Source organism: Rosa chinensis, chromosome 4 (genome assembly GCF_002994745.2).
Source record: "Rosa chinensis cultivar Old Blush chromosome 4, RchiOBHm-V2, whole genome shotgun sequence".
Taxonomy (NCBI): domain Eukaryota; kingdom Viridiplantae; phylum Streptophyta; class Magnoliopsida; order Rosales; family Rosaceae; genus Rosa; species Rosa chinensis.
Genome location: NC_037091.1, coordinates 55,458,895 through 55,527,364, shown reverse-complemented (window position 1 = coordinate 55,527,364; position 68,470 = coordinate 55,458,895). Strand labels below are relative to the sequence as shown.

General features: G+C 38.4%; 4 protein-coding genes and 2 long non-coding RNA genes across 7 annotated transcripts; 2 read left to right on the top strand and 4 right to left on the bottom strand.

The window, feature by feature from the left end:
• Positions 1-12,079: 12,079 nt before the first annotated feature.
• Positions 12,080-15,006, top strand: LOC112200738 (lysine histidine transporter 2). Its single transcript, XM_024341741.2, has 6 exons — positions 12,080-12,316; positions 13,066-13,449; positions 13,613-14,112; positions 14,204-14,295; positions 14,401-14,469; positions 14,563-15,006. The coding sequence occupies exons 1-6, from the start codon at positions 12,141-12,143 to the stop codon at positions 14,659-14,661; spliced, it is 1,320 nt and encodes a 439-aa protein (XP_024197509.1). The 5' UTR covers positions 12,080-12,140; the 3' UTR covers positions 14,662-15,006.
• An 11,385-nt stretch (positions 15,007-26,391) lies between these two features.
• LOC112197554 (DNA polymerase alpha subunit B) lies at positions 26,392-31,523 on the top strand. The gene is made up of 16 exons (XM_024338282.2): positions 26,392-26,538; positions 26,622-26,697; positions 26,852-26,986; positions 27,311-27,674; positions 27,752-27,847; positions 28,082-28,161; positions 28,249-28,324; positions 28,423-28,599; positions 29,193-29,297; positions 29,385-29,480; positions 29,572-29,664; positions 29,777-29,815; positions 29,932-29,973; positions 30,629-30,759; positions 30,874-31,000; positions 31,174-31,523. The coding sequence occupies exons 1-16, from the start codon at positions 26,463-26,465 to the stop codon at positions 31,330-31,332; spliced, it is 1,872 nt and encodes a 623-aa protein (XP_024194050.1). The 5' UTR covers positions 26,392-26,462; the 3' UTR covers positions 31,333-31,523.
• A 3,850-nt stretch (positions 31,524-35,373) lies between these two features.
• On the bottom strand, positions 35,374-36,629 carry LOC112197555 (TLC domain-containing protein At5g14285). The gene has a single exon (XM_024338285.2). It carries the CDS (start codon positions 36,372-36,374, stop codon positions 35,637-35,639), a length of 738 nt encoding a protein of 245 aa, XP_024194053.1. The 5' UTR covers positions 36,375-36,629; the 3' UTR covers positions 35,374-35,636.
• A 678-nt stretch (positions 36,630-37,307) lies between these two features.
• On the bottom strand, positions 37,308-40,677 carry LOC112195967 (3-oxoacyl-[acyl-carrier-protein] reductase 4). Its single transcript, XM_024336211.1, has 11 exons — positions 40,500-40,677; positions 39,673-39,818; positions 39,519-39,572; positions 39,303-39,383; positions 39,171-39,216; positions 38,997-39,091; positions 38,880-38,912; positions 38,605-38,739; positions 38,410-38,503; positions 38,210-38,292; positions 37,308-37,709 (listed from the first exon to the last, which is right to left on the bottom strand). Exons 1-11 carry the CDS (start codon positions 40,675-40,677, stop codon positions 37,677-37,679), a joined length of 978 nt encoding a protein of 325 aa, XP_024191979.1. The 3' UTR covers positions 37,308-37,676.
• Positions 40,678-44,129: 3,452 nt separating this feature from the next.
• LOC121052506 lies at positions 44,130-45,086 on the bottom strand. Its single transcript, XR_005809269.1, has 2 exons — positions 44,583-45,086; positions 44,130-44,354 (listed from the first exon to the last, which is right to left on the bottom strand). It is a non-coding gene; the product is annotated as an uncharacterized LOC121052506 (long non-coding RNA).
• Positions 45,087-59,922: 14,836 nt separating this feature from the next.
• Positions 59,923-62,118, bottom strand: LOC121052748. Of its 2 annotated transcripts, XR_005810097.1 has the most exons (4): positions 61,733-62,118; positions 60,948-61,031; positions 60,372-60,593; positions 59,932-60,246 (listed from the first exon to the last, which is right to left on the bottom strand). It is a non-coding gene; the product is annotated as an uncharacterized LOC121052748 (long non-coding RNA). The 2 variants fall into 2 exon arrangements; XR_005810098.1 differs by having other exon boundaries at positions 59,923-60,246; positions 60,372-61,031.
• Between the last annotated feature and the right edge of the window lie 6,352 nt (positions 62,119-68,470).

Here is a 68,470-nt window from a genome sequence, read left to right as displayed (position 1 = left end):
TACAAATCCAATTTATGCCTTGTGGTTGCTATATTTATATCATCTTCTTTATTTTGGATTTTCATACGCAAGACCTATTATTTATTCAAATCCTAGATGATTTTTTGTCTCTTGGGTTCCAAATTTTGGTGCAGCATGAGGATGATGATGACAGGTGGTATATGAGAATATCACTGGTATTTGAAGATCAATTTTTAGGATTGCAGGGAAACATTATTTTTCTCATTTAATATAATATTAAATAATTACATATATAATGGAAACTATATAAATGAAAATTAATTGACATAATTACATGTTGGAAATAACTATGAATGAGGTGGCAATGCCACATCATTTGGGATTGAAATTTGGTATAATATTTTGGTGTCTCTAGCACTATTATGAAAGGCAGGAAATGAAAGTGCATTCACTATCAATTAGTTGTATTGCCAGTAATTTTCACAAAATACATATTTATAACCAGAAATCGGAAGAAATAGAGAAATGTCTTCATTTCTCCTCAAACTTAAACTAAAGATGGCCTAGTTAAAACAATATTCAGATAAACCCCAATGTGACAACACTCTAGACTAAGAAAAGAGTACCAACTGCTAACTATAACAAACTAGGTGACAAACTGTTGGGTAAATGGTATCAAATTTATATTCAATAAATCAAATCAGAAAACTAAATAAATTAAGCACATAATATTAACAAAAACAATATGAAGAAGAAGATAATTGAAGAGTCTGGTCAGTAAGTACAAGACAGGCACTACATTTGTTGTTCTAAAGACTAAAGCCATAGACGCCTCTCTAGCTAGATGGATGAAAGTTACGATGGTTGTCTACAACTCCAAGATATAACCCTTGATGTCTCATAAATGTCTAATTCGCTCTGCACGACTAACATTAGACGGGGTGCCAAGTGTTTCTCGATTGCTCAAAGAATAGAAAATAAGAATACAAAGAATCAAGATGAAGATAAGAGTATGAGATCGAGAGCAGTCGAAATAGAATACAGAGGAAGCAAAATATAGAGTTGACTCAAATAATCTTTCTCTATTGTAATCAAAACATAATAAGCTAAAATATAAGATATATATATATATATATATATATTTGTTAACTTATTGTCTCGAATTTCACTAAGTAAATCTATATTGATACAGTGATGTGTTTCAACTTTCAATTGAAAGTGCAAATACCTTACTATGAAATTTTCGACATGTCATTTTCTCAACACCCTCGTCGGATGTACTGTTAGAAGCTTCACACATTTCCCGCCAACTCTTTGCAACTCCCCAATTGGCATGGCGGCTTAGAGAGAGAGAGAGAGAGAGAGAGAGAGAGAGAGAGAGAGAGAGAGAGAGAGAGAGAGAGAGAGAGAGAGAGAGAGAGAGAGAGAGAGAGAGAGAGAGAGAGAGAGTCAGATCCCTCAATGGAAGATCAAATCAAAGTGGAATTCATCAAGAGCGACGATCGACGAAGAAGACAAAATTCTCAAAAAAAAATGTAAGATATGTTCAAGTAAATCCATAATATGTGTCTGGCCTAAATTCTAGGTTACTTAACCTAGTTGTAATAGGGTTTTGAATTAGAGATATTCATTGATATCCAATTAATTGTACAATTATCTTTTCTTGTACAACTCTGATTATATGTCTTGTAATCCTCCATATAAAAAGAGGCCCCTATTATCAATGAAAGCACGACTCAATTATCTCCCAATTTCAGTTTTCCTTAAACACGTTATCAGCACGAAACCCTAACCCTGAAATCCCAAAAACCAAAAATCCTAAAACCATAGAACACCTTGCCACATCGCTGCCACAACGAGCTACAGCCCTGCCACAGCATGCCACACCTTACCATAGTGAGCCACAACTTGCCCCAGCACGCCACACACTGCCACACCTTTAGCCACACCTCTACCACACCATAAACCCTAATTAGAGGTATGTTTTAAAGTTCCCATTTTTAGAGTTTTTTTTTCTTTTCTCTTCTTTTCCTCGGGGACTTGCAACCTCCATTCTTCTACCCCCCCCCCCCCCCCCCCCCTTCTTTTTCATAGGGGAGACCAAAAGTTGAACTGTGGGGGTTCATGCTCACTCCAAGCTTGGAGCATGTAGAGTCCTCCAAACTTAGAGTTTGTTGAGACCACAAACATATCATTATTTCGATCTAATCTAATTTCTCTTGGAACCGGATTTCTTAGAAGCGACTACGCTCAGAAATCCCAAATTTTTTGGAAGCGACTACACTCAGAAATTCTATTGTTTTTCGTGGTAGCCTTTTTGGCTCCGAAACTAACCCTAATTTTTGTTCTCTTTTAGGATGAGTAATCTGAACAGACTGGACTTCGCTCTATTGGGAACAACTGGCTCTGGATACCACAAGTGGGTTAGTGATGTTCGCCAGCATCTCAAGGTCGTGGAATCCTGGATACGATTCTTGAGCCTAACCAGAACGTGCTACTGTTGAGCAAACTCAGGCTTTGGAAGCAAATAGAGCAGCCTTAGAGGCAGATAAGGTAAAAGTCATCATCCTAATGACTCGTCATATGGATGATTCGCTCTAGTATGAGTATATGAATGAACAAGACCCCAGAAGGTTGTGGGTCTCACTCGATGAAAGATTTGGCAACATCTGTGACTCCCTGCTTCCTGGCCTAGAAGTGAGATGGCATAGCCTCTAGTTCTGTGATTCTAAGACAGTTCTTGAACTACAACTGACAGGGTCCGCCCCTGATTCCACCCTGGAATCCGAAGTGGCTCTGCGGGACCCACCTTTAAAGAAGGTTTACCAAAGATTTCGGCATAACCTTCCTTAAAAATGGGTAACCCAAAACCTGTAGAATTTCAATTTCACTTCTAAACAACCCTCCCAAAACTCCTGGAGCCACCCTGCTCCCAAAACCGCACAACTTCACAATTTAGAGTACCAAATTATCCAATTAACTCAAATTACAACCAAGTCAAAGGTTACAATAATAATACACAGAATCTCAAGGTTATCAGAGCAGTCTAGAACCAAAAGAATAACGATACACATAGTAGGTTAGCAAGTAACCTACGAGGGCTAGATAACAGCGGTGGTGCTAAGCCTCAACTCCTAAAGCCGAACAGCTACACTGCGAACTGGGCATTGAAACCGAAGGGCCCAGGGACAAGTATATAAAAACGTTAGCGTGAGTGGACAAAAATAAATAATTGAAAGAAAAAGGGTTTTATACTTTTCCACAATTATCTCCATAAAACTCCCGATGCATGCAATAAGAAAAAAAAGACCGACTAGCCCCGCTAGTCAAGAACAACAACAAAAGAACATGGGGAAAATGGGTTCACCATACGGGAATGGAGCCCCTCAAGCTCAACCTACCCTCGACTGCCACTCACACATAGATTGTGCAAGGAGGAGAACTAATAACCTCAACTTCCATTCACACATAGATTGTGTGAGGAGGAGAATATCACCTCGACTACCACCCACGTGAGGAGGAGAAAGCTACCTCACTGCCACTCACAAACACAAAGTAAGTGAGGAGGAGACCTATTCACATGACCCGCGTATGGTGAGGAAGGAGATCGTCCAAAGCCAGTAAATCTGTAATATTTCCCCACTTATCTCACGAAATAAGAATCCAAGTGTATAAAGACGTGACCCCGCACGCCAAGATCATCTCAAGTTCCAATATAAGTAGGGTATAAAGAAGTATAAAGTTTTGCTTCCTCGAATTCTTATTTCGTAAATCTCATAAAAAGCTCAAAGAGCTGAATATAAATATAAAATCAATAGTATAAATTCCCGAATCCGCATAAAACAAAATCCTCACATCGAGCATAACGAATCTTAATTCAAAAGTTCAAACCAATAAGTCATTCAATAATCCAAACCAAAATAAAATGCTCGATAAATAAGTTGATAAATCGATAAACTCAAGATTTGCGGAATATAATTTGCATGCATCAATTAAAATCAAAGGTCCACTCACTATAAGCGGTCAATCCTGACGTCGCTCGTGATTCTCCTCGTATGGAGACTCCTCTCGTCCTGTACGAATAACAATCATAAATATATATATAATCCACAGGACGGAATTTTAATTTCACGATACTTAATTGGAAATTCAAAACATCCCCCTTCCTAACATCTGACTCCTCAACCCTCTACAATATCCATCCTTAATGCTCCAACAATAATCTGTCATTGATGCAATACCTAGAGTGAATTCGAAAGGAATCCGGCGATCGAATTCACGATAATCAATAATTAATCATTTAAACTCAATTTGTAAATCCTCCAATTTCCACCAAACTTCATGCATTACATTCTACAATCATTATAGGGTATATAGGATTAAAACGACAATTAAAACACAAGTCTATGCACCACCACACGCTACCTACAGTGGCGGCGCGTGGGGACCACGCGCCGGCGGCGACCTTCTCCGATGACCACCAAATTCCGGCAACAACATCATCTCAACAGACCCAATCAACTTCTCAACTACAACATTGATCAATTTTACCTCTAAGTGGCCGAATCGAGCCGGTGAAGGAAAGCCCCGAAGCTCCAAGAACCCTAGAATGGAAAATTGTCAATTCGGCTTCTACAATGCAAATTGGAACGAACCACCTTAGGGAAAATAATCACCATCAAAAACCGTACCTTCGATGGGAATATGGCGGCCGGAAGTGGCCGGAATGGCCGGAAATCGGCAAAATCCCAAAACTGCAACCGGGGAGGAATTTCCTTCGATCCGAGCTTTTCCGGCCAAATCGTCCAAAGATACCTCCACAGATGTGACCGGGGGAAGAAACCGAGCTTGGGGGTGGCCGGATTACGTCCGGAGTCGGCCGGAAGAGGAAGAAATCGAAGGGGAAGAAATTCGGCCGAGAGGGGAGGAAGAGTCGGGGAGAGAGAGAGAGAAGGGGGGGGGGGGTGGGTTTCCGGTTTTGGAAACCTACCCTGGTAAGTTTATATTTTTATCCAAAAATTACCATGAACAGTAATTTTCGTAATTCACTCATAACTTTTGCATACGAACTCCGATTTTTACGTACCACATATGCACGCGCTCGGTTTAACGCCCTCTACAACTTTCATGAAGGAAATTTTCTCAAATTTTGACCTGAAAAAATAAAAGTCGACTTTTAGGGCCACTAAACGTACTGGAACGATAGTAAAAGTGAAAATAAAAGTCGTTTACCGTCCAAATGACTAGTAAACGGGTAATTGAGATACGGGACGTTACAACAACTCAGAAGCACTTCGCATTAAATCCTTGATGGAATTCTGTGGAAAAGATATCACAAATGCGATGTTGATTGAGAGGACTCTCTCTACCTTCCCCATCTCTACTTTGATGGTTGCAAAGAACTATCGAATCGATGTTACTGTAGGACGGATCACAAGGCTTCATGAGCTCATTGGAGCTATGAATGTTGCTAAAAAGCATGACAACATTCTTGTGAAGAACTATAATTTGAGATCCGTGGAAACATAGCATATTCTGGAGTCCAATTATAGTCGCGCCCCTAAGAGAGGGCGCCAAGAGTGAAACCCTAATCTTAGGGATACTTTTGGATGTTCTGGTCCATATAATCGCTCTATTAAGGAAAGTTACTGTCAAAATAGGCGAACACGAAACAGAAGAGATCAACGTGGAAAGAGAGAGGGAGGCAACGCCTCTGGCCATGTTGGTGGTGCCACCAACACTAAGATCCATCCTTATGACGCTTTCAAAGCTCCTCAATCAATGGAGTCTGAGCAAAGAGACGTATGTTCCCGATATGGAGTGTCCGGTCATTGGGCACACATTTGTAGAGCTCGTGGAAATATTGTCACCGCCTACAAAGCATATTGTGAATCAAGAGAAGCTCACTATGTCGAACAAGAAGATCAAGAAGATGATTTAGAGTGAAGGGTTGAAGACTTCAAATCTAGCTGGGATCAATAGATCACCAATTCTGTTTAAGTCTTTATTTTTTCAAGAGATGTAATAGGCAATTGCCATATACTTTGTAGTAAATGTCATTGGTTTAGTTTTTCTTCACATAGGCTCATCCAAAATGAGTATGATATCTAGGAAGGTTTTGAGATAAGTGGTACTTAAGCGAGCTTTGCTCCACCGACATCTCTCTACTCACCTTGTCATATTTATTTTGGAGTTACCGAAAGAAGTCAAACGACTACCTTTATTTTGCATTAGCTAGCATTTGGATTAGATTCTCCTAATGGTTAAGAGACAATGATGTACTCCGTTGGCTTATGAATAAAATTTCAAGTTCTTTATGACTCCATTTTAATTCTGAGCATATTAATTTGTGACTACGATGGCTAGGCCATTAGTATTAATTCAAGGACATGGAATAGCCCAAGTTCCCCTTGCCAAATGGCACCTTGATTACTGTCACAGAAACTCTCTACGCTCCTAGGGAAAATCGCATCTATGAATAGCCAACGGATTCTATACGAAATCGTATGTAGAGAACGAAAATTAGTTCCTTTGCAATACCTCTAATGCTTGCATCATAGAGAAGTTTATGTGTCTCTCTAGTGGACTCTATGTCACTATTCGAGCTATTAAATCCAATAAAGTTATGAGAGAATATCTGTTGGATTTAGACACATATTGGGTTTGTCACGACAGGATAGGTCGTTCTGGTAATGATATGATGATCCGTCTATTAAAGACTTCACATGGACATCCATTTTTTTGAGCAAAACAAAGAACGAATCAAAGATTGATTCCTAGACAAAGTATGATTGCCGTAGCTGCCTAGGGCACCGTCGCCTTCCCCACCAGCCTAGGGCTAGCACAGTCCCTATCCATAACCCCATGGATGGCGTTCATCATGGTAATGACGCCCTAGGTGATGCAGCAATCACCGACTTTGCTTCAAATAGCGTTTCAGACACTCAGGCCCAACCAAAATCCTCACTGGTTGCTTCTAAAGCCTCTTGCTCGTTTTTACAAAGCCTGTTCCTTAGGGAAATTAGGACTGAGACCGTCATATGCAAAGGATATGAAAATACTCATTCTGTTCTTACATAGAATCCATGGGGATTCTGTGGACTAGTTCAACTAACTTGCAGACGTTTAAATATCTCATGATGTTGGCTGACAAGCAAACCCGCTGGTCACGTATTGTGCCATTGTCCACTTGTAATGCTGCTTATGCTACACACCTAGCACATATCAACAGGCTCACTCCCCGGATCATCCTATTCAGTCAATTGGATTTGACGATGCTAGAGAGTTTACATTGAAGACTTTTGATGGTTATTGCAATGAGACTGATGTTGGACATCATATTCCCATGAACACACCCAAATGGTCTCACGAAAACGACTATGATGGTAGCTCAGAAATTGATAATGCGCACCAATCTCCTTATAACTGCTTGGGGTGATGCAATATCGCATGCAGCTATTCTAATTAGTTTATGACCCACCGCCATCAATCTACCTTTGCGTTACAATGACTGGGCACCATCTTATACTTAGGAAAATTTGAGTGTGCCAATTGCGCCGCCACAACGCACTATGATGGGTCCTTACAGATGAATGAGTAATTACGTTGGATTTGAGATTCCAACAATCGTCCGCCACTTAATGCCCTTGCTAGGCGATCTTTTTACAGCATTTCTTCCCAATTGTCACTTTGATGAGATAGTCTTCTCGTCGTTAGGGGGAGATAAGAACATGGATGTTCAACAAAAACAACAGGAATTGTCGGGGTCTGTCTCCACTATGTCTCATCTCGATCCCTGTTAAAGTGACGAGATCACTCATCTGTTGCAAATATGCCTGCAAGGAAGGATGTCCCTACTAGAGGACGTAGCGCCATCCTACATGGAGGTAGGTATGGCGCCAACGCCAAAAAGAGTGGCACTCTAGCATTATAGGCCATGGCCCTAGCTAGGATGCGTCGGAGACCCGTGGGTTTGAAGGATATTTTGGCACAACCCAATCCTTGGATCATCTACACTCAAAATCGGTCTCATGAGAATATTTCAGATTATGGTTATCGTTGGGGGACACTTCAACGTCAGAACCTATTCATGAGAATATAGAGCTATTTGAAAATTACACTAGTGTACATGAGACGTGAGATAGAAACCCCATCATAATTGATGATGTAGTTGCGCATTTCATTGTGCATGAATTTGTTGAGTCCGATGATATCGAACCACGAGAAATTTGGCCTAAATGGAAAGATGCAATCCAGGTTAAGTTGGATTCTCTATCGAAGAGGAAGGTTTTTGAGCCAGTGATGCCAACACCTCCTAACATAAAACCTGTTGACTAATAGGTCTTTGTTAGAAAGTGTGATGAGAAAAAGAGATAGTAATCTCGCCTAATGGCGCAAGGCTTCTCACAAAACCCCCTGGAATCGACTACGATGAGACATATTCTCTCTTAATGGATGTCATTGCACTCCACTACCTTGTTAGTTTGGTAGTTTCCGAATAACTAAACATGCAGCTTACAAATATAGTCACTACGTATCTATGGGGATCTAGATACGGAATATACATAAAGGTTCATGGTGAACTTCATTTACCCACGTCAAGTGGCTCTAGATCACGGAGTGCGTTTACAATAAGGTTGAAACGCTCACTAAAGTAACTACTTGATTGGGAAGGGATATGCCCGCGTGTTTTCATAACAAGTTTCGGATTCTATCGCGGTTCATGTTGGACATGATCTTCATTGGCAGCCCCCTAAAGAGTTAACGGAAACCGCTGAACACTTAAAATCCAATTTTGAGATGAAAGATTTTGGGAGAACATGATTATGTCTCTGTTTGGAACTTGAGCATCGTGTTGATAGATGCTTAGGCATTTTGACAAGGTCAAGCCCTCAAGCACCCCCATGATCGTCCGTAGTCTTGATCCTGAAAATGATCCTCTTCGTCCAAAGGATGATGACGAATACGTGCTAAAGGCAAAAGTGCCATGCTTAAATACAATAGGCGCACTATTGTACTTAACTCAATGCGCAAGACCGGACATCTCATTTGCAGTGAACTTGTTAGCTAGATATAGCTTTGCGCCAACGCGACGCCATTGGATTGGTGTAAAAGATATCTTTCGGTACTTGAGATGTACGATTGATATGGGCTTGTTCTATCCCTATAGAGAGACGATGAATTCGGACCCATCACACACCAGGAAAGCAGCCAACACTTGCCTACGTCCTCTACCCCTATCCCAAAACAATATGTGTTTTAGAAGGTTTTGATGATACTTGGTATCTCTCTGACTCACACAAATGTCATTTCCAAAATGGTTAAGTGTCCACCGTGGGTAAAGACTGTGATATCTTGGAGGTCTACAAGACAGACCCTAGTCGCTACTTCTTAGAACCATGCAGAGATTATTGCTCTTCATGAAGCGATTTATGAATGTATATGGATTAGATCCATAATTATGCATGTTCGAACAATTGTGGTTTGAAGTCTACCACAGATGAGCCTACGAGCATTTAGGATAATGTTGCTTGTTTTGAACGAATGAAGTAAGGCTACATCAAAAGAGACAACACCAAGCATAATCAGCAACAACTGACTCTCCTCAAGATCAAAGTGAACTAGGTTCGGTCTGAGGACAGTGTGACAGACTTGCTCACCAAGTCATTGCCTAAATACCACTTTTGAGAAACATGTTGGTAGCATCGTTTGCTGAAGTTATCCAAACTCCCATGACCGTAGTCATTAGGGGGAGATGCAGACATTAGGGGGAGATGTCTACATGTATGGTCTCGAAACGTGAAGGGTGTGTTGTGCTCTTTTTCCCTTTCGACCGAGGTTATTTTTGTCCCACTGGGTTTTGTTACTCGGCAAGGTTTTTAATGAGGCAACGAGAGGAGCACCACGTTTGGGCGACACAAGGGTGAGTGTTCAAGTAAATCAAGAATATGTGTCTGACCCAAATTCTAGGTTACTTGACCTAGTTGTAATAGGGTTTTGAATTAGAGATATTCTCTGAGAAATTCATAGATATCCGATTAATTGTACGATATCATTCCTTGTACAACTCTGATTCTATGTCTTGTAATCCTCTATATAAAAAGAGGCCCCCTATTATCAATGAAAGTACGACTCAATTCTCTCCCAATTTCAGTTTTCCTTAAACAATATCATTTGCTTCTGCTTTTTTATTTTTATTATTATTATTATTATTTTATTATTTTATTTTTTATATTTTATTTATTTATATATTTTTTTGGAGAAGATTTTTTGCTTCTGCTTTTCTTCACTGAAATCCCTAATTCCATTACACACTAAGGGGGTGTATTCAATTCAGATTTTAAAAGATTTTGTTTGAGTTTTTATAACCCATGGATTGTTTAAATTCTACATGGACTCTAATTGATTCTAATGAATTGATTTACTGGTATTTGTTTAGATTTTACAAGTCCTTATGATGTTTTTGGTAGGTCAATTTTTCTTCTACTTTAAAAGCAATGGATCATGGATGTATGGATCCAACTATAATGCTATATCAATGACAAAAAAGTGTGTGTGTGTGTCTGGCAATCTACCATTCTTTATGTTGTATATAATGATATATAAATAATAAGAGAAAACTAATCAGCCAAAATGTTACACAAAAAATAAAATAGTAAACTAATGACATAATTTATTTCATATTCAAAGAAACATGTGTGTGTATCATCTTTAACAATACCATTGAAAATGAGCTAAATTAGCTAGAAGGATTAAGGCTTCCAGAGCTATAGTGATAAAAAAAAATTATTAGATGAAAGCAGAGGCAAAGAAGGATAGTAGGAAGATAGGTCTAAGACAAAATGGATGAGTGTCACCTATTGAAAGCTGCTTCTTTGCCTTCTTCTTTTTCTTTTTTTTTTTGGGTGAAGATCTTCTTCATTTTTTGAGTGAGAAAGAATCCATCAAAATCTCTTGGGAAGTGGTTGGATTGTTTTTGAGTTTTGATATGTGTAAAAAGCATTATAAAATCCTCCAAAATTCAGCATTTAATGAAATCCTTAATGGTGCGTTTGGATAAGAAAATTATGAAATCCGTAGGAATTTATAATTGATGGAATCCTTAACTCCATCAATCTCAAATTCCATTAATTGCAATTTCTATTGTTTGGTTGTATCTGTTTGGGATTTGAAATGTGTAATAAATTAAGAAAGTTTAAAACAAATAAAAAAATAAAATAGAAAAAATCCTTGTTTTAGAAATGAAACGTGAATATTGTAAAGGAATTCGTAAATGACACCTATTTTGGTGGAAATTGAAGTGGAGAATTTAAATAATGAATTCCTTCATTTTTTTTCCACAGAGAAATTTAAAATTTCCAATGTGATAATGCCAAACGAGGGAATTAGCTTGTAAGAATTATGAAATCCTTACTTTCAATTAGATTCCATCATTTTTTCTCTTATCCAAACACACTCTAAAAATCCGTATACTTTAGAATATCTGCAGATTTGAATGGATAATTCTAAATTTTAATTGAATACATCAAGATTTTAAAAGATTATTTAAAATCTAAATTAAATACCCATAGACTTTCAAAATACAAATTTATAGACTCTTAAATGAATACACCCCCTTGAAAATAATAATGTCGCAAGGTCTCACTTTATGCATCAAAAATTAAGCTCACGCCTTGGGATTTGTGTAGCAACAAGTGCTTATCGGATATGATAGGTTCAGGGGGATGCTGGCAATAAGGTATTGAGTATTAATTGAGTGGATATGGGAAGCTCTGGTTTGAGAAAATAGCGGAAAAACTTGAATTCCCTTTGAATAGTACAACTCGGACTTGACGTTTGGTGAAAGGAAAAAAAAGGACCTTGGTCGTGAAAGAATCCCGCCATTTTCGGTTTTACCAAGCATGAATCTTTTCCTTTCAAAACTTTCCTACTCGGTCAGACTTGTTGCCATGCCTGCAAAATTACCCAAGAGGCCTCTGGTTGGTTCAGAGAAAACCAAGTACAGCTCAACTTCTAAAAAGGGCCAAAATTCCTTTACTCGTGTACAAAACATTTTGCTATTTTTGGCCTTATTTCCTTCCCTTGAAAGTTATATAACACGCCTCTGTGTTCTCTGCATGCATACAACCACTTTAATTCCCCATTCCTGAATTTTGTTGCAGTCTGATTTTGAGATCAAAATGGTCGAGGCTACTGACACAGATGTTGAGCTTGCAAGACAGAAAAAGATCGACGATTGGCTTCCCATCACTTCGGCTAGGAATGCCAAATGGTGGTACTCGGCTTTCCACAATGTCACTGCTATGGTTGGGGCTGGTGTCCTTAGTCTTCCTTTTGCCCTTGCAGAGCTTGGCTGGTATATATCGTATTTGTTTCATTGCTTTATATTCATTGTTTGCTGGATTTTAGGGCTGTCTGTGTAGTCAAATGGATAGGTTTTGGGATTGTTTTTGTTTTCATTACCATATAGACTGTTCAAAACTTGATAGATTATTGGTTTCTGTATAGGATTTCTATCTGCCAATTCAAAATTGATTCTACTCGGGTTCATTACCATATAGACTGTTCAAACCTTGATGAATAATGGTTTTTTCGATGCAATTTTTGTCTGCTAATTCAAAACAGAATTTTCATTCATCATATTGGTTCCATTACCATATAGACTATGCTCCCAACATGATAGGTTATGAGTTTCCGTATAGGATTTCTATCTTTCAATTTCAAAAAAGAATTTTCAATCCTGATTTATTCTCTGGGTTTCATTACCATATAGACTATATATATGTTCACAACTTGGATATATTATGGGTTTCCGTATAAGATTTCTGTCAATTCAAAACAGAACTCAGATTCCTGATTATTATACTTGGTCATATGTAATATACAATTTAATTACAATACCCAATCACTACTAGGGATTGCTTCTAATGAGTAATGTAATCGAAAAGTGGGTCTCCCAACCCTTTGATTAGAAAGTCCTCATGAAGTTCTCATTTTAGCGGTCCTTATTAGAAGCTCTCCCATTACTGCAATTATAAAACTGATATATCTGTTTTTATCGTTTAACATAATCAAATGACTCCTTCGTTTTTGGAAACATTAAAGGGGTCCTGGTATCGTTATCCTTATTATGTCATGGATCATCACCCTATACACACTATGGCAAATGGTTGAGATGCATGAAATGGTGCCTGGCAAGCGGTTCGATAGGTATCACGAGCTGGGTCAACATGCCTTTGGGCCGAAGCTAGGGCTTTGGATTGTGGTGCCCCAACAGGTAGTTGTTGAGGTTGGTGTTTGCATAGTCTATATGGTGACGGGAGGAAAATCATTGAAGAAAGTCCATGATGTGCTTTGTCCTAGCTGCCAAGATATCAAGACCACATACTGGATTATGATTTTCGCTTCTTCTCACTTTGTGCTCTCCCATCTCCCCAACTTCAACTCCATGTCTGGTATCTCACTTGCCGCAGCAATCATGTCCTTAAGGTAATCAAATCAAATATCAATTGCATATATGGAAGATTTATCATTGAACTAATTACTATGATGAGAATGAATGAATGATAACCGTAAATTCTTATGAAGTAATGCAGACATGTGATCTGGTATCGTTGATTTTGACCCTGTGTTCTTGGACTCTTGTTTGTAGTTACTCAACCATTGCATGGACAGCTTCATTACACAAGGGGGTCATACCAGATGTGGACTACAGCTACAGAGCCAAAAATACCCCTGGAATTGTGTTTAACTTCTTTGGTGGGTTGGGTGATGTAGCATTTGCCTATGCTGGTCACAATGTGGTTCTGGAAATCCAAGCAACCATTCCTTCAACGCCGGATAAGCCTTCCAAGGGTCCCATGTGGAAAGGAGTGGTTGTGGCATACATAGTCGTGGCTCTATGCTACTTCCCTGTTGCTATTGTTGGGTTTTATATCTTCGGAAACAGGGTTGAAGACAACCTCCTCATCTCGCTGGAGAAACCAGCTTGGTTAATTGCAGCTGCTAACCTGTTTGTCGTGGTTCATGTCATTGGAAGCTATCAAGTATTTGCAATGGGGGTGTTTGACATGCTTGAAACCTTTTTGGTCATGAAAATGAACTTCAAACCCAGTTTTGTCCTCCGCTTTGTTACTCGAACTACATATGTTGGTACGTCGACTTCTCTAGCTCTGTTTTTTTTTTTTCGATGTATTATGTCCAGGTTTATTTGAATGCTAATTTTTTACTGTTATGTTGGCAGCAATTACTATGTTCATTGGCATTGCAATCCCTTTCTTCGGTGGCCTTCTCGGATTCTTTGGGGGATTTGCTTTCGCCCCAACAACATATTTCGTAAGAAACTAAAGAATCTTTGCTCTGATTGATCTTTGTGTTCTTTGTGTATGCATTTAAAAGAGAGAAATAGCTTAATTTTTTCCTTAATTTTGTTCTGTGAAGCTTCCCTGCATCATGTGGCTTGCCATCTACAAACCGAAACCATTCAGTCTATCTTGGTGTGCAAACTGGGTGAGTTGTGTTGATCATGCCTCTGGATAAGTTGTTTTCCTTGTTCTTTATGCTTCATACGTCAACTCACTTATTTTTTTTAATTCATTTCAGTTTTGTATCATTCTTGGCGTTGCTCTGATGATTCTAGCTCCCATCGGTGCACTAAGGAACATCATCCTCCAAGCGAAAACCTACAAGTTCTTCTCTTAATCTACTACAGCCTGCAACAAGCAATGTTGACACCTACGATATTGAAGCTACAAAAATTGATGATTAGAACCATCATATATAAACAACGTACCTTGTCAATATCTCTTTGTTCATGGTTTGGCTGAGTTTTCAAGTTTGATATCTTTTGGAACCTTCAAGGCTTGACAAGGCAATCTCCTATTGTGATTAGGGAAATAATTATGGCAGAAGACATTGCTTTAATCATATAGTATTTGAAGATGAGAATAAGAAATTTAGTGCTCTAGTTTTGTAAATGGGCACCAAAAACATCGCCATCTTATGTTCCTGATGAATTTATCTTTTTAATTGAATCAGAAACCATCATTTCCCATGTAGGCTCGTATATTTGTAACTGTAAGGATTCCAAATCATGTCGATTCCAACTTCATGGTTAGACTAAGAAGGATGTTGACATTGGCATCAAGATTTCACCACAAATTCTATACGAACATATTTCCCACCAAAGTAGCTTTTAGATTTTCAGCTATGGACAAGCGAGGCACGACTTCACAATCAGAAACTGATCAAATTCAGAGTTCATATCGAGAGAGCAGAGTTTTTTACATACTATTAATGAGTCAAATTAATCTTGCTAGCCAAGTGGAGTGTGAAATGTAAATAAACGGGGCATCAATTTTGCTCCTCTTCTAATTCTAATAGAATACGAGGAAGCAAAATATAGGGTTGACTCAACTAATGGGAGGAGCTGAGAATGAATTGCCCTTTTTTTTCTTCTAATGTAACGAAACATAATAGACATATATTCGTTATCTCGTTAACTCGAACGTCACTAAGACTATCAATATTTTATACAGTGATGTGTTCCGACTGAAATTGCAGATACCTTAGTTCAAGACTACAAGAAAATGAAAGGAAAGGAAAGAAAAACAAATATAGTAACCATGACCAATGTGTAGAAGTGAACTTGATACTTTTTTTTTTGGGTTATTATCACAAATGGTACCTGAACTATACCTCAATCTTATCGATGGTACCTGAACTTCAATTTTGATCACAACCAGTACCCAAACTTTTCAATTTCATTTTAAATGGTACCTAGAGCCACATCCGATCACTATTCGAACTAAAAACGGCATGGGAGGTGATCATAGTGATGATTTTTGATGATTTCGAGGGTTGCGATCATATATGGTGATGATTTTTTGGTAATAGACTTGCCTTTGTTCAAGGAAAACCTAATTTGTGTTTAGCCCAAACTCTAGGTTACTTGACCTAGTGGTAATATGATTTAATTAGAAGGATCTAGAATCCTATTCAATGTAGAATTACTTTCCTTGTATGATTGAGATTCTATGCATTGTAATCCTCTATATAAAGAGGCCCCTATTATCAATGAGAATACACAGCAAATTCCTCTCAAATTCAGTTTCTCTAAAACACGTTATCAGCACGAGCCCTAACCCTAGCCCTAAAAACCAAAACTCTTCTCACCAAAACAGCTGCAAGCTCCTAACCCTTGCTAGCCATGCCGTAAGCTGCCCCTGCAGCCCTTGCGCACCCATGTGCCACCTACTGCCCATGCAGCATTGCGGCACTCCTGCTGCCCCTGCAGCATAGCAGCTCGCTCGTTCTTGTGCAGATCAGCCTGCTTGCACGCCCCGAAACGTCTTGTTCGGGACCTCTGATCAAAATACTTTCTTCATCAAAGTTGTTCATCTCTATCTCCTCTATCTGACCTCAAAATTTCAGCCCTATTAGAGAAATTTTGAGACCTGTACAGTATTCAAGGTGGGAGCTGTTCAGCATGCTCGTTCCTGTGCATATCACCCTATTGGAGACATTTTGTAACCTGTACACCAATCGGAGTGGGAGCTGTTTAGAAGCGAATCTGCTCCGAATTTCAACAAGTTTGATTCGCCTAGAACTGAAGCTTGTTTGCAATCCTACAATGAGGATCGAATGCGATCCGCAATCCTAAGAGGTATGGTTTACTAAAAGTTCCTGTTTTTGAGTTTTTATTTCAATTTCTCTTCTTTTTCTCGGGGACTTGCAACCTCCCTTCTTCTACCCTCCTTTCTTCATTATAGGGGAGACCAAATTAAACCGAACTGTGGGGGTTCGTGCTCACTCCAAGCTTAGAGCTTGTTGAGATCTCCAAACTTAGAGTTTGTAGAGAATTTATGATCGACCACTTACATCATTGTTTCGATCTAATCCAAAACCCCTCTTGGAATCGGATTTTCCTGGAAGCGACTACGCTCGGAAAAATCCCTAATTTCTTGGAAGCGACTACGCTAAAAAATTTAATAAGTTTTTTGTGGTAGCCCTTTTCGCTCCGAAACTAACCCTAATTTCTTGTTCTCTTTCAGGATGAGTAACCTGAACAAATTGGACTTTGCTCCATTGGGAACAACTGGCTCTGGATATCACAGGTGGGTTCGTGATATCCGCCAGCATCTCAAGGCTGTAGGAATCTTGAATATGATTCTCGAGCCTAGCCAGGACGTGATAACTGTTGAGCAAGCTCAAGCTTTGGAAGCAAATAGAGCAGCCTTAGAGGCAAATAAGGCGAAAGCCATCATCCTAATGACTCGTCATATGGATGATTCGCTCCAGTACGAGTATATGAATGAAGAAGACCCCAGAAGGCTGTGGGTCTCACTCGAAGAAAGATTTGGCAACGTCCGTGACTCCTTGCTTCCTGACCTAGAAGTGAGATGGCATAGCCTCCGCTTCTGTGATTTCAAGTCAGTTCTTGACTATAACTCGGAAGCACTTCGCATTAAATCCTTAATGGAATTCTGTGGTAAAGAGATCACAGATGCGATGTTGATTGAGAAGACTCTCTCTACCTTCCCCGTCTTTGCATTGATGGTTGCTAAGAACTATCGAATCGATGTATATGCAAGACGGATCACAAGGTTTCATGAGCTCATTGGAGCTATGAATGTCGCTGAAAAGCATGACAATATCCTTGTGAAGAACTATAATTCGAGATCCGTGGAAACATAGCATATTCCGGAATCCAATTATAGTCGCACCTCTAAGAGAGGGCGCCAAGAGCGAAACCCTAATCTTAGGTATACTTCTGGACATTCTGATCCATATAATAGCTCTACTTGGGAAGGTAACCGCCAAAATAGGCGAACACGGAACCGAAGAGGTAAACGTGGAAAGAGAGAGGGAGGCAACGCCTCTGGCCATGTTGGTGGCGCCACCAACACTAACAGCCATCTAAATGACGCTTTCAAAGCGCCTCAATCAATGGAGTTCGAGCAAAGAGATGTATGTTCTCGATGTGGAGTGTCTGAGCATTGGGCACACATTTGTAGAGCTCGTGAAGAACTTGTCATTGCCTACAAAGCATATTGTGAAGCAAGAGAAGCTCACTATGTGGAACAAGAAGATCAAGAAGATGATCTAGAGTGAAGGGTTGCAGACTACAAATCTGGCTGGAATCAATAGATCGCCAATTCTGTTTAAGTCTTTATTTTCCAAGAGATGTAGGCGATTGCCATATTACCTTTATTGGATTAGATTTTCTTTGATCATAGAAACGATGATGTACTCCGTTGGCTTATGAATAAAATTTCGAGTTCTTTCCATTATGACTCCATTTTGATTCTGAGCATATGACTTTGTGACTATGATGGCTAGGCCATCAATATTAATTCAAGGACATGGAATAGCCCAAGTTCCACTTGCCAAATGGCACCTTGATTACAGCTGTCACATAAACTCTCTACGCTCTTAGGGCAAATCGTACCCTATGAATAGCCAACGAATTCCATGCGACAATGCATGTAGAGAACGGAAATGAGTTCCTTTGCATTGCCTCTAATGATTGCGAACAAAGACGCATCTTAGAGAAGTTTATGTGTCTCTCTAGTGGACTCTATGTCACTATTTGAGCTATTAATCCAATAAAAGTTATGAGAGAAGATCTCTTGGATTTAGACACATATTGGCTTTGTCACGACAGGATCGATCATCCTAGTCATGATATGATGATCCGTCTATAAAGACTTCACACGGACATCTTTACAAAGCCCGTTCCTTAGGGAAATTAGGACTGAGACCGTCCTCTGCAAAGGATATGACAATACTCATTCTGTTCTTACAAATAATCCGTAGGGATTTTGTGGATTGATTCAACCAACTTGCGGACGCTTAAATATTTCATGATATTGGTTGACACGCAAACACGCTGGTCACGTGTTGTGCCATTGTCCACCTATAAATGCTGCTTACGCTACACTCCTAGCTCATATCATATGACAATGGGCTCACTCCCCAGATCATCCTATTCAGTCAATTGGATTTGACTATGCTAGAGAGTTTACATTGAAAGACTTTCGATGGATATTGCAATGGGCTTGATGTTGGACATCACATTCCCAGGTACACACCCAATTGGTCTCGCGGAAACGACTACGATGGTAGTCCGAACTTTGGTAATGCACACCAATCTTCTTACATCCTCTTGGGGTGATGCAATATCGCATGCAGCTCTGCTAATTTGTCTACGACCTACCGCCACTCAATGTACCTCTGCGTTACAGCTAGTGACTGGGTACAAGTCTTTTGTACTTACGCACATTTGAGTGAGCCATTTATGTGCCAATTGCGCCGCCACAGCACTCTATGATGGGTCCTTACAACACGAATGGGCAACTACGTTGGATTTAAGCTTCCAACAATCGTCCGCCACTTAAATGCCCTTGCTAGGCGATCTCCTTACAGCTAGATTTGCGGATGTCACTTTGATGAGACAGTCTTCCCGTCGTTAGGGGGAGATAAGAACACGAATGTTCAACAGGAACGACAGGAATTGTTGTAGTCTGTCCCCACTATGTCTCATCTTGATCCCTATTAAAGTGACGAGATCACACAAATATGCTGCAAACATGCCTGCAAGGAAGTACGTCCCTACCAGAGGACATAGCGCCACCCTACACGGAGGTAGGCAGGGTGCCAACGCCAAAGAGAGTGGCACTCTGGCGTTACAGGCCATGGCCCCAGCTAGGATGCGTAGGAGGCCCGTGAGTTCGAAGGATACTTTGGCACATTTCAATCCTTTGATCATCAAGACTCAAAATCCGTCTTATGAGAATCTTCCGGGTTATGGTTATCGTTGGGGGACGCCTCAACATCAGAACCTATTCCTGAGAATATAGAGCTCTATGAAACTTACACTAGTGTACACGAGACGTGGGATGGAAACTCTATCATAATTGATGATGTAGTTGCGCATTTCATTGCGCATAAGTTTGTTGAGTCCAATGATATCGAACCACGCTCCGTTGATGAATGAATGCCAACGTAGAGAGTTTTTGGCCTAAATGGAAAGATGCTATCCAGGTTAAGATGGATTCTCTAACGAAGAGGAAGGTTTTCGAGCTAGAGATGCCAACACCTCCTAATATAAAACCTGTTAACTAATGGGTCTTCGTTAGAAAGCGTAGTGAGAAAAAGAGATGGTAATCTCGCCTTATGGCGCAAGGCTTCTCACAAAATGCCCTGGAATCGACTACGATGAGACATATTCTCTCGTAATGGATGTCATTGCACTCCACTACCCTGTCAGTTTGGTAGTTTCCGAATAACTGAACATGCAGCTTACAAATGTGGTCACTACGTATATCTATAGGGATCTAGATACGGAATATATATGAAGGTTCATGGCGAACTTCATTTACCCAAGTCAAGTGGCTCTAGACCATGGAGCGCGTTTACAATAAGGTTGAAACGCTCACTAAAGTGACTACTTGATTGGGAAGGGATATGCCCACGCGTTTCTATGACAAGTTTTGGATTCTATCGCGGTTCATGTTGGACATGATCTTCATTAGAAGCCCTTAAAGAGTTAAGGGAAACCGCTGAACACTTGAAATCCGTAGTTTGAGATGAAGGATTTTGGGAGAACACGATTATGTCTCGGTTTGGAACTTGAGCATCGTGTCGATAGATGCTTAGGCATTTTGACGAGGTCAAGCCTTCAAGCACCCCCATGATCGTCCGTATTCTTGATCTTGAAAAGGATCCTCTTCGTCGAAAGGATGATGACGAAGATGTGCTAGAGGCAGAAGTGCCTTACTTAGTACAATAGGCGCATTATTGTACTTAGCTCAATGCACAAGACCAGACATCTCATTCGTAGCGAACTTGTTGGCTAGGGTATAGCTTTGCGCCAACGCGACGCCATTAGATTGGTGTAAAAGATATCTTTCGATACTAGAGATATACGACTGATATGGGCTTGTTCTATCCCTACAGAAAGATGATGGATTTGGACCCATAACACACCAGGAACGCCGCCAACACTAGTCTGCGTCCACTATCCCCATCCCAAAAACGACATGTGTTTTGGAAGGTTTTGCTGATGTTGGGTATCTCTCTGACCCACACAAAGGTCATTCCTAATCCGGTTAAGTGTTTACCATGGGAAAAGACTGTGACATCTTGGAGGTCTACAAAATAGACCCTAGTCGCTATATCTTCGAATAATGCAGAGATCATTGCTCTTCATGAAGTGGTTCGTGAATGAATATGGATTGGATTCATAATTACGCATGTTCGAACAATTGTGGTTTGAAGTCTACCACAGATGAGCCTACGAGCATTTAGGGTAATGCTACTTGTTTTGAACGAATGAGGCAAGGCTACATCAAAGGCGACAACACCAAGCATAATCAACAACAACAGACACTCCTCGAGATCAAAGTGAACTAGGTTCGATCTGAGGACAGTGAGGCAGACTTGTTTACTAAGTCATTGCTCAAGTCCACGTTCGAGAAACATGTGGCAAGAATTGACTTGCAGAAATTATCTGAACTCCCATGATCGTAGTCATCAGGGGGAGGCGCAGACATCAGGGGGAGATGTCTACATGTTCACCTCGAAACGTGAAGGGTGTGTTGTGCTCTTTTTCCCTTTCGACCGAGGTTATTTTTGTCCCACTGGGTTTTTGTTACTCGGCAAGGTTTTTAACGAGGCAACGAGAGAAGCACCGCGGTTGGGTAACACAAGGGGGAGTGTTCAAGGAAAACCTAATTTGTGTTTAGCCCAAACTCTAGGTTACTTGACCTAGTGGTAATATGATTTAATTAGAAGGATCTAGAATCCTATTCAATGTAGAATTACTTTCCTTGTATGATTGAGATTCTATGCATTGTAATCATCTATATAAAGAGGGCCCTATTATCAATGAGAATACACAGCAAATTCCTCTCAAATTCAGTTTCTCTAAAACAGCCTTGAACTTGTTTTTTTGTTTTTTGTTTTTTTTTAGATTTGGCTTATTTGGCCAGAATAGTGATCGAAGGTGGCCTTAGGTACCATTTAAAATGAAATCGAAAAGTTCAGGTACTGGTTATAATCAAAATTAAAGTTCATGTACCATCGATAAAATAGAGGATAAGTTCAGGTACCATTTATGATAATAACCTTTTTTTTTTTTTAATAAGAAAAGAACTACAAATAAACTACTAAATAGAGGAGCCTCTAGGGCATCCATAATTAAGCCTATCAAATAAAGCAGCAGCAGGTATGGCAATGGGGAAAATCATGGCTCCAAACACAGCTTGTACCAAGGTTATGACCCATTTTTGCCAAGGAATCAACGGCAAATTTGGCTTCTCTATAAATGTGGTTGAACTTGATGTCTTCAATGCGTGTTGCAATCTTCTTTATGTCACCAATGATTGACTTGAGTCTCCATGTGATGGAGTACTGACCAGTGATGCACTTGATAAGCGTCAAATTATTTGACCTCGCCACTAAGGAAGTACCATTAGAATCTCTTCCGATAAAACCATCAGCAACATTGTTGTCACGAATAATGGAGCCATCAAAATACAGCTTGGTGGATCTAGGGATGGCATTTTAACCCACGGGTATGGGTACCCACGGGTAATGATTCCTTCTGGGTATTTTTTTTCGGGTATGGGTACCCGTTTATGAGTTTTGGGTGGGTACGGGTATTTGATAAAATACCCATATCAAAAAGGGTGGGTATGGGTGTTACCCACGGGTATTAAAATTTTACCCAATACCCATTTCTATTCACCCGCGATCTCCTCTTTTCTCTCTGTTCGACCCAACAGTCTCGCCGGAGATCGACTACTCCGGCGTCTAGGGTTGAGGTCGTGGTGGATATCGTCGGCGGAAACGAGGTGGATTTCTAGGGTTCTATTCCATCTTGGCTCTCACCAGCTTTGAACTCATACTCAAGTTTCTCTAAGGTACTCGCTTCCTTCTCTCTTATATCTGTATCTATTGTCGGTATATATGCAATTTGCCATGCTTGATTTGATTTCAGGAAGTGGGTTTTGCGATTCATGTGGTTTTTCTTGTTTTGGTTAAGCATATTGGGATCAAAGATCGTAGTTTTGTGGATTTGAGCAAGTGCTTTTACGTTTTGGCTTTTGATTGTGGGATTTGTTTGAATGGAGTTTGATTCTGTGTTAATTTTTGCAAAGGGATTCTGGGTTTTGTTAACTTGAATTTGAATGAGATATTCTAGTAGAAGAAGGGAATTTGATATGGAGGTACAGCTAGATTTTTGAAATGTTTGAAGTGTATTGTTTGCATCTGGTAGCGGCTTCTGTGACTGAGCAAATGAATGAGATATTTAAGTTCGTAGTTACTGTTTTGAGATGTTAGTCTTCCACATCTGTAGTATTTTAGGTATTTTACCTAGCTTAATAATAACTCTAAAATCACCATCCTTTGATTGGTTTTTGTGTATCTAACTTCTTGCAGTATGCATCTACTTATATATTGGAAATTGTATTCATCATTTGAATGCTATTTTACTTCTTGCAGTATGGAAGATATGTCATATAGCTGTGCTAATAATGAAATAATGGATGAGGATGTGGAGCAAAGGGCTCCACGCAAAAGAAAGAGGAAAGCAGCAGTATGGGATAATTTTGAAGTAGAAGTGATCAAGGGGGAAGAGAAAGCAATTTGTAAGCATTGCGGCAAGATCCTAAGTGCAAAGTCTTCAAATGGAACTAATTCCTTGAATTTACATGTTAAATCATGTAAAGGACTAAAGCCCCAATCAACAAGGAGCGAGGGGACAATCATATTTGGTCATTTTGATGAGAGTAATGCAGAGACTGAGCTTGCCAATATGATCATCTTGCATGAGTACCAATTATCGATGGTTGAGCATCTCGGGTTCAGGAGGTATTCTAATGCATTACAACCTTCCTTTAGGGTTCCATGTAGAAACACAATCAAGAAGGAGATTATGAAGATCTATGAATTCGAGAAAGAAAAGACAATGAAGCTTATACATATGAATAGAAGTAGAATTGCAATCACTACAGACATGTGGACTGCAAGTAATCAAAAGAAAGGATTTATGGCCATAACATCGCATTTTATTGATGATTCTTGGAACTTGCAGAGTCGACTTTTGAGGTATATATGATTTCCACTCTTTTTAGTGTTGATGTTGTATTACTTAGCTACTGAAATGTATCTCTGTCTTGTATTGATATTGCTTAGTCATTATATGTTTATAGTGCTGCACTATCTGTTAATCATGGTACTTGTTATGCAGATTTGTAATGTAACTTACTGTTATGATAATGTTTATTATCATCCATGGAACTGATTTCTAATGTAACTTCCTATTATGCAGATTTGTATATGTTCCCTGTCCACATGATGCAGATACGCTTCATAGGGTATTGATGGAGTGTTTATATAGTTGGAATATCCATCGTAACTTATCAACGTTAACTGTGGATAATTGTACCACTAATGATGCCATGATTGAATTACTTCTTGTGACTTTGAGATCAAATTCATTGTTGGTTGGTGGCAAGTTATTGCATATGCGTTGTTGTGCACACATATTGAATTTGATAGTTAGGGATGGTTTGGATGTAATTCGGGAGAGCATTGAGACCATAAGGTCTAGTGTTGCTTATTGGACTGGTGGCCCAAACAGAGAAGAAACGTTTGCTAAGGCAGCTCGCCAATTGGATGTTGCATGTAATAGGAAGTTGATACTTGATTGTAAGACGAGATGGAACTCCACATATTTGATGTTGCAGACAGCATTGGAGTATAAGACAGTGTTTCCAGCTTTAAAGACTAGGGGATATAAGGATGTGCCAACTGAAAATGACTGGAATCTCGTGACAATGATTGCTGAAAAGCTGCAATTGTTTTACAAGACGACTGAACTACTATCTGGTACCAAGTATCCCACAGCCAACTTGTTATTCCCAAAGATTTGCAACATTAAGTTGGCTATATCTAAGTGGCTTGAGTCTGATATAAATGAAGTGGAAGAAATGGCAAAGAAGATGGATGAAAAGTTTGTCAAGTATTGGAGCGTGATTGGAACAATTGCCGTTGCCACTATTTTAGATCCTCGATATAAGCTGAAGTTGATTGAATTTTACTTCAAGCAAATTTATCCTTATAGAGCTGCATTGGAAATTGAGAGAGTCAAGAGGCTTGCTTATGACTTGGTCAAGGAGTATAATGCATGTGCTGTATCTCACGTATCTGATAACTCGTCCATTTTTGAAAGTTCAAGGCCAGGCGATGATGATTTGGGGGATGATAACATGGATGCTTATGATGCTTATGTTTTTGACTCTAGCAAGGATAATGACAAGTTTGACTTGGATAGGTATCTGGAGGAGGCTGTTTTACCAAGGATAAATGATAAGGAGTTCGATATTTTATACTGGTGGAAGACAAGTGGGATGAAATATCCTACCTTGTATAAGGTTGCTCGTGACATTCTAGCTATTCCTGTATCTACTGTTGCCTCAGAGTCGGCATTTAGTACTGGTGGACGGATTGTGAGCCCGCATAGGAACCGACTTCACTCAAACACAGTGGAGGCTTTAATGTGTGCTCGTGATTGGATGAGAAGTGAGATACGAGATGCTCCTAGCACATTAGAGGATGATGTTGATGTTGATGTTGATGAGGAGTCTTGCCATGATATTGATGATGATCTTACTCTACTTCAAAGGATGCAGGGCGACATTGATACACCCAGAGGAAGAGCACACTCTTCACCTTTATTTTAGTTATAGGATTTAGATATTAGAATTCTCATTTTGTAATTTTTCTTCTTCTTATCATTGAAGTTATATTTAGAAGACACTTATTCATTTTCATTATCTGAGTCGGTGTTGAAAAATAAATTTAATTTTATTTACTAACTTAACACTAAAGTAGAAATATTCATATAAAAAAAAAAACAATAATGTAGTGGTAGATGTTTGTAGCAAGTATAAAGAAAAAAATTATAAATAAATAAAAAAATTGCCCATATTAAGATTAAAGAAAAACAATAAAGTAGCAAGTATTTAAAAAAAAAAAAATCCCAACTTTTAATAGGCTAAAGTCCTTAAAAAAAAAACAGCCCCAATTGAAAATGGGTAAATGGGTGGGTATGAGTTTTACCCATTTAGAAATGGGTGGGTAATACCCATACCCGCAAATTATTTGATGGGTATTACCCATCAGATATTACCCGTAAATTATTATTGGGTGGGTAATACCCAGCGGGTAATACCCAATGGGTACAAATGCCATCCCTAGGTGGATCCCATTTAATGCAATGAGCATGTTACTAAATTTCACCAATAGAAAGAAAAAAGAAAAAGAAAAATACATCACTCCGAAATTTACGACATGTCAATTTGTGAAAAGGGCAATATGGGAATTGCAAAGTAGTTATCCCCCCTAAAACTTCCCGCCAAATCTCCGCAACTCCCAAATTGGCGGCTTATAAACCCTAGAGAGAGAGAGATTCAGATCCCTAATTCCAAAAAATGGAAGACCAAATCAAAGCGGAATTCATCAAGAGCGACTTCACTCTCGACGAAGAAGACCAAATTCTCAAAAAATGTAAGATCTTTTTTCTTTTCTTTTTTTGCACCCAAAATCCCTAATTCCACGACCACACTCGCTCACTGATAATCTTGGATTAGGTCTCACTTTCTGCATCAATTACAAGCTCACGCCTTCGGATCTCGTTTCAAGCTGGGAAATTTACTACCTCAACAGGTCAATTCCTCTTCCGAATCTGCGTGTTTAGGGTTCTGGCCAAATCGATTCCATTTTTTTTTTTTTTTTGGGTTTATGGGAAGATCCTGGCCTTTAATTTTGGACTTGTCATAAGAGCAAGGGATTGGGTTTATATATGCATGATATACTGCAGGCAGTTAAACGAACCGGTGGTTCGAGATGTGGAAATGGAAGGGTTTTTACAGCATTTGCAGAATGAGCAGAAAGAAGCTCTGAATAATAAGGAGGAACCCGGTCTGCATATCTACTCGAGTAATGATGTGGACATGTAAGTACGGTATATGATTTTGCTGTATTTATGTATATACGAGTTGTGAATTTGTGTGTGTTTCCTTGTAACTTGGAGAGCAGTTGATATAGGTCCTTTGGGGATATATGATAAAATGGGAATGATACAAAGAGGATTTGACAGTCATTGAGTAGGAACCGTTAGATGAGAAAGTAGAGGTCTAAACTCAAGCAATTTACACAACTATGAACAGCTAGCAAGTATACTAGTGGTCTGGCAATATCTCTATGTTTGTGGACATTGAATTATTATGATTTGTATCGGTAATTCAGTATCTGATAAGAGATGGGAAACCCTGTGCAGGATTTTGAATGGTGAAGATGTAGATATAGAGGAAACGGTTCTTCACACTCCAATATCCAAATCCCAGAACCACTATTCAGATTCACTCTACTCAACTCCACAAACAAATGGGAACATTCCTTCTTCTGGAAAACCAACAAAGCTTATAACCCCCTTTGGTAGACGAACTGACAAGTTTGTTGTGAAATTTAGTATTGAAAATATGCCAAATACAGAGAGTGTCAAGAAGGAAGATGATAATGAGGATCAAGACGAAGATGACATTATCAGGAGGGTTAAGCCTGGGAAGAGGTGTTCTTTAGCAGTCCATGGTTCAGGTCCTGAAATAGGCTGTAGGTTCATGTATGATAGGATTGCAGATAGGGTAAGTGAAACTTATTTTAGCATATTGATTTCACCTTCACATAAGTACTTCACTAACTTAAGCTTTTGTTGGCTCAGTTTAATGCACTCGAAACCCGAATTTTAAAGCATGCAACTGCACTGGTTTCATCCGGGCAGTATGAGGAACCAGTGGACCCTACAATTTCTTCTGAGGTATAGTAATCCCTCTCTCTCTCTCTCTGTCTGTCTGTCTGTCTGTCTCTCTCTCTCTCTCTCTCTCTCTCTCTCTCTCTCTCTCAACTTAAAAAGGGTGGGAAGAAAATCAATCTAAAGCTGGTTATGATTTCAACTTGAAATTCAATCTTCATGTTGTCACTTGTTTGCTTTTAAGAGTATGTTTCTACATAGAGCATAAGTCTAATCATCTGAAAAAATATCTTGTTTCAGAAAAGCATATTTACGGTTGGGATGATCTTTTGTGATGGAGAAGGCCATTTGAACGAGAAGTCCACCTTGCTGCAAAGCAGGTAGAAACTCATGGACTTTCCTATAATTCTTCATATGCAACAGGATTTTGAATGATATTTTTCTTTTCACTTCTTTGATTTTTGTAGTGCTGAACATTCTGGAGGCCAACGTGTTCGACTAGAGTTACACCATGTGAGCCAGTATTCAATCTTTCCAGGCCAGGTATTAGAACATCAGATGCAAAAACCATGGCTCTGATTTCAGATGTTGAAATGAACATCATGTTTAAAATCTAACATGGAACAATTGTATTCCTGCAGGTAGTGGGTATTGTGGGGCACAATCCTAGTGGACATTGCTTCATTGCTTCTAAACTGATTGATTCAATCCCTTTATCTGTTGCTGCTGATGAAAACTTGCATCCTGCAAAAAAGCCAGCTTTGGATCCGGAGAGTTTGTCAATCGATCTGGCCAGTCCACAACCAGAGCTATCAGTGGTATGTAAACCTGTAGCCTGTGTCAATCTATGAGACACACCTGTTTTCTTATGCTAAAGCTTATTCATCTATCAGTCATATTGAATTGTTTACTGTTTTCACTAAACCAGAATTCATTTTCCACAGCACACTCTGAACTCACTTGAAAGATAATGTTTAGATATAAATTTTTGAGAAGCTAAAGGTAGAGTTTCCCTAGTGATGGTACCATAAAATCTAGACAATTAGAAGTTCTTTAAGGAAGCTGGTGATGCACTGCTTCAAAAATCAACAATTTGTAAGTTGTAGGCTTTTAGAGGAACAAGAAAGACTAGAGGATAATAGAATGTATTGTTTCTAATTGGAGAGCATTTGTCATTAAGTGAAGAGGTAGAAGGGTTTGGTTTGCTAACCCTATCCAAGCAAAGGGCAGCATATATCTTACATTTCTGGAAACAAACAAAAAAATATTACTTTCTGCTTGCTCAAATGTTAGGTGATGTTGTCCTAGTACTTTAAATATTTGCTGATTATTGTGAAACATATAACTTCTGCGATTCCTTGCAAATTTTTTGATCTATGTTGGTAACCCATACCTTCCGTATTTAAAACAGATCATTGCATCAGGTCCTTTTACCACGATTGACAATTTACTGTTTGAACCTCTAAAAGAGCTGCTAGCATATGCAAACAGAAAGCTTCCTCAATTGCTTATATTGGCAAGTATCTACTTTTCTGCAACAGAATTTTTCTCAAGAATTTTACTATGTTGATCTTTCATGTTGACATATGATGTTTTTTCTCAGCTAGGACCATTTATTGATTCTGAACATCCAGAAATTAAGAAAGGCACTGTTGACAGGACCTTTGATGACATATTCCAATTTGAAATTATAAGAAGGGTATGTAGTTTCGAAGTTGTGTAATTGTTATCTTGAAGACTATCAAACATCTGTTTTTCTTCATGCCTTTTTTCCTTTTATCTTTGAGCAGTTGCAAGATTATGCAGAATACATGGGCTCCCATGCGCGTGTCGTTCTTGTACCATCTGTACGTGATGCTAACCATGACTTTGTTTTCCCTCAGGTAATGTTGCTTTTCAATCAAATACATATAGTACATATGTGCTTACAATTCATCAAGATGCTACAAGAAATATAATATTAATATATTATATAATCTTTGTTTGGTCTTGCAGCCTCCCTTTGATATTCGTCCTCCGGATCTCAAACGTCAGGTACATTGGTTTTGTAAATTTTGAGCGATTTATCTTTCAAACCACTAGGCAATTCCTAAGTAAATTTCATTTTCTGGATTTGCACTTACTAAGTGGTTTCACATATTCTTACTCAGATCACAAGTATCACAAATCCAGGAATGTTCGAGGCAAATCAGGTAACACACATGGCACTTGCTGTGAAATTATGAGAATAACACTGTTAACTTATTCCAAAATACTGTTAATGTTAAACCCAAAAGTTCTAGTTCAAAAATCATATGAAGATTAAAACTTCGGATTTAAATCGCAAGATACACTTGGTCATTGTAACACGATCTCAAGGATGAACTTAGAGTAAGACTGTCCTTTATTTGATTTTGTAATGCAGGTCTTCCTTTCTCAACTTTGAACCTGTCATTCAAACTGTATGTTGCTTATATACTTTCAATTCATTGGTATGATATTACAGAACCTTCAGCAGTTAGAAAATTAAGACATCTTGAGGCCGTACAACAAAAACCAACATTGAAATAGTTCATTCTCACAGGTTAAGAACCTGTACATGAGAGCAAAATGATAAAGATGATGCTCCATGTTGCTGATGAGATGACTGTATACGAGATTAATTGGCAAAATAATGATCTGTAGTTGACAAAGTTTGTATTATGCATTTGCATTGCAAATGTTTCTATCTATGCTTTAGTTGCATTTCTTCCAAATCGGGAGCTGTAGCCACAATAGCACCAGTTTTTATATGTCCGTTGGCCTTACTTATCCAAAGCATAGATGGTGGGATGTAGAAGTAATTTCGTACTCAACTTCTGGTTTCAGGTCAAGATAGGTTGCTGCTCTGTCGATATTCTTAAACACCTTAGTGGAGAGGAGACCTCACGTATTCCAAAGGATGGAACACCCAGTGATCGCATGAGTAGACTTGCAAACCATATACTCAGCCAACGCAGGCATGTTTCTAATAACTTATAAAAGCATTGTTCAGTTCATGTTAGTATAAGTCCATATGGTGAGAAGTGGCTTCCATCTAAAACTCAAACCTATTTTGTAATTTTTTGGAACAGCTTTTATCCTTTATATCCACCAGCAGAAAGTGTTCCATTGGATTTTTCACTTGCTCCAGAAGCTCTGAACATCTCATTGATCCCAGACATTCTCATCCTACCCTCTGACATGAAGTATTTTGTAAAGGTAAATGTTCATACCAATTTCAATGTCAAAGCAAATCTAACAGATCATACAGAATGGTGATATTGCCACACCGATGAAAATTGGTTTTAGATTTTATGACAATGTGATGTTTAAACCTAGGAGTTGCCGAATGTCCTCAAGAAAAGTTAATAGAAATTTTGCTTTGGTTTCAGGTGCTGTCCCTCGGTGAAAGAAGTGAAGGAGAACAGCCGGTTAAATGCATCTGTGTCAATCCTGGAAGACTTGCAAAGGGAGAAGGAGGGGGTACTTTTGTAGAGCTTAACTACTATGGTAGTCCTGACACATCCAATGCTTCCATTATAGGCATATAAACCTTGGATTTGTTTAGCTAGCTTGTGTAAATCAGAACAGTGCAGGTAAGTTATAGTTTATTGTGTTTTTTTTGTTGAACTTTATTGTATCATTTATAGATTCCAATACTCATTGCCATCATTGATAATGAGGATATTTTACATTTTCAATGCTGTACAAAAAGAGATATAGTAAAGAATATCCAAGACAATGAAAAAACAGTGCACACTGCATTCTTCAGTACCATTTCAACCGCACACATCAACTACTTTGATATGTACTGCGGGCTAGCTTATCTAATTGAGATAGTCAATTGTTAATAATGCTTCTGCAAAACGAAATAACAAAGGAGTTCATAATTATTGGTAACACCTGATTACAAAATGAATGAGTGCTTTCGATTAATTGAACAAGTCAGGCTCATAACTTACCAGCAATTACATAAGCATTATTGCTACTCAAGGAACCAAGCTAAGGCTTAAAAGGCATGAACAGAATACAAGTGAACAAACAAAACAGCTAACTGAATCCCAAGTTCAGAGACCATATGAAAAGAGCTTATTGCATCTATCAGGAGTGCTTTCCATTAGTTGAACAAGTCAAAGCCCCTAATTTACCAGCAATTTGAAGTTTTGAACCATGGAACACTTCTGCCAACGAAAACTTATTTCATCTTTTTATGGAAACTTTTACCAACAAATTTTTCGTTGGCGATATTCTTTTAATTTATTGTTTTTTGTGGGTGCCAACGACGAAGTTTCAGCGGTTCAACTGAAGCTTGTTCTCTTATTAGGTACCGACACAAGAAAGTAACACTGTAATCCACGTATATTCAAAGTTCTAGTATATATTAATCTATTCCATCCTTAGCAAGTCATTGTCTTGAACATCACCATTGCTGTACTTAGTCATGATTTTAATTAGAGCTCGGAAGATTGGTTGCACAGTTTGATACAACTGATTTTATTGATACAGCAAGCAATTGAGAATGCACAGTTTGGTACAACTGATTTTATTGTTTGTCATGGAAGATGGTATTATGGCTGTTTGCTGGGGGTGTCCATAGTTGTAGTTTTGAGCTTTTGTTAGGCATGAAGCTCTGTTTTCCTTTCCTTTTGTATTTGGGGTAAGGTTTATGTCCCCCCTTTTTTCTCAGCCTGTACTTTTTCTTTTGTTTATTAATAAAATAACAAGTAGGGGGAAGGGCAGTGGATTCCCAGGGAGTGGTTCGGGATCAAGGGTGGGCTTTGTGCCCTACAGTGTTTGAATCCGAAAGACTAATATCGCTTAATCTCTTACTTGATTTTAAAAAAAATAAAAAAAAACAACTGAGAATGCACAGTTTGTCATCACTGCCGTTTCTACTGTGTTTTTTTTGCAGCCAAATTGTAGTGTGTGATCCTCCAGGAGCAAGAACAAGTGCGACTGCTAATTTTGATTTCTGGTCTATATGTCTAGTTATTCATTTATTCTCACTACAAAAAGATGTACTAACTAATCTATATTTGGAAACTAAAATTCTCACTATCAATAACTTGACATTTTCCCAAAAAATTTCATTCCAGTATTTATGTTGCTTCAGTAAGTAAACAACTGTTGCTCGATTCATGTTGAACACTTTTGGTCGAAGTTTTCTTGATGGTCCAAAGTCCTTCAGTCATTGATATGGATCATCATCCATAGAGAAGTCCTGTATGACGTGATGCTATGAACGTATTGTCATGGTTCTTCATCATCATCCACTTTAACAGAAAAACGTACAATGAAGATCAATATATATGATCCGATGAATTTGGCAACTTAATGATCTGTTGTTAGTATATATAAGTCTGTATGGTGGAGAAGTACTTTACAATCTAAAGCTCTAAATTTCTTTTGCAATTTTCTGGAAACAGTTTTTATCCTCTATTTCCACCAACAGAACTCCATTGGATTGTGCACTTGCTCCAGAAGCACTAATTGATCCCAGACATGAATTCTAATCCTACTGTCAGAAATGGAGTATTTCATGAAGGTACATGTTCATACCAATTTCAAATTTTCAATGTCAAAGCAATTAAGATGACTGTTGCCACCCCAATGAAATCAGTTTTAGATCTTGTCACCATGAGATATTAAAATCATTAAGACGCTGAATGTCACCAAGCAAATGTAACAGAAATTTTGCTTTGGTTCCAGGTGCCCTTTAAATGCATCTGTGTCAATTTGGGAAGACTGGTAAAGGGAGAAAGAGGGAGCTTAACTATTATGGCATTCAGATATTGAATTTGTGTAACTTGCTTTATCTGAACAGATTCAGATTCTAATTTCAAATTTATTCTGTGTTTTGTTTAAGGTTTATTGTATTCCATCAAAAATAGATTTCAATACTTGTTGTAATGACTAAGATCAACCAGATTCATTGTTGTGAGTCCAAGAATAGTATAAGCTCATGTATATAGTCAATGTGAGACCCTGAATGATCAATTTGAAACCTTCCCCATGAACACCAGCCTATCCAATGATACATCAGAGGTAATTCAAGAAATAAATTATCTTATCTAGAAGTATAAGGTTTATACCACATAAACAGAAAGGATTAACAAATGGGAAAAGCACCACATACTCTACCTCTTTCTTCAGCACTCTATCTCTGTATCTTTTCAATCATCCAAAATCCACAATATAGTAACACTGATAGCTATTAAAATCACAACCCTAGACCTCAATACTTCCAAACGCAAGCAGGGAGCAGTCCAAGCCATCCTAGTATTTGGACTAGTACAAGCTGCAGCTGCATCTGCTATTGTGTTTTTAGTAGGCGCAATGGCCTCTTTTTGGGGGCTGTGATATATGTTGAACTTTTAAGGGGTTAGTCTAGCTAGCTAGTAGGACTGGTTCTGTTGAGAGGTTTTGGATTTTTTGAGTTTTGCAGGGTTGTTCTTTTGTAAACTTAATTAATTAGAGACAGGGAGAACCCTAGCTGGTGCATCTGTTTGGAAGGTAGAGAAGCAATGCAAAGGACGGGATTAGGGTTTGGTAGTGCATGCAAGGGTTGTGAATAGGCTGAAATAAGAGGTGTGATGTCCCATGCCAATCGTGCCCACCTTTAACCACCATAAAAGAACTCAAACACCTAACCAACCCAAACTTTATATCTTCCCTGACACCACTAGTAGTTGTTGCAGGTGGCATTGGTTTAGCGGCTGATATCATGAACCCCAGAATGCAGGAAAGCAATATGGGAGGTTTTGATTTAGGATAATTATTAGTCTTTTCTTCTTCGAGCTGTAAATGTGTGTGTCCAATTAGTTTTTGGAGACTGCACATGTGATGTTGGGCGTGCAGACTGGAAACAAAATCCAACCTAGCTCTCGAAAACTTGAAGCAAAGTTTAAATTTGAGAGCTTAATTGGGTTCTGCTCCTCTCATGTTTGAGGTCACATATGCATTCTGCAAAAACTAAACAATCTACATTTACCTGTGCGGCTAGGAAGAATAGATCAAATGTGTTATTGTCCAAGTTCGAGCCTCCCTTTGCTCTGCATTGTGGGGTTCATGAAGTCCACCCCTAGTAGATTATCCAGAGACAAGATCTAAATCTCTTTTGCAATTTTCCGGGAACAGATAAAATATCCACCACCATAATTCCATTGGAATCTTCACTTCCCCCAAAAGCTCCACACATCTAATTAGTCCCAGACATGCATAATCAATCTAGGTACCCTGATAAGTATTTTTGTAAAGGTAAATGTCTATCCCAATATCAATATGACAGCAAGTTTTCACAGATCACATAGAATGGCGAGTGTCGTACCAATGGAGAGTAGGTTTCAACTTTTGCAACTCTGAGATGTTAAAAAAGGAGATGCTGAATGTCACCAAGCAAAGTTTTAACAGAAACTTTGATTGGTTCAGCTGCCAGTCAAATGCGTATCAGCATCTGTGTCAATCTGGAAAGATCGGCAGATGGAAAAGGAGGATGAACTTTTGTGCTTAGACATTGAATCTGTGCTTAAAAATCAAGCTTGTCTATGCTGTATGCTTAAACATTGAATTTGTGTAAACTGTATATAAACGGATGCAGATTCTAGGTGTCAAACTTTATTCTGTTATTTGGTTAAAATCTAATACATTCACAACAGATTCCTATACTTGATGTAATGACTTGTATCCTCAACCAGATTCACTATGATCAAATTCATGTATATATATCGTTAATGTGAGACCCTGAATGGTCAATCAGGAACCTTCTCCATAAAGACCCTAATCTAATTCTACATTACAAACAATACATGATCTTATCCTTTTACTATGAACAAAAGGGAAAGCACCAGAGGCAACTCTACCTCTCTTTCTTCTGAACTTTGTCTCTGTACCAATCTTTCCAATGACTCAAAACCCACAATATGCTAACACAGATAGCTATTACAATCACAACCATCCAAGAAACCCACGCCCATGTCGGAACTTCTTCTCCGGCCACCCCACTCGCATAGAACAACCCCATCTTAAACATAAACAGAGGCCCCAGAACCCCTCTAAAAACAGTGTAAAAAGCATAAAACCGAGGAGACAAGAAGTCATACAGTTTTGCAGCAGAAGCCGAATCATCCCTTTGAAAACTCGCAAGTGTCCACACGTTCTGGCAACCGCTGGTGATCTCAGCAAGAAAAAGAAGCACGATGATGGCATAAGCCCCATGATGAACCACATAGCGGCAAGTCAAAAACACGTACAGTGTGGCCAGGTGGTGAAGAATGAAGAGGACTTCAGAAGGGAAGAAGAGCAAGTAGTGAAGAAGGTCAACCAAGAAGTAAGCTATGCTGTATTCAAGCACAGTGTTTTCGAAAGCTGTGTTGTGGGAGGCGAAAATGGAAGTTGTCTGGCTATGAATTAGTGCATGGATCGCCATGAAAACTGCAGGAGTGCTATGAGCTAGAGATATTACACAGCTGGAAGCTTCTGGCCTATGTTTGGGACCCCAGCTTCGAAAAAGCACGAATCTAGCGAAGAGATAGATGAGCAAGAACATGGTGAAGAATGTGGGGAGTGTTGGGGTGAAAAGAACTGGGGTCTCCATGAAAGCTAAAACCAGCTAGAGGAAGAGTCAGAGAGAAGATGAAGGTTCCAAATTCAGATTTCAGAGAAGGGAGAAGTGGTTGCAGTTAAACCAGATAGAGAGGTAGAGGTAGAGGAATTGTGAAGAGATAGATAGGTTACCTGCTTTTAAAACTGGGAATGTGAAAGCTTTAAAGTTGGAGGAGGTGGACGAAAAGTATAATGAAATCAAGGGGACCAGCACCACAAGATATTATTATTGACCAATAATGCTATAAGCCTATTCGTCAGCCTAACTTTGTTCTAAGTTTTAGTGATGAATAGAGACTCCAGGGTAGACCCATGTATGAACAAAATGGGACTCCTAATCATAATCCTAGTCCTAATTCTAATCCCAACCGTAATTGTATTAAACCAATTCGAGTTTGGATATAGGAGTGAAAAAAATGAATAAGATATGGGTGTTTCTAATTCACTGCTTCAAGCAAATTTAAATTTGGACATGTTTCATGAGACATGTGGAATAAATGGGTGGGATATTCGGAATATCTATTTTGGTATTCCACACGTAATGATTTTATGCTTACAAAGAAGGATTATTCCTTGCTTCTATATTTAGGGTTCTAACAATCATTGAAATTTGTTGAGAGTTTTTTTAGGGAGAGAACACCTTCCACACGAATTATAGACCAGAAGAAAATAAGAACACGACTGAGAGCTCCAACCTGGCTTAAATTGCTGATAAGACAAGGAAAAGATTTTTTATTTTTTATTTTTTCAAAGGCAAGGAAAAGAAAATTAAGGACAACTTTTCAGGTTTTTTTTCTTTCCTAACCATGCGTGATCTAAAAGCACAAGAGCCTTCAGGGAAAAACCATGTACTCCTTTTATCTACGGGAACATATTCTATATGATCAATATTCGATAATGGATAAGAAAACGAAAAAGAAAGAGATAAAAAAGAAGAAAGTTACATAATTTGAACCATTCATCCATCCATGTGAGTAGTTCCAATGGAACATCGAGCGTGTACTTTATGTCCTCTAAATTCAATATAATGCTGTCATTAGCGGTCTGAGTTTGACTGAAACTACATTTCCATTTTAGCAAACACGTTCTAGAAGAGGTCATCGTAGACATCTTTTCATTGACAAGCTAAACTCAAATTCTATCTCAAAACTTGCTGGATTATTTATTATTGAACTACCTGCAAGAACTTGTAATACGAGCTTCTACACGATCCGTCCAAACCCAGTTGAATCCTGTGATTACGTTCCATAGTCCAAGCTCTAATCCACTCTTTGAGGTGAGCAGGATAGTGGCCCTACATTACCATCCCTCCATCAATGGTGAGTACCTGCAAGACGAGCAATTTATGGTCAATGACAAAGAATTGGAGAAGATAAGTCGTGAAATGACACACAAGGAAAGACCAGGAAGGATAAAGTTATGACACCAACACTGCTTCACTCATTATAGCAAAGTCTGGATGATCCAAAAATATGCTAGTTTTGGTAATCCAGACACATCCTTACTCTATTGTACTATAGTTTATGGAGGGAAAGATGACCACTAAAACTATAATAACAGTTGGGTTTTTCATCATAATTGAAATAAAGTTAAATAATTTATGAAGGCTCGACAGACTTCAGTCCAGAAGTCCAGATTAAGCCCATTGTTCCATGTCCAGGGTAAGATCAATACCTTTACTATTCCCATTTCATGAACCATGACTGTTCACATTTTGGATAATTATAACTTTGTCCTCAACTCAACTATATATAGCTCAACAACTCACCATTTAATTCCAAGAAACTTGTATTAAAATAACGAAAGGAACAAAAAAATAATTGATACCTGTCCAGTCATGTAGCTGGCTGCAGGACTAAGGGCCAAGAATTCCACCAGTCCAGCAATCTCTTCAGGTTGACCATATCTTCCTGTAGTCACAACCACCACAACCACATATTTCATTTACAAAATAATTCTAACAAGTAATTATCAAATATCCTTGAAAGCTACTAACAAAATATAAGCAGAACTTCCTCCAGCCTCACCTAAGGGGATGGTCTGTAAAATTTTCTTCTCAAGGTCAGCCCCTAGCTCAGCAGTCATATCCGATGCAATAAAGCCGGGGGCAACAGCATTAACCTGAAAATAATTAATTGTTTATGACTACTCCATCAACTAGCCTTGTACTATCTTGGGATGTGTTTGATCATAGAACAGATGTAAGATTTTGAAACACTCACATTGATGTTTCTGCTCGAATACTCCTTAGCAACAGTCTTTGTCAGGCCAATTACTCCTGCTTTTGCAGCACTATAGTTGGCTTGTCCAACATTGCCAACTAAACCAACAACCGATGCTATATTGATGATCCTTCCCTGCATAAATCACCATAAAACTGAGATAAGTAAAATTTTTCTTTGTATGTGAAGTGTGAAAATAAAAAAATTGCCAAAGTCAATTTTCTCAATGACTGAAACTTCGGTAACCAGCTAGCAATAATAGGTATGATATTTACCTTCTTCTTCTTCATCATAATTTTGGCTGCTGCCTGAGGGAAAAAAAAATGAAATATTTCAGTTTAATGTGGAAATCGAATCACATTGTGATGAAATTAAAATTCAAAAACACACACCTGGGTACATAAATATACACCAGTAAGATTTAGGTCAATGACATCCTGCCATTGCTTTAACTTCATTCTCATCAACAGACCATCTCTAGTAATTCCTGAAACCATGGTAGAAAAGTTATAGGTCCAAATTTTATTTTGGAGAACCATACAAAAGGAGTTGAAGCCTGTAATAACCTGCATTGTTGATCAGTATATCAACAGTTCCCCAAGCATCAACTGCCTGCAGATTTCAAACCGTGAGCATACCGCAATTAGCATAATGACGTCATTCAACCCAATTAATTATGAGAATGGACATTTACTCACAGTTTTGAGCATCACTTCAACATCTGCTTCTTTTGAAACATCTCCTCCAAAAGTAAGAGCTTGTCCGCCAACTGCCTCAATCTACAAAAAAACACAACCAAATGGGTTATCACTTCTACATAAACCAACAAGCATGCCACACACGCGAATTCAGGATAACAATGTTCACTTCAGTAAGACATACTAATATGATTTGAATGGATGATTCTACATTACCTCTTTGGCAACCTCTTCGGCCTCCTTTGACGACCTAGCATAATTAACAAGAACCTGCATGCACAATCATCAATTCCATCCATCATAAATCAAAACCTAATCAGAAATGAACATTTTATACTACTCACTGAGTACTGACTAGTCTAGGACTAACCTTGCAACCAGCTTTGCCCAAAGCCAGAGCAATGGCTTTGCCAATGCCTCTAGAAGCTCCAGTCACCACCACAACAGGAGCCTCCACATTTTGGACTGCTCCTGTACTTGATTGTTCAAGCGTGGCCACCTGAGCCCTCACACCACCTGTAATTCCCATCATCAGCATCAATTTACAGATTTCAAGTTTTTTAAAGGTGGATCACTTTCAAATTTATTTATTACAAAGCGCAACGAACAGCATTCTAGCCTACATTCCAAATCCCCTATCAAACATTCAAAGGTACATGCATCTTTACACATCAAAACATTTTGAAGATTAATTCTCAAACCTAATACCCGCTCAATCCACATTCAAATGCAAATGCATGACAAAATCAAATTACACATTCCAATTTTTTTTTAAGGTGGATCACTTTTCAATAATCACTACATAACACAAGGATTAACGAACTGCTTTCTACTCTACATTCCAAATCTCAACATTCAAAGCCAAAAAATGCATCATTCATTTCTCATTGAAACGTTTCGCTGATTAATTCAAATCTTATACCCGCTTAATCCACATTCAAATGAGAACGCATAAAGAACGAAACATTTCGGTAGTAAAATGCATCAATTTACACAATTCACTTCTTCCGAAGGTCGATCACTTCTCAATTTCATTGTTACAAGTTTATGAACTGCTTACTACTCTACATTTCAAATCTCAACATCCAGATGCAAATACATCATCACATATCGAAACGTTTAGTAACTGCAGATGTACGAACAAAACAGAACAGAACTGAACGAAACGTTTCGATAGTGAAATTCAAATTTACTCACCGGAGGAAGTGAAGGAGCTCTTGGATCTGTACTGAAGGCCAATGGTCCGGCCCGATCCAACCGTACTCGAAACCGGAGACCACTGCTTCAAATGGCAAGCCCTGGCATCGCCGGCGGCTCCGAATTTGATTCCGGCGGGCTTCAAAGAGACGACGTTCGATGCAGCAATGGAAGCCATTAGAGAATTGGAGTAATGCGAATGGAGAAGTGAAGCCAAGAAAATGCGTTTGGGGTTTTATAAAAAAGGGGAAGACGAATTTACTTTGATATCTGTGTTGCGCGGCTTTGAGAACTCCGGAGACTAATTTGGAGTGGCGATGGAAACGAAGCGACTAAACTCTGAGCTGTTGAAAAGAACCAGGTGGGATGTGGAGGTTCGGTTCGGTCAGTGAGTGGGGCTGGAGTTGGGTTTAATTACCATGCAGCCATTATTGAGGGTTGAGGAGGATGAGAAGGAGGGGCAGAGTGGTGAAATTGAGGATACTGTGAGGGGTTTTGTGGGATTTTGGTATTGATGTTGAAGGATAAGTAGGTAGTCAGCTCAACTGAAATCTGAACCGGTTTCTTTTTCCAATTAAAGAAAAAATCCGACCCGGTTCGCTGTACGAGCTAAAATTAAAGTCATTTAAGGGACGTAGTGTAACAACTAAAACAACCTTTGTGGTTTTTAAACAAATGGGCCAAAATGACGTCGTTTGGGACTTTGGGCTTTCAGGATATCTTTTAAGTTTACCTTACACACCTTGAAAAACATCTTTGAGCCTCACTAGCGAAAAAGACACAATTTCAAAAAAATTTCACGCTTTTTACGCCTTGAAGCGTGCCTAAATCATTGCACTTGTATGTGTTACACATTTGTATAAATACTTCATTACACGTGACAATAGATAGACGCATAAGAAGTTTCCTTATGTCTCCAACATCACTTTGACTAATTAGGGTGACATGAATTGAACTGATTCCTTACCAACACTCTTTGATACTGGCATGGCAGGCAATGCTCGAAGTCTTAAAATTTCATTCTTCACATTGGTTGCTACTTAAGGAGGATGCATACTTTCTTCTGCATTTTGAGCTGAAACGAGTCTAATTCTTCAGTCTGGCTACCACTTTGAGTTTGTCTACCCTTAAACCTATTTAATCTTGCTGTAAAACAAATCTTTCATCCTCAATTCTCCAATCAAGCAGATGCATAGCCGAAACCAAACTTTTGACATCTTGAGTTTATGGCAAGCTGGTGACAGATATGAGCATTCATGATGGTTTGGCTTTGAGGCCATGTTCTCAAGGGGGAGGATTCAGTGCACTAACGTGCACTTGCACCGACATAAATGGATAGTTAGATTATATTAAATACACTCTTAAGTTATTAATAAAAATATTAATTATAAATATCAAGAGTTGAGATCATCTTATAAGTATTGGATCGTTTGCACCGTCGGTGTGAGGCCATGTTCTCAATCAATATCCAAGATATCTAGAATTTATATGGTATTCACAAATCTAGCACTCAATCCAAAGATCATAATTCCAAGTTAAATAGAAAATTGTCGTTAGTACAACTAGAATATGAGCATTCATGATGGTTTGGCTTTGAGGCCATGTTCTCAATCAATATCCAAGATATCTAGAATTTATATGGCATTCACAAATCTAGCACTCAGAATATTCGTGTGTATACTAACACATGAAGGAATCGAAATTGGTATAGTCCCACCTCCTTATCAGGAATCAATTCCTAAATACTCAGGAATTTGATCACGAATGGGGGAGATGGGTTTAGGAATCAAATCCTCCGGAATCAATACCGATTTCTTTCTTCTCCCATTCCAGTTGTCCCGATTCATGATTATTTTCCATTTCAAGTAAGTAAACGTGTCATTAATGACAATGTCCATTTTATATAGATACATCAAGTTTAATCCTCGAGAGCTTCTATTCATATCTCTAAATTGTTACTTACACCTCCACTGAATTTTTTCTCAAAATTTTCCAATTTTATCCCCGTTATTGGTGTCTCTCTACACCTCCTTTTTTTTTCAATTTGCACCAGCCCTTTCTACCTTCGGCGACCAACTTGAAACTACTGCCGTCAAGACCAGATGGCATGGCCCTTATTACCTCTAACACTCTATCATGGCCACTAAGAAGAAACTGGTTCCCTTTCTTCCTATTGAAAAAAAAAAAAAAAAAAAAAAAAAACAGAAAAAGAAGAAACTGGTTTTGTACTGTGGTGTTCGAAATGAAAATGTTTGATTAAAACTTGATGGACCAACTGAAAATTTAACCAGAGAAGAAGATATGATGATAAATCAATTGGTCCTCTAGAGATGATTGCATTTAATTAATTGGTCTTTTACAACTTACACAAAAACGAAATTGGGTAGCTGGTGTGTGAAATGAAGATGAAGATGAAGATGAAGATGTTATTATTACTGGTTTTGGTGTTGACACTGCTGCGAAGTTATGTGAACATTAAGCAGCTTGTCTGCAACAATAACTATAACACAACCGATGAATACGTCAGAATCAACACCATGCCATCGTATCTCTACCTCCTCAACTCATTACCCGTCCTTATTGCTGACGCCAATAATCTACCATGTTGTCTCCCCATCCTTGTCCACTCCCTCGTCCTTCTTAACTTTCTTGGTTTGCTTAAATTCAAGCCATGCTTAACAGTAATTTGAACAGTCTGTGGTTTACACTTAGTGAATCAAAATCAAATGAACCAGTACAGGCTGGGTCTTCAAACATTCATGCTATACTTGGTCCAGTGAACCAATGCAGTATGCAGGCTAGTTCTGAAAGAACTTAATGAACTAAACTCTTGAACTAGTTTTTTCAGTATTATGAACAAAGAGATTTGGTAAAACTCAGTCCATGAAAGTGCATAGACCTAAGCATATCTGGGAGATGAGATCAATACTCATTCTCAAAATTTCTGAATATATTTAATTCAGTAGAAGATGAAGCAAAAAATTGCAAAAAGAAATTTTTGCACCTTAAATAGGTCGGTTGTTGAGGCTAGGCCTTCATATATGCGCACATATATACACATGATTGTTACGTTGAGGTAAAAAAAAAGGAGGAAATGAACGAGCTAGCACTTATGTTCATGGCCGGTGATGACGCACTGTGATGGAAAAAATATTCTAGATCAAAAAGTGGAGTCGGGGAGAGGACCACAGCCACAGCAAAGAGAAGCATATATGCACCTACCAGTCTTTTGGTTCATGCCGGTGTAGGTACCATGCATTTTCTGGAAAGCTACATCGAGATTCCTTTTGATATGGCTGGTAGTTTGGTTGTGACAATTGCATGACTACACTACCACAAAAGTGGCCTAAGAACACCATTGAGAATGGTCTTAATGGTGTGTGTTGATTCTATAGACACCAATGATTGGTGTGGAACAACAATAGACACGGTTTTGTCACTATTAATTGAATGGTTTCTTTAGCTGGCGTGACAAATACCCAAGAATCTCACCGATGAAAATAATAGTGAGTAATGAAATGGGTCCCACAACTCACCAACATAAGAATTGGTGACTCCCTTAAGATTTTACTATTCTACTTCATGTTATCCACCCATTTTTATTGGTGACTCCATATATTTCAAAATAAATAAATAAAATTAAATTAAAATTAAAATTTCACCTTCTTCAAATCTACAATACTATAAGGTGTGGACTACTCAACAATCCTCAAACCACATGAATACATGATACAAATAACATCGAGCCGATCCATATAAAAACTATCTAATAGTTGGCTGTTCATAATTTTAGCCTTGATCTTCTCCTTTCTTCTCCTTTCATAGGATCACTACATCTTCATGGATCATGGATCACTACTCCAGACAAAAGTGAAATTTGTATCAAAGCATGCTTTTACATTTCTAGCATTCATATGCAAAGTCATCCCAACTGATTTAAAGGAATACTAAATGTTCTCCAACTCTTTGGCTTATGAAAAGAACATGAATCATAACTTCTATAAAAGAAATAGATAAGCGCAGAAATACAAAAGCAAGATTTATGCCTGCAAGAACCTAAACACAAAATAAGGAACCACATACCCATTATAGGATTTGAACGTCACGTCCTGAAAGCCAGTTGCAGTCACAGCTCGTGAATATTTCTCACCAAACTTATAAGGAACCATAGCAAAGAATACAAGATATAACGTTGTGCATATTGGCAGAGTACTGTGAACTTGGAAAAACAACTAAACTGGTATACCGATATAGGTAAAAGACAAATACGACTCATGATGAGACAAATACAATCGGTATAGGTGAAAGACAAATACCACACAAGATGTCATTCCAAGATGAATACATAAGGCTAAATATATTAATGTGAGTATAAGGAAATAGGAATCTTACAAGCAATTAATGGAAGGAAAACCACCAAAACCTGAAATTGGTTTAATAGGAGCGGTTGGACAAATCCATTTAATCTCCATCACAATATTATAAGTATGGCTAACATGAGAACATTCAACTTCCAATAGAGTAGATGTAGTCATTCTTACATTTGGAAGGGGGAGAGTTTCCAAGAGCTGGAACCAGCTGCAAAACAAAAAAAGTAGATCTTAGAATTAAAATCTAAGTATGAAGTGCATATCAAAGACAAATGGATAAATCTAGTATGAAATAAAAAATAAAATAAAAGAAAGTCACTTGAATGTGAATTCAATATTGTCAACTTTCTCAGAAATAAGTTAACTCTGACACCAAAAAGACAAAAGGCACAGTTCATTCAACCTTCAAAATTTAGATATGCCGACATGCAAGAGCCTAAAAACAAAGTCAAGAAGCAAGCAAACATAAGGAAAAGAATCAATTCCCTAAAACTAACAAAGAAAACCAATTTGTTTTACCTTTCGTCTAGATCTGAGGTTTCAGTCTCGCCATCTAAGTGAGATGAAGCCAAACACATATAGAGACCACTCGTAATAATAGGTCATGGCCGATATTCTTGAAATCTTGCAATAAGCAGCTGATTTGCTAAGCTGAGAGAGAGAGAGAGAGAGAGAGAGAGAGAGATCAAGAGGAAGAGGATGTTTCCATGGACTGGAGTTCTGTCGATGGCTGCCGAGAGAGAGAGAGAGAGTTTTTTCGTCTGAGAGAACAAGTGTGAATGTATTAAAAAATTGGATAGGCACCATCACTACATGCTCCTCCTCTCCACCTCTCCCACCATTAGTTCATTTGGTGTCAAACAATGTGGGCCTGAGTTCAGGCCTCTCTTCTCGGGACTGCCTTTTTGGGCTGGGTGATGTGGGCTAGGGTTTTCTACCCTAGTCCTTTTTATGTTTTTAGTTAGTCTTTTACAATAATTCCCTTTGTTTAGGGAACTCTATTTCCTTTGTTTTATAAGTTTTTATCTTTAGGCTTGCTTATTTACTATGTTATTTCATAGTCTATAGGCTTGCTTAATTAAGTGAGCATGGGTACCATCAAATGATCGGATCTAATCTTTGTATCACTGTGGTTCGCCATAAACTCTTTATCTACCCAGAGATGGTAGAGGGAGGATATGTAATGGTCTTTTCTGGCATGAGTATTAATATTGACATGAGTATTAATATATATCGACATGATATTCTTCAAAAAAAAAAAAATGAAAACACGACTCAATTCTCTATATAAAGAGGCCCCTATTATCAATGAAAACACGACTCAATTCTCTCTCAATTCAGTTTTCCTTAAACACATTATTAGCATGAAGCCCTAACCCTGAAACCCTAAAATAGTAGCTTTCAAACCCTACCAACCACGACAGGAATCGTCGTGGTATGTCCTCACTATGTCTCATCTCGATCCCCATTAAAGTGACGAGATTACACAATTATGCTGCAAACATGCCTGCAAGGATAGACGTCCCTACGAGAGGACGTAACGCCACCCTACACTGAGGTAGGCAAGAGAGTGACACTCTGGCGTTATAGGTCATGGCCCTAGCTAGGATGAGTGGGAGGCCCGTGGGTTCGAATGATACTTTGGCACATTCCAATCCTTTGATCATCAAGACTCAAAATTCATCTCATGAGAATCTTCCATATTATGGTTATCGTTGGGGGACGCCTCAACGTCAGAACCTATTCCTGAGAACATAGAGCTCTATGAAAATTACACTAGTGTACATGAGACGTGGGATAGAAACTCCATCATGATTGATGATGTAATCGCGCATTTCGTTGTGCATGAGTTTGTTGAGTCCGATGATATCGAACCACGCTCCGTTGATGAATGAATGCTAACGTAGAGAAATTTGGCCTAAATGGAAAGATGCGATCCAGGTTAATTAAGATGGATTCTCTAACGAAGATGAAGGTTTTTTGAGCAAGTGATGACAACACCTCCTAACATAAAACTTATTGACTAATGGGTCTTCGTTAGAAAGCTTGATGAGAAAAAGATATGACATTCTGGCCTTATGGCGCAAGGCTTCTCACAAAACGCTCTGGAATGGACTACGATGAGACATATTCTCTCGTAATGGTTGTTATTGCACTCCACTATCCTGTCAGTTTGGTAGTTTCCAAATAACTGAACATGCAGCTTACAAATGTGGTCACTACGTATCTCTATGGGGATCTAGATACAGAATATACATGAAGGTTCATGGTGAACTTCATTTACTCAAGTCAAGTGGCTCTAGACCACAGAGCGCATTTTACAAAGAGGTTGAAACGCTCACTAAAGTGACTGCTTGATTGGGAAGAGATATGCCCACGCATTTCCATAATAGGTTTTGGATTCTATCGCGGTTCATATTAGACATGATCTTCATTGGAAGCCTTTAAAGAGTTAACCGCTGAACACTTGAAATCCGAGTTTGAGATGAAGAATTTTGGGAGAACACGATTATGTCTCAGTTTGGAATTTGAGCATTGTGTCGATAGATGCTTAAGCATTTTGACAACGTCAGGCCTTCAAGCACCCCCATGATCGTCCGTAGTCTTGATCCTGAAAAGGATATTCTTTGTCCAAAGGATGATGGTGAAGATGTGCTAGAGCCAGAAGTGCCTTACTTAAGTACAACAGGCGCATTATTGTACTTAGCTCAATGCACAAAACTGGACATCTCATTTGCAGTGAACTTGTTAGCTAAGGAATAGCTCTGCACCAACGCGACTCCATTGGATTAGTGTAAAAGATCTCTTTCAGTACTTGAGATGTACGATTGATATAGGCTTATTCTATCCCTACAGAGAGACGATGGATTCGGACCCATCACACACCAGGAACGCAGCCAACACTGGCCTGCGTCCACTATCCCCATCCCAAAACGACATGTGTTTTGGAAGGTTTTGCTGATGTTGGGTATCTCTCTGACCCACACAAAGGTCATTCCCAAACTGGTTAAGTGTTCACCATAGGTAAAAGACCATGATATGTTGGAGGTCTATAGAATAGACCATAGTCGCTATATCTTCGAACAATGCAGAGATTATTGCTCTTCATGATTTGGTTCGTAAATGTATATGGATTAGATCAATAATTACGCATGTTCGAAATAATTGTGGTTTGAAGTCTACCACAGATGAGCTTACGAGCATTTAGGATAATGCTGCTTACTTTGAACAAATGAAGCAAAGGCTACACCAAAAGCGACAACACCAAGCATAATCAGCAATAACAGACTCTCCTCAAGATCAAAGTGAACTAGGTTCAATCTGAGGACAGTGTGGCAGGCTTTCTCATTAAGTCATTGTCTAAATTCCACTTTCGAGAAACATATGTTGGTAGTATCATTTGCGGAAGTTATCCGAACTCCCATGATTGTAGTCATCAGGGGGGAGATGCAGACATCAGGGGGAGATGTCTTCATGTATAGTCTCGAAACGTGAAACGTGTGTTGTGCTCTTTTTCCCCTTCGACCGATGTTATTTTTATCCCACTGGGTTTTTGTTACTCAACAAGGTTTTTAATGAGGCAACGAGAGGAGCACCACGTTTGGGCGACACAAGGGGGAGTGTTTAAGTAAATCCAAAATATGTGTCTGGCCCAAACTATAGGTTACTTGACCTAGTTGTAATAGGGTTTTGAATTAGAGATGTTCTTGGAGATATTCATAGATATCCAATTAATTGTACGATTATCTTTCCTTGTACAACTCTGATTCTATGTCTTGTAATCCTTTATATAAAGAGACCCATATTATCAATGAAAGCACGACTCAATTCTCTCCCAATTCAATTTTCCTTAAACAGTTACAACATTCTTGTTATTTTTAATTATATTTGCTGCATTTAAAAAAAAAAATTTAATAGAGTTTCCGTTTTTAAAATAAAGAAGGATACTTACGTGAAGCTTATGTGTGTAACTGTGTATTATGTAAGAGTTGGAGTGAGGCATTCATAGCCATTTGTAAACAGTTGGAGACTTGGAGTGGATTTGGTTGCTTCATTTGTACATCTGATTATGCTTTGTCATAAGGATGTTTACTAAACGACATAGAATCTGCTTCATTGTACAACTATGAACCCACTATATATGAACCTTCTTCTTCTTCTGCTTTTTTTTTTTTGCCTTCTTCTCTCTATCATATTTAAGTAATCACTTCTAGCAAAATACCAATTAACTATAGATTTAAATCTGTGTGAAATAATGCTATTTCACACGGATGTCAGTAGGTAAAAAGGCTGTACCTATAGTGCAAGCACGAAATTTTTTTCGGTTGCCTTCGGAGGGGGCGCTAATGCTCTTCTCATATTATTTTGAGAGTCCGTGTGAAATTTTTTATGAGTCCCACTTGCCTATCCACATGCATGATTAAATTAAGTTTGATATGTGTGATATAAAACTGATATTTTAATATCTCATTCAGTGTGAAATAGTTGCTCAACTCACACAGATTTCTGTGTGAAAGGGTGATGGCATTCAAAAAAAATAATTCTGAATCTTAACTAACAAATACAAATACATATGCTTCTCATAAAAAAAAATACAAATACATCTGCAATTGCAATTTTTCTTTCAAAGAAGCTGTAGAAACTAAATCAACGACGACGCATAGTGCCGATCTAGATCTCGATCTCGTCTCTCTCCCTTTTCTTGGGCTTCCAATAAGTCTTCAAGGTTGCCGATTAGGAGGAAGGTCTTAGCAAGCTTATCGGTGTTGGGGACGTTGTAATTCTAAGCGACGTAGACTCCGACCAAAATTAATTTCTTCAAAGTAATCAAAACCCACAACTTAGAAACCTTCTTTAACCTCAGCTTTGTGCAACAAAACTCACATGCAGAATTTATTTAAAGAGAAATATATTAGTCAAGATTAGAGAGAAATCTTAGAGAAACTAATTGAAACAACCCAAACTGAAAATTAACAAAAGCCCACCACACAAAACCCAGAAACCAGAAGATCACAAATTGAGAGATTGCGTCACTGGGATGTTGGGGCCTTTGGTAGATTGGAGCCTTCCATGTTGAAAATGATGTCAAACAAGCAAAGCCATAAAATGTAAATGGAAAAGTAAGTATATATATAAAATCATATGCCAAAACAAAATCAAAATGGTGAAAAATAGTACCTCTGCCACTCTTTCTTCACCATTGCAGCTAAATCCGCCAAATTTATCGAGGAATCGCAGTAGAGAAAAGAGAACGAAGGAAAGAACCCAGCCTGGTAGCAGAGAGAGAGGAGAAGAAGAGATAAGAAAGGGGTTTTCTGAAGTATGAGGCTGAGGAGAGAGGGAGATCCGTTTCTTTGATCAATAAGGGAGGAGAGAGATTTGAGAAGGAGAAAATGTCTTCTTGGTATTAATTTTTCTTTGGTCAATCTAGATAAAGGATTTGATGGGATGGAGAGCAGCGGCTGGATGAAGGATTTTTCTTGGGATTCTTTTTGCAAAACTCTCATTGATATCCATGTGAGATTAATTTAAAACTCTCACTGATTTCCGTGTGTGGGTACCTCAAGTATTATTGTGAAATCAATTTCAAGTGTTTACACGGAATTCAATATGTATGTTCTTTGTTCACACGGATGTCCGTTTCTATATTTTACACAGATATCTGTGTAAAGTGGGCTTCACACAGATATCTGTATGAGATAGTTTCAGCTACAGAAGACTGTCTCTCTATAATTCATTTAACATTAAAAAATAATGATTTCTAAGTAAACTAATTTGATGTATACTGAAATCGGTGTAAATTGTTGTTCACAAGGATAACAATGTGAGTGAATGATAAAGTCTTTTAGCGTTCACACAGAAATCTGTGAATAATGTTATTTCACACGGATTTATGTAGCTATTGTTATTTCATAAACTCGGGTGATCCCATTCATAAACATTTCACACGGTTTTCTGTATGTAATACCAGCTCACACAGATATCCCTGACTTTTAAAAATCTGTGTGAATAAAATCTGTGTAAGTTGCCCATTTTGCTAGTAGTGAATTAAGAACCAAACCAAGCATTTTGTATACGAACTTAGTTGTTGAAGGATGGCCTGCCAATTCCCATCAATCTATATATGCCATGGTGAGTTAGGATCGTTAGGGCGTACTATGTATGTGCCGCATTTAAGATCGATATATTAAAGGCTCGTTCGAGAACTCTATTTTCATGAATGCTACACTATAACATCACTTTATAAGAAATAATCTTAAATGAGTTTGCCAATTGATTTTGCTTGTTATATAACTAGCGTTTTAGCAGCAGCCCTTGATTTCTTCGGTTACTTGATGACCAAAGCTTCATAATTAATTATCTTCAATATTAGGGTCATGTACCGATTGATTTTTGCATGCCTTTCCCTCCCACGACCTTCTGGGTTCGTTCTGACATGAGATTATGAGAATGCACCTTACGTACAGTTCATCTGGCATTCAATATCGAACAGATGCAAGAAAGATCAAGAGACATTAACATTGCATATATATTTGCATATGCTTGGAAATGATTCATGAAAACTTTTAAGATATTAGTAATTGATACGTACTTCAACATCACATATATTTTCCTTTACTCCATCTTTTCTTTTTTCCCTAGTTTGATTGTTGATGCATTTTACTCGAGAATGAAAAATTAGGGTCATTGTGTAACATTATCACATTTTAAGATATTGAAAACCAATTTCTATATAAAAACACTTGAGATATAGGTATCATGGAGATCTATCATATACAACGGAACAATTAATGAAAATAGAAGAACAAAAAATATTAATTAGGTGCGTTGCTTGATCAATCACATAATATGTACATATACTCGATATAGACACATATAAGAAGAAGAAGAAAAAAATAGAGTGGATGTAGATCCAAAATGTTACAAACAGTGAAACCAAATAAGAAACCAGGCCGGCAACGTTGTCACGTACCATGATCAGCCACCGTGCAAGGATGAAATGGATCCATCGGTGTCAAAGACACAAGCAACACCGTGGAAAGAAAACACCCAAAGGTGATGAAACATGCAGGTGAGTCTGAAGCCGCTATACCTTCTCTCCTGTCTATCTGCAGGGTTAAAATCGACGAATACTTCAGAAGAAGATCAATTAATGAAGCTAATTCCCGGTCATACTTCAAAAGAATCCAACGTCATGATTGTAATTGAGACAGGAGATTGTGGAGAAGATAGAGATAATGAAAGGATACAAGGTAGCAATTTGCGGTTCTGTTGGTTTGGGCAAGTCAAGCTTACTGAGTGGTATACTTGGGGAGATTCCCAAAATTTCTGGGGTAGGAGCAAAGGTTTATGGGACAAAAGCTTATGTTCTACAAAGTTCTTGGATTCAAACTGCAACTGTAAGGGAGAATGTGTTGTTTGGCAACGAGATGATTGAGGGTTATTATGAGAATCTTTTGGAGGCTTGTGCTTTGGACCAGGATGTCAAAATGTGGGAAGATGGAGATTTGACTATAGTGGGGGAGGGAGGGATGAACCTAAGTGGGGGAGAAAAACAAAGCAAAACCTTTACATCCTCTGCTTGCTGCCTTGCTCTGTCTCTCAAATATGTCTCATTTTCAGTACACCATCTCTTCTTCTTCTCAGTGTATCTAGGAAAACCCACGTCAATAACACTACGAAAAACCCAACATTGACAATTTCCAGAGAGATCTCCATGAAAGTTGAGTCTAAATTCCAAAGCTTTTCTCAGTCAGATTAGTTCTGACTTCTGAGCCAATCTAGAAGTCTAGAACTGAACTCAAGCAATGACGCCTGCATATATAACACACACTTTTGGTAAGTACAATGGCAGAACCGGTTCAGATAAACTCATAAAGATTGGAAGAAAACCCAACCATTAGAACATAGCAGTCAAAACACAATCTTTCGGGTCAGAGAAGTAGATTCAGAACAAAAACAGATAGTGGCAAGCTGGGATTTAAAGAAGCAAACCTGTTGAAGTAGGCACGTGGCTTAGTGATGAAGAAGTATCAAAGCTCGCTTCTTTACACCTAGTGGGTCTCTGAAATCACTGAAACAGTGCTTTGCATTCTTGCAAAGGAACTAGCAAAGCTTAGTACTATGGTACGTGTTGGAATCTTCGATATATCTTTAAGGAAGATCAACAAACATGAATAGGCAACTGATCTCAAACACTGATCTTTTGCCCTTCTCACGACTGTATCTCTCTATGAAATGAGTTTCTGATTTCTGATGATAGTGTGAGTGCAGGTAACACACATCCATTGTCCTCTATAAAAATTGAAATCTAAAAACCAAATGAAAACAAAGATAATAATGATTTCACGGAAAAAACTACACATAGAGAGAGGGACCCATTGTTCTCTATACGAATATGATATTTAAAAATCAAATGAAAACAAAGATAATAATGATTTTACGGAAAAAAAACTACAGAGAGGGAGAGAAAGAGAGACTCAATGTCTTCAATGGAAGCTCTTATGATATTTCCTGAAAAATCAAAAATAGAATTTCATGATTCACCCTTTAGGCAATTCGGTAAATTCATGATCTCAGTATCATACCGTTTCTATTGCTTCAATCTACAAAACCAATAAAGTTTCATTGTTTGTCAAACATTAGTAGTACGTAGTAACAAATTAAACCCCACGGTACAAACAGATAAAGAAAAACACTCCAATGTGATACATGAATATGCACATAGCATGAAGGAAAAAAAAAATCATCAAGTTATGTACATGCCCATTGGTAAGTGAACTAACCATCTGCAATGGTAATTGGTCTACCTAATGGCTTATTTACTGAAAGCATAACTCCCATTGTTCTCATTCTGGTGACAGAAAAAGAAAAAACACTACAATAATTCAAGCAAGTACTGATAATAGTATATTTCAATCTGTTTCTCCTTCTACATTGTAATTCAAGCAAAAAAGCAGTATACTATCGTAACATACCTAATTGTGACATGTTCCTATCTTCACAGGTACCAAAACTTGTTAATGCTGATCTGTGATTTATAGAACATGTGATTCAGATTTCAGTAGGCATCCCCATAATTTAGGTTTTCCTCAAACCAATAAAAAAAACAAAACAAAACCTAGCCGCAGTCATGCTGCTCCCAAACCAAAACCCTAACGCCGTTTTTGGCTTTCATCACCGCAAATGGCTTCTATTGACGACGTTACAGCCACCTTCGCTGCTTTTCTCACGCTGAGGGATCGGATGTCAGTGGGGACGCACATAGGGACGAGTGGGGGCACCTGCCCCCAGTGGCTTTTCATTTTTTGGGAACTCGCTTCATATTTTATTGAGAGCAAACTCATCACCTGCCCCCAGTGGCTTTTCATTTTTCTGGGAACTGGCTTCATATTTTATTGAGAGCAAACTCATCACCTGCCCCCAGTGGCTTTTCATTTTTCTATTGAGAGCAAACTCAGACCAAGCAGAGGATGCTTCCTACGATGCAAACTTATAGTGGGAAAACAGACCATCATATCACTTCAAGTCTTCAATAGAATTTTAGAGCCACAGGCCCACATTATCACCCTCTCTCCAACATTGGAGCATTCATTGAGTTTCCCCAAGAAAGAAGCCACAATCTCAAACTGTACTTATTGAACAATAATTGCAGCTCACATGCACGTTGTGGCTTCAACTGGAGTCACGAAGATCCTACTTTTCTTGTACTATATATATATATATTGGAGGCTGCTGTTTCTAAATTTAAGCAAACAACCACAAAAAAAAATGCTGTTCTTTTCACTATTTCCCTTTGCTAGTTACACTGAGGAAAAACTGTTTCATGAGACATGAATCCTGCAGACGAGGTTCACATTTGATGTATTATTTTGAGGGTAAAAAAAAGCTTTAGTTGCTAATCCTCTTCCTACTCTTTCAATGATTCTACGAAATGCTCCTTGAAAAAATCTAGAAAAAGATAAAATCAATTCCAAAATTAAGAGGAAGTTTAGACTTTATATTTCCTCATGCGATAGGATTAGTTGGTTCTAGGTTATTGGAAACTGTTGCCACGATCTTGCTATACATATACTCACCGAAATTTTTTGTATTCGTCATAATTTTATTTTGTGGTAGTTTATTTTTTTCCGCCCCCATAGCAAAATATTTCTGCGTCTGCCACTGTCTGATGTGGATGACACTTCTCATCTAGATGGAGGAACAGTTCACAATGGGACGCAAGCTTTCTTGCTAGCCCAACCTCTGACAACAAAGAAGGTTAATGCCTTGGACCTGCAACGCCATTTTAGGCGTGTCTGGGTGCTGGATGGTGGTTTTAAGGTGCAAGAGCGCAGATCAGATCTCTTTGTTTTCAACTTTGACGTGCACAGGGACCGAAATAAGGTCCTTAAGGGAGGACCGTGGTAGGAATGTCAAAATAGAAAAATAATTTATTTTGCTTTCCAGACTGATATATGGATGGAATAAGTTTTGATATTTCCATGTGAGTGTTTGGAACATTACTAAAAATTAAATTATGGAATTTATTTTCCATTCCTATTGTAGTGTTTGGTAAGTCATAAGAATGAAATATAAAATTATAATTTTCAATAACACCCTTTTACTAATTAAAGTACAAATATGACATTAACTTATAAGGAATGTTTGCGAGAAAATATAAATTTTTTAGAGGGATAGTTTATGTAATTTTGCCTTTGATTGTAGGAAATTGAATTAGAATATCACCCCTTACTAGGTAATTCAATTCAGGCTTTATGAGGGAGTCAATTTCCAGTCAAATCTCATTTTTTATTTCCTTTCCAATATCTAATTACAACCAAACAACACTTATACATGGAAAATGAAATTAATTCCCATTCCATATCATGATTTCCTGCCATCCAAACGCGGCCAAAGGGAAATGATTGGCATAAGGAGGTTGGAACTGTTGCTTCCATCAGTAACTAGATTAGAAACTACTGCTCCACCATGCATTCCCAAACCATTGTAGTGGTGAAGTCTAGGGACGGACTGATCTGAGCAGCCCTAATCATGGTCATTGATTTTGCTTTCATTGATTTTTAGTTTTAAAAAAAAAATCAATATCAAAAACAAAATTATAGAAAATAGTGCAAAAGGGAGTCCAAATTAGTGAATTTCCAAATGATAATAAGCAATAGTACTAAATAATGATAATAAGAAATAGTACTAAATAATGATAATAAGCGAGAGTGCAAAAGGAATGTCTCTTATCCAGAAATCATCATAATTAACAATAATACGAGTGTTCACCGAAAAAAACGATAACATGAGTGAGTGCAGAAAGTCGTTAGAATCATAGCTCTTCATTAACCGTCAATAGCTCCGTCGCCACCTCCGCCGATGCTAGTGCCCAGAATGTACTCACCAATCCTCACGGCTACCATCCCAGCGAAAATGCCCACTGCAATAGCTGCGATAAGAGAGCTCACATCTATTTTGATGGGCTTGGTGTCAAGCTCGCCGGAGATCTTCCCCCATCCTGTGATATTGACCGAAGCCTTGACCTCGAAAGAGTGGTGTCGTCGGAGGTGCCACCGAGATTGCCCGCCATGAAAATCTGCCTCTTGTCATAGGCGTTCTCACCTCCTTTGGAGAGGAATCCTTGGCACACTCCTTGAAGCACGAAATCGGCCACATCATGCCCTTTATCCCAATACCTCATATCCTCTGTAATTTCATCATAATAAGCTTTGCTTTCAACAGGGAGGTAAAAATGTTTCAACTTTTTCATAGTGTAAAGAACAAATTGTTCATTTTGGGTTATGAAACGTAACTGCAACATAATTTCATCATAATTGGAGAGGAATCTTTGGCACACTCCTTGAAGCATGAAAGGGGCCACAGCAAGCCCTTTATCCCAATAAGTCATATTCTCTATAATTTCATCATAATAAGCTTTGCTTTCTACAGGGAGGTAAAAAAGTTTCAACTTTTTCATTGTTTAAAGAACAAATTGTTCATTTTGTGTTCTATTTGGTTATAAAACGTTAATGCAACATAATTTCATCATAATAAGCTTTGCTTTCAACAGAGTCGTAAAAAGGTTTCAACTTTTTCATAGTGTAAAGAACAAATTGTTCATTTTGGGTTCTGTTTGGTTATGAAACGTAACTACAACATAATTTCATCATAATAAGCTTTGCTTTCAACAGGGAGGTAAAAATGTTTCAATTTTTTCATAGTGTAAAGAACAAATTGTTCATTTTGGATGATTCTGTTTGGTTATGAAACGTAATATTTTGGGTTGAAAAAGTGCAAAAAATTGAGAGAGATAGAGGAAGAGGTCTACCAGAAAACAGAGAGTATTACCTGATCGATCGAGTGAGAGAGACGAGAAATTTGTTTTGAGTCGGAGCAGAGGGAATGAGGTTCGCCAATGAGCATAGCAGAATGAGGGTTTGCCAATGAGCAGAGCATAGCCTTAAGGTGGGGAAGGGGGAGAGAGAAGAAAAGACAAATTTGAAAACAGCAGAATGCCCCGCGGCAAGACACGAACGTAGGTGGGGTTCGCCAGTGGTGCACCATTTCCTTCGAGAGGTGAATTTGGCTTTTAAGTGAACCAAAATTGGGGAGAGCCGCAGCAGTGGTGATGAGAAAACTGGTAGGGTAATAATGGAGGTGGAAATCCCCTTCATTTTTGGGTTTTGTTTGGTTATGAAACGAAATGTTTTGGGTTCAAAAAGTGCAGAAAATTGAGAGCGATAGAGAGAGAGGTCTACCAGAAAACAAAGAGTATTACCTGATCGATCGAGTGAGAGAGACGAGAAATTTGTTTTGAGTCGGAGCAGAGGGAGTGAGGTTCGCCAATGAGCATAGCAGAATGAGGGTTTGCCAATGAGCAGAGCAGAGCCTTAAGGTGGGGAAGGGGAGGAGAGAAGAAAAGACAAATTTGAAAACAGCAGAATGCCCCGCAGCAAGACACGAACGTAGGTGGGGTTCGCCAGTGGTGCACCATTTCCTTCGAGAGGTGAATTTGGCTTTTAAGTAAACCAAAATTGGGGAGAGCCGCAGCAGTGGAGATGAGAAAACTGGTAGGTAATAATGGAGGTGGAAATCCCCTTCATTTTTGGGTTCTGTTTGGTTATGAAACGTAACTGCAACATAATTTCATCATAATTGGAGAGGAATCCTTGGCACACTCCTTGAAGCACGAAAGCGGCCACAGCATGCCATTTATCCCAATACCTCATATCCTCTAAAATTTCATCATAATAAGCAGCTTTGCTTTCTACAGGAAGGTAAGGCCTCGTTTGGGATTGCTTCGCTTTTAAAAAAAAATCAGCTTTTGTTCAAAATTTTAGATTTTATTGTGTTTGGTAAATAAATAAAAAGTAGCTTTAATTGAAAGTTATAGGTCACTGGCAGCAGATTTTAGAAGCAGCCTAGTGGTTGCTTTTAGAAGCTGCTGTGGATCAAAACACACTCTGCAGTTGTTTTATGTACTGGCAGCACTTTTAAAAATATTATTTACCAAACACAAAACTATTTTAATTCACAGCTGATTATTCTGACAACACAACAGCAGCAGTTTTTTTTAAAAGTCACAGCAATCCCAAACTAGCCCTAAGGTAAAAAGGTTTCAACTTTTTCATAGTGTAAAGAACAAATTGTTCATTTTGTGTTATGTTTGGTTATAAAACGTTACTGCAACATAATTTCATCATAATAAGCTTTGCTTTCAACAGAGAGGTAAAAAGCTTTCAACTTTTTCATACTGTAAAGAACAAATTGTTCATTTTGGGTGATGTTTGGTTATGAAACGTAACTGCAACATAATTTCATCATAATAAGCTTTGCTTTCAACAGGGAGGTAAAAAGGTTTCAATTTTTTTGTAGTGTAAAGAACAAATTGTTCATTTTGGATGATTCTGTTTGGTTATGAAACGTAACATTTTTTTTTTTTTAGAACGATGAAACGTAACATTTTGGGTTTAAAAAGTGCAAAAAATTGAGAGAGATAGAGAGAGAGGTCTACCAGAAAACAGAGAGTATTACATGATCGATCGAGTGAGAGAGACGAGAAATTTGTTTTGAGTCGGAGCAGAGGGAGTGAGGTTCGCCAATGAGTATAGCAGAATGAGGGTTTGCCAATGAGCAGAGCAGAGCCTTAAGGTGGGGAAGGGGGAGAGAGAAAAAAAAAAACAATTTTGAAAACAGCTGAATGCCCCGCAGCAAGACACGAACGTAGGTGGGGTTCGCCAGTGGTGCACCATTTCCTTCGAGAGGTGAATTTGGCTTTTAAGTGAACCAAAATTGGGGAGAGCCGCAGCAGTGGAGATGAGAAAACTGGTAGGGTAATAATGGAGGTGGAAATCCCTTCATTTATAGGGTTTTGACAAGGTACTGGGGTTTATAATGACAAAACAGAAATTAATTGGGTTACCAGTTATCGATCATGCGTGGTTCATGACTTTGCCTGTGAACACAAGTTTGAAGCTACACTAGGAAGTATGAACATACATTTGAATAGTCAGTTGCACTAAACCCTATAAGCATCTGACCTGAACTCGGACTCATTGGGCACCCCGAATATGTATACGAATGAAATGAGTATATACCATCATACCTCTATGATAGTTCATCAGAGGTTTCTGTTACGTCCAAGGTATTATTAATACTATCAAGCCGAAGCTCTTCTCCAAGTCAAATATCTCTCTTCATTAATCAATCTTCGGTTGAAAATGTTAATATGGTCCTCTGCAGAAAACTAGGACTGAATTGAATGTACAGTAATATTTACATTTACAAGCGAGTTTCTTTGGCCTCAAATATGTAGAAGAGCGCTTGTTCAAACCAGGCATTGAAATTTGCTGCTGCTTCTTGGATCTTCTCTCTCTCCTTCTGCTTGTTTTCTATCTCTGCCTCTGCTTGAGCCTTTCTCAGATTCTCCATCTCTTGCTCCATTGCTGTCTCTTCTTATGCTCCAACAGCGATGTATCAGAATCCTTCACAGAGAAGAAGATGGGCCCCAACTCGACCAACCACTGTGGCTCCACAGCAGTGGCACACTGCATGTACTCCTTCATAGTCAAAATCAGTTCATGATAAACAACATAGTCTGGAGTGCATCCCATACCATAGAAAGCACTGCTCGGATGTAGATGGCATGGCATCCCAGTTCTGGAATTAACATACCCCCCCACACCCTTCAATCTAGCAGAATTGTGGAAGTATGCAGAGCAGATAGCTTTTCTAACAACATCAGTGTCAGGCCAACAAGTCGTCAGTGGGATTTTCAGTGTCTTCAAGATCTCTAGCAGCTGGGATCTCACCTCTCTAGCCTTTCGTAACCCTTTAACATGCAAATAATGGTCCCCACACCAGTCCCCTCGATACTGATGTTGTTTCCACTGCTGGTACATGTTATACAATGTCAGGTGATCGGATTCAGGAATAGAGACTTTTGATCACAAGATTACTAGGCTACTTAACAGAACTTTCTAAAGCCCTTAAGAAGGATAAAACTTTAAAGCCAGACCATATCATAAAGATCACGAAGCAGAACAGCCAATAATCCCAGCAGAATTTACTCAAGCTTCCTTAATTAGCCATTGTCAGTCAACTAAGGCCTGAGGTCCCTTGAGAATCTGAAAAGCTAAATGACATGCACCAACAACCGAATGATCCCAATGATCTATGCACTTTCAGAAGGGAAATAAGTAAACCCCCTTGATGATGAATCACTCATGATGGATTACGCCTGCACCTCCCAATTCAGGGAGGGACCGACCAAACAGGGGATTTTTAGAATATACATCTCTCTAGACTTCTGCTTAGTGGAAAAGAAGTGAACAGATTCGAGGTTCACCGGAAACAGGCCACTTACACAGTTGATTTCTTATCCTTTACATTCTTAGTGTAGTGCTTCAAAAATAATGCACATCAATCCTGAAGAATGGGTTAAGATATCCCCAGTTGACCAACCCATCCTCAACAAAATTTAGAAAGAAGAACAAAACAAATGCATCGTGAATAATTTTCTTTTGTCTTCGTCTCACTTCACCAAGTTACCACTGCACATATTATCTTAACAATAAGGCAAGATCAGACAAACCTTTGCGGGCGTCTTTGCCATTCTAAGATCAACAGCATAGTTTGAATAGCCAAGTAACTAAGCAAACTTATGGCGCAGATGGACCTGAACCATAAAAACATTGGAATAGAATGATGTACACATACTTCAGTGCTACATCATAATAATCAGAAGTGTGAGAAGAGTTGGGAAACACAGAAAATCAATGGCAAATAGAAAACAAGCTTTTGGATCCACATTCAATAATAATCTCTAGAAGATCTTCAAGTCAGAACCACTTAACTATGGGAACCGAAGATATGCATAAAGAACCAGTTACTAAGAATTGCTACAACAACAAACTTTTAGACTTTAGAATCATGTTCATTGAACTCGTAACAACTACAGTATCCAATTAACATTGTGTAACCTTTAACTGATATTGTAACTTCACAACTTTAAACTTCCAAAATTTGCCATGCTAATGAATTCCAAGAAGTTCTCTCCCTATTAACTGCAATAGACTGATTTTGAAAGAAGCCAATGACATATCTAACAGCTTCATTGTAATCTAAAAGTCATGGCACATATATAAAAACTACAAATATTTTGGAAGTTGTGAATTTCTTTGGGCAAAGAGGGTATCAGTTGATAAAACAGAGCGACCTTCTAAAGAGTCTTCATAATATGGGAAGTAAACTAAGGGCTCACTAAGTGATATAACACACACACACTGACACACTGTATCATTGTATAGATATAAAAATGAATTTAAAGATTGACCATCAAACTGAAATTATGATAATGGTAAAAATCACAATAATTACCAAATTTTCTAAGATAGAAAGATTGACTTCTCCCCACCTCTTTCCATTTTCCACTACTACCATCTTCCTTGTTGTTCCAACCTTCACGGGAGCTTAAAATTAATTTTGTAGAGTAAACTAACAGATGTTCTGAAACTATCAAGTAACAATAAAAGGATTATCAATGATTCAATGTCTCTTGCTACTGGCATTCACGGAACGTATCCAAATATAATTGTCTTGAACCTTAACATGATGATTTTTAGTGGAAATGGCTGGTAACGAAATGAAAAGAGCTAAAACCCTTGGAGATTGCCTATGCCTAATGATATTTGATGGTTGCTTATACATTCCTATCTTTTTTCCTTCAACTTGACCATATCCACAAGTAAAAATTTGGGATCATCAATTAATCTTTGTCAAATACAAACATAGGTAGAGACTTATTGTTAATACTGAGAAACATAAAACCACTCCGCAGAGCATACCTCGCAAAGTTCTAGTACTGCCGCCATATGATGACTTTTCAGGGTCACCTTCAATTTACCATTTTTAGCTTTGTCTAAGCTCTGCACAAGTACAAAATTAGTTCAGAAATTGAACAAATTATTGTAGAAAGCTTAGCTACTCATTTAATGACAATGTATATCGATTAATGATGAGCTTAGTTACCTATTTTCCTTGCACATGATTTAACTGAGTTCATATTTTAAAAAGTTGCATATAAAAAATATAAAAAAAGATTATACACATACATGATGAATTGTACTGGAAATGGCTGGCAAGGAAATGAAAAGAGTATAACCCTTCAAGCTTGGCTATGACTAAAGGTATTCCATGTTGCCTTATTTTTTCCTATCTTTTCTAATTGAATATGAGCATATCCACAAGTAAAGGAAATTTGGGATCATTGACTTATCATTAATTATACAGTCCGGGGTAGAAACTTAATTTGATACTGAGAACATTGAAGAATTCAAGGTATTATCCTAAACAATTTACTGGTTGCAAACAAGCACCAAAAACTATATTAATCTGAAATTAAGTTTGGGGAAACTTCATCCACAATACAGCCCAAGTGAACTTGCATATGCGGTGTTCAATATGGTTGATTTAAAAATGATGGGAAAAATATCCTATACCTTGAGAAACTCTTGTGGTACCCCAGCCAACTCAGTCTCAGTGAAGACAAGGAAAGAACAATCCTCTTGTAGATTTTGGGTATAGCACAAGCTTAGCTCATCAATTTGGACTCTCACACGCTGCATCTACTCTCTCTTAGTTAAAGTAAGATTCAACCCATTACGTTTAAAGTCTCTCATCTGTCACTGATTGGGAAAGAATCAACATCCAGCATTTACTCTTCTACACACCGAAAACACAAAAACGTTCTCACTCCTTACCAGGGCTTGAGTATAGTGCTTTGCTTCAGCATTCACCCACTCTCCTCTCGTAGCAAAAGCTTTGACAACACGGTACACATCCTCACACATGCTGTTTAATGTCATCGACACAAAACACAGTCAAAGCCAAAAGTAACACTCTATGCATGGTTCAACTCACTCCGCATAAAAGACAGTCACCGAAAAAAACAACAATACCTGCAAGTCAGAACATGTGCACAATTCTCCGCTCGGCCTCGGCACTTGCTTTTCGAACATCATCACTGGTAGACACCATCTTTGGAAACACACAAGATTGTACAAGTGGAAATTGTTGCGCTTCCAATTCAGCTAGAGGTGAAATAACATTCATATTCGCACGAAACAAAAGCAGCTCAAATTAACCACTACAATAGTGAAACTCCACTTCCTACATGAAAAATTAGAGACTCTTAACATAAACTAATGCTTCAAGAGTTTCTCAAGGTATGGGATATGGACCTAGGCCCGTTTCGTATGACCCAACTTGGCTCTGATTTGAATATTGCATTTTAGAAAAAGTTTTTTCCTTTTTTTGTACGAGTTTATGTTGATGAAACATGAAAGATTTTGCTTGATTTGACGTATAATTTTTTGTGAAATCTATATAGTGTACAGTTGGTCTTGTCATCGGTTTTTTTTTTTTTTTTTATCTAGTTCACATATGATGTTTTATACAGTGGAGGCTTACATTTAATTATGTTTTTGTTAGGTTTATTTTATGATATGTTGTTGCTGTTTAAGTAAATCCAAAATATATGTCTGGCCTAAACTCTAGGTTACTTGACCTAGTTGTAATTGGGTTTTGAATTAGAGATATTCATAGATATCCGATTAATTGTACGATTTCCTTGTACAACTCTGATTCTATGTCTTGTAATCCTCTATATAAAGAGGCCCCTATTATCAATGAAAGCACGACTCAATTCTCTCCCAATTCAGTTTTCCTTAAACACGTTATCAGCACGAAGCCCTAACCCTGAAACCCTAAAATCGTAGCCTTCAAACCCTACCAACCACTACAGGAATCATCGTGGTCTGTCCACACTATATCTCATCTCGATCCCCGTTAAAGTGACGAGATCACACAAATATGCTGCAAACATGCCTGCAAGGATGGACGTCCCTACGAGAGGACGTAGCGCCACCCTACACTGAGGTAGGCATGGCGCCAACGATAAAGAGAGTGACACTCTGGCGTTATAGGTCATGGCGCCAGCTAGGATGCGTGGGAGGCCCGTGGATTCAAATGATACTTTGGCACATTCCAATCCTTTGATCATCAAGACTCAAAATCCATCTCATGAGAATCTTCCAGATTATGGTTACCGTTGGGGGACGCCTCAACGTCAGAACCTATTCCTGAGAATATAGAGCTCTATGAACATTACACTAGTGTACATGAGACGTGGGATAGAAACTCCATCATGATTGATGATGTAATCGCGCATTTCGTTGCACATGAGTTTGTTGAGTCCGATGATATCGAACCACGCTCCGTTGATGAATGAATGCCAACGTAGAGAAATTTGGCCTAAATGGATAGATGCGATCAAGGTTAATTAAGATGGATTCTCTAACGAAGATGAAGGTTTAGCAAGTGATGCCAACACCTCCTAACATAAAACCTATTGACTAATGGGTCTTCGTTAGAAAGCTTGATGAGAAAAAGATATGGCAATCTGGCCTTATGGCGCAAGGCTTCTCACAAAACGCTCTGGAATGGACTACGATGAGACATATTCTCTCGTAATAGTTGTCATTGCACTCCACTACCCTGTTAGTTTGGTAGTTTCCAAATAACTGAACATGCAGCCTACAAATGTAGTCACTACGTATCTCTATGGGGATCTAGATACATAATATACATGAAGGTTCAGGGTGAACTTCATTTACCCAAGTCAAGTGGCTCTAGACCACATAGCATGTTTTACAAAGAGGTTGAAACGCTCACTAAAGTGACTACTTGATTGGGAAGGGATATGCTCACGCGTTTCCATAACAGATTTCGGATTCTATCGCGGTTCATGTTGGACATGATCTTCATTGGAAACTCTTAAAGAGTTAAGGGAAACCGCTGAACACTTGAAATCTGAGTTTGAGATGAAGGATTTTGGGAGAACACAATTATGTCTCGGTTTGGAACTTGAGCATCGTGTCGATAGATGCTTAGGCATTTTGACAAGGTCAAGCCTTCAAGCACCCCCATGATCGTCTGTAGTCTTGATCCTAAAAAGGATATTCTTCGTCCAAAGGATAATGGCGAAGATGTGCTAGAGGCAGAAGTGTCTTACTTAAGTACAATAGGCGCATTATTGTACTTAGCTCAATGCACAAGACTGGACATCTCATTTGCAGTGAACTTGTTAGCTAAGGTATAGCTCTGCGCCAACGCGACGCCATTGGATTGGTGTAAAAGATCTCTTTCAGTACTTGAGATATACTGTTGATATGGGCTTGTTCTATCCCTACAGAGAGACGATGGGTTTGGACCCATCACACACCAGGAACGCAGCCAACATTGGCCTATGTCCACTATCCCCATCCCAAAACGACATGTGTTTTGGAAGGTTTTGCTGATGTTGGGTATCTCTCTGACCCACACAAAGGTCATTTCCAAACTGGTTCACCATGGGTAAAAGACCATGATAGGTTGGAGGTCGACAGAACAGACCCTAGTCGCTATATCTTCGAACAATGCAGAGATTATTGCTCTTCACGAAGTAGTTCATAAATGTATATGGATTGGATCCATAATTACGCATGTTCGAAACAATTGTGGTTTGAAGTCTACCACAGATGAGCCTACGAGCATTTAGGATAATGCTGCTTGCTTTGAACAAATGAAGCAAATGCTACACCAAAAGCGACAACACCAAGCATAATCAGCAACAACAGACTCTCCTCAAGATCAAAGTGAACTAGGTTCAATCTGAGGACAGTGTAGCAGGCTTTCTCATTAAGTCATTGCCTAAATTCCACTTTCGAGAAACATGTTGGTAGCATCGTTTGCGGAAGTTATCCGAACTCTCATGACTGTAGTCATCAGGGGGAGATGCAGACATCAGGGAGAGATGTCTACATGTATAGTCTCGAAACGTGAAGGGTGTGTTGTGCTCTTTTTCCCCTTCGACCGATGTTATTTTTATCCCACTGGGGTTTTGTTACTCGACAAGGTTTTTAATGAGGCAACGAGAGGAGCAACACGTTTGGGCAACACAAGGGGGAGTGTTTAAGTAAATCCAAAATATGTGTCTGGCCCAAACTGTAGGTTACTTGACCTAGTTGTAATAGGATTTTGAATTAGAGATATTCTCGGAGATATTCATAGATATCCGATTAATTGTACAATTATCTTTCCTTGTACAATTCTGATTATATGTCTTGTAATCTTCTATATAAAAAGGCCCCTATTATCAATGAAATCACGACTCAATTCTCTCCCAATTCAGTTTTCCTTTAACAGTTACAACATTCTTGTTATTTTTAATTATATTTGCTGCATTTTTTTTATAATTTAAATAGAGTTTCCATTTTTAAAATAAAGAATGATACTTACGTCAAGCTTATGTGTGTAACTGTGTATTATGTAAGAGTTGGATTGAGGCATTCATAGCCATTTGTAAACAGTTGGAGACTTGGAGTGGATTTGGTTGCTTCATTTGTACATCTGATTATGCTTTGTCATAAGGATGTTTACTAAACGACATAGAATCTGCTTCATTGTACAACTATGAACCCACTATCTATGAACCCCAGCCTCTTCTTCTTCTGCTTTTTTTTTTTTTTCCTTCTTCTCTCTATCATATTTAAGTAATTAAGAACCAAACCAAGCATTTTGTATACGAACTTAATTAATTGTTGAAGGATGGCCTGCCAATTCCCATCAATCTATATATGCCATAGTGAGTTAGGATCGTTAGGGCGTACTACTGTACTAGGTATGTGCCGCATTTAAGATCGATATATGTAGGGCTCGTTCGAGAACTCTATTTTCATGAATGCTACACTATAACATCACCTTATAAGAAATAATCTTAAATGAGTTTGCCAATTGATTTTGCTTGTCATATAACTAGCGTTTTAGCAGCAGCCCTTGATTTCTTTCGGTTACTTGATGACCAAAGCTTCATAATTAATTATCTTCAATATTAGGGTCATGTACCGATTGATTTTTGCATATCCTTTCCCTCCCACGACCTTCTGGGTTCGTTCTGACATGAGATTATGAGAATGCACCTTACGTACAGTTCATCCGGCATTCAATATCGAACAGATGCAGGAAAGATCAAGAGACATTAACATTGCATATATATTTGCATATGCTTGGAAATGATTCATGAAAACTTTTAAGATATTAATAATTGATACTTCAACATCACATATATTTTCCTTTACTCCATCTTTTCTTTTTTCCCTAGCTTGATTGTTGATGCATTTTACTCGAGAATGAAAAATTAGGGTCACATTTTAAGATATTGAAAACCAATTTCTATATAAAAACACTTGAGATATAGGTATCATATATAGAGATCTATCATATACAACGGAACAATTAATGAAAATAGAAGAACAAAAAATCTTAATTAGTCTGAAGCCGCTATAACCTTCTCTCTTGTCTATCTGGGTTCAAATCGACGGCTAAAGCCCTTTTTTTTCACAATGTGCCTGCGAAATGCTGCTTGTAGAGTCTTTGCTGCCCAAGGTTTCCATTTCTCTGAACTAAACCTCGCCGGACCGTACACACGCTCCTCCTGGATGAAGAGCCACAAGAATTTCTCCACCACAATTCTCAATTCATTTGCTCTTATGACGAATACTTGAACATCTGTCTGGGCCACGACGGTCTTCTCCGACAAGGGTAATGCAAACTAGGGTAGTTCTCAAAATGTAGTTTTCCAAGCAAGGGTGAAATACTGTAGTTTTACCATGTGCATGTTAAAAATTTCTCAGTTCAAACTTTAACTCTCTATATTTGACAGTTTGTTGGAGCTTCAATGGGAACTTCGAATCTTAAAATCATTGCCAAAAGCACATCAAGTGACGGTCAATCGATCATAATTCTCCTCCTTCTAGTTCCAGAGCTTAACTTCAACTTTTGCAATTTGTAAATATACGTCTGGTTTAAACAACTTTTGTAATATGTAAAGTTATAACATTTTCAATTTATGTTTTTTAGCTTATGATTGTGCCTATTTTACATACAAAATTTGATAAAACAGAAAAGGGCAAACCCGCAGCATTAGTATCCTTTGTAAACTCGAAATAATTTTAGAGGTAGAAAACTTTGTCTCTTATTATTATTATAAAATATTAGCGACAACAATCGTAAGCAACA

Coding starts and splice junctions, on each gene's coding strand:
- LOC112200738 (XM_024341741.2), top strand. CDS start 12,141: ATGGTCGAGGCTACTGACACAGATGTTGAGCTTGCAAGACAGAAAAAG. Junction 12,317..13,065: donor GCCCTTGCAGAGCTTGGCTG/GTATATATCGTA, acceptor GAAACATTAAAG/GGGTCCTGGTATCGTTATCC. Junction 14,113..14,203: donor TACTCGAACTACATATGTTG/GTACGTCGACTT, acceptor TTATGTTGGCAG/CAATTACTATGTTCATTGGC.
- LOC112197554 (XM_024338282.2), top strand. CDS start 26,463: ATGGAAGACCAAATCAAAGCGGAATTCATCAAGAGCGACTTCACTCTC. Junction 27,675..27,751: donor ATGATAGGATTGCAGATAGG/GTAAGTGAAACT, acceptor TTGTTGGCTCAG/TTTAATGCACTCGAAACCCG. Junction 30,760..30,873: donor CATATACTCAGCCAACGCAG/GCATGTTTCTAA, acceptor TTTTTGGAACAG/CTTTTATCCTTTATATCCAC.
- LOC112197555 (XM_024338285.2), bottom strand. CDS start 36,374: ATGGAGACCCCAGTTCTTTTCACCCCAACACTCCCCACATTCTTCACC.
- LOC112195967 (XM_024336211.1), bottom strand. CDS start 40,677: ATGGCTTCCATTGCTGCATCGAACGTCGTCTCTTTGAAGCCCGCCGGA. Junction 39,384..39,518: donor CCGAAGAGGTTGCCAAAGAG/GTAATGTAGAAT, acceptor GTTTTTTTGTAG/ATTGAGGCAGTTGGCGGACA. Junction 37,710..38,209: donor CCAGCTACATGACTGGACAG/GTATCAATTATT, acceptor CTCGTCTTGCAG/GTACTCACCATTGATGGAGG.